We start from the raw sequence: 72,089 nt of genomic DNA on the forward strand, positions 1-72,089 counted from the left end.
TGAATAATAATGCTAAGTCTGATAGATCAAATTAGTATTCTATAGCTTTTTAAACATTATATATTATAAATTAAGGCATATTAAAAAGGTTTGTTTGCAATATTATGATTTTTAAAGCCCAAAATGTTGACAATTAAAGAATTTCAAGTTTAACGACAAATTTTAACACGTAATGTTGAATATAGAATATATCAAACTGTCTATAATATATTGCGATGCAACTTTGTAAGCAGTCTCATAATGTATAAAGCTTAGATCATACAAAGTTTTATCAAGATTGGTCACCTTTTCTATCCTGTTAGGTCCGAGTACACAGTTATCGTTCCATGATTTCCGTTGTCCACGAATATAGTGTGTACAGTGTGTAACTTGCCAATCTTTTTTAACCCCTTCCGAATCTATTTGTTCATGTTTAATGCCTCAAATAGCAAGTAGGGGGATAAAATAACACTGTGAAAAAATTTGATTCCAATTTTCAAATTCCAAAGTAAAGTACTGTTACAGTAGTGATTTGGTCTAGCTGAAAAAGGTTAACAATAAGCATTTCGTAAGCTGTCAAACAGATTTCAAGACCCCCTGAACATAAAATTGTCCATAGTTTGAGTTAGAGCCGATGACGTTTTCTATAATGTTGATATAATTTGTCCCAAAAGAAATACACCACACTGTAAACATATTATTGAGAAATCGGTGAAAAAAAAGAGAAAACAGGTGTTTTTTTTAAATTTCCATTTATTGTCTAAAAGAAATAACTGTGTACTCGGACAATGTTATGATCCCTTATTAATTCGAAGTAATAAAGTCAATTGAAATTACTGATAACAGTATTGACAATTTTAATATTGTATTCCCTAAAATTTGCCACATGAAATCAATGAACTCAATATTTTACTGCAGGACAGTTTTCATTTATTCACTTGACGTTATATAGCTTCAAGTCGTTATGTTTGTTTTTTGTTCAACTAAAGAAACAATAACCTCACAAGTTTGCGACGGAATGGTTTAATCAGTTGAGAGACAAAAGCTGTAACGATAAAAAGCTGATAAAAATACATACATGAACAAAGAAATTATTCTATTCTAAATCGAAAAATGTAGTAGATGAACATAATAAAAACAGTACATACTAAATTATACCATATCAGCGATTCGTGCATTTATTTACATATTTTATAATCTGATTGCATGCATATCTGTCCTAACTGGCTTACTGAAAATTAGAATTGCAGATTGATGTAACCCGCTTCCTTTGGCAAACTCTTTTCAAGTATTTGCATTTCACAATTTGACTCCGCAGATGAGCCGCTAGTGTTTCTTTCTATTGTGATCGTAGTGTACTGATGACTCTCCTGATGATCTTGTAAAACAGACTGATAAGGGTTTTCATATCCATCACCAACATTGCCTACCATAAGAGTCTGTGATGATTCACTATCAGAGTCATCGCTAGTTTGACTTTTTTTATCACTAAATTGTTCATGTTGTTGTCTATCATCTATAATATTCGTGTCATCTGTAGATATGGACACTGGTTGCTCTCGCACGTCAGGAACTCCAAGTTGTGGTAAATCATCATTGGGAAAGTCAGTACTCAATTCATTTGAATCATTATCGGTTGATTGCATATTGCCGTCATTTAAGATAGTAGCTGCATGTTGTTGAGTCAGGTTCTGGCCCTGATTGTCGTTTGTGTCTGACGGACGTACGTTGCTAACAACGACGTACGAGATTGTTCCAATTTCATCATATGTATGATAAGTGTGGTCCACATTCACATTGGAATGTATTTCATCACTACGCCTTAAACGTTTCACACAGACACCGACATTAACAATGATCGAACCGAATAGAACCGCGCCTACGATGCAAATAGTGAAAACGTATTTCCTCTCTCTTTGATCTTTTGCATGATCCTCTAAAATGGATAAAATGTTAATATTGATATAGTATCATGGTCTACCGTATTCAAGGCATATGTGAATGTGTTTTTTTTCTCCAGTTAATGCATTTTTAACATATTATATAACAATGAAATTACAGTTTGTAAAATATGTAGTATTCTCATCAAATGATGGCTCAATATATATCCTTAATATTTCATGTGATCAAATGTCTATGGATTTTTTTTATTTTATTACCAGTTGTATTACAATATCAAAAAAACAAACAAGTTCTCATTTTGCAAAGAACATCCGTGTTGTTTCCAAGATGGAATGAAAAAAGAAAAACTGTGGGATATCAATTTCAGTTGATTTAGTTGTTGTTTTGTGAAATTTTGTTGAACACATTTTCTCTTGGCTTGTATTGTTTACTAAAGCCTCCAATTGAAATATCCACGAAAGTGCAATTATTCTTCTAGTCAAAAACATAGTAATATAGATTCTTACATTGATACCAGTGGATTATCGGATTTATCCAATCGAGAAAGTTCAAATTTATAATTTAACTAATCGAGAATAGATAAATCCGATAATCTACGAGTAACTATGTAAGAATATGTTTCTCTAATGATTAAAAACTACATTTTCTTTTTTGTTAACCGAAAATCCGCTTCGAGTGCCTTTCACATTGCACGAATTCGTCAATTTCATTAACACCTGTTAGCATATTTTGATTCATCCAGTTAGCTAAAAAGGTCATGACCCTTAAAATCATCCAATGATCTTTTGAGATCACCAGCAACCACACGTTGATTAATTTTTTTTATACAATGGGTTCGGAAAGGGATAAATTTCCATAGAATTAGAGAATACTGTATAATCAAGGAATCAGCAGTTTTTTACAACGCAACGCACGCTATAGATGTCACAGAATATTGATTGGTTATTCTGCAAAGGGAGACAAGGTCCGGACGCCTGCAGTTAAAATATAAATAGAGGTCAGAAAAAAATAGAATCAAAAAGTGTATGAGTAAACAATATTTTGTATTTGGTTACGAAACGCAATATCACCATGGTACTGAATTTCTTTTCAACTTACCTTTCTTAATAATTTCAAATTGAAAATCGCTGGCACCCAAACGATTTTTTACTGTTATTATATAAGTTTGAAAGTCATCTACGTCTAATTTGTTACTTTCAATCAAAATATCATAACCTGGAACTCCAGTTGTGTTGTCCAATTCATTGTATAACAATGTAGATTTCAAAACATAGTTTGACATTTTTCTTTTTTTGCCATGCATACGTCCTAACTTTTGAAGGAATATTTCTTCAACATCGGGGTAGCTGTAGACATAAAATGACATCCTAATTGATGATTGCCCTACTTTTCCAATCTTGACACGTCTGTTTTCTTTTGCAAATACAGGTGGACCTTAAAGTAGAAGAACTCAAATATGTTAAAATTTGTAATTTTATATATTTTTTTGACTGCAAATACTTTAATCTAAAAAATTGTTTTATAATATTTGTGCATATCTGTTAACAGGAATGCAACATGCCTGGTTATGCTATATAGTAAATGTGAGAAAATTTTACAGCAATTAAAAAAATGTGAGGTGTGCTTTTGTTTTTCTTTTCATTTTTGGTGTATATATAGCATGTATAGTGCCATAATGTAGGAATACATATATATATAGGTTTCATACAAATAACAGATTTTATAGCAATGTTGAGTTACTTTTTAATTTGTAAATTATTTAACACATTATTAAAAGTTTGTTTGATGATTTTTCAGTATTATACTGATCATTGAAATTAATTAAGTTAGTCTTACAAACTGCAATAAATGTTTATCAATCAGAGTTAACATGATTCAAATTGTATATGCGCGTTTAGTTTATAAACAGACTCATCATTGAGGCTGAAGTTTTAAAAAAAGATGATAAGGAACAATCAAATACGAATTTAAAAACACTAAGGACCAATCATTTCGCAAGGTTTTGTAAACCACTGTTAAGTTCAAGTGTTCCTGTGGCGGAAACATCTTTAGCATTCGAGCACTTCAACAGGTAAAATTGATTGCTCTGACTTTAAAATAAAAAAGATTGTACACCAGACACACGTTCCGTACATAACATTGTATTTATTTATCATTAGGAGCAAGATTACTCGGAAATACAATGCAAATTCTTCCAATTTAACAAACCCTATCATTTTCGTTTTAAAAGGTAATAAAAGTGTGTTGATACTCTAAAGTAAAAACAGAATTTAGATTCCAACACCCGCATGCAAATTATACCTTTGTTCTCCTGTTAACCATAACTATCTCAAAATTTTCTAATGAATTGCACACCCCTTGTATTTTATTGATTAGGTCATAGCTTTCCTGGTGAACTAAATCCAGATAAATTTGAACGCAGTCAGATTTTTCAATATCAATTCATACCTTCATAAATTACATGTACGGAACTATTCTGTAGTTTCTTTCCGTTCGTACCTGGTATACCATTACTCACAACGCACATATATCGTCCATCTATTTGGTACGGAAACTGATCCGTCTTGAAAATGAATGTTCCATTATCCAAATTTATTGAGTAGACAGTTTCCTCATATTTTGATATTCGATCCAACCGATACACACTATAAACTGGTGGAACTCCATCACAATCACATTCAATTGTGCCATTCGTATAATGAACTGTAACTGCTGGAGCATCTGTAAATTAAAGTTCGAAATATGTGCAATTTAGTCAAATCCTGATACTGGAGAATATATTCAACAAGTTTCAACAAATAAAAACATCAACAAATTTTAGATTTCAAATCTAATGAACGGACAAGTTCCCCATACTTTGATATTTGATCTAGCCGATACACACTATGAATTGGTGGAACTCCATCACAATTACATTCAATCGTTCCATTCGTATAATGAACTATAACTGAAGTTGTATCTGTAATTCAAAGGTAGTAATGTGGGAAATTTTGTTTTGTTAACAAATTACATACAGAACATGGAAAAGGTCCTAATTGTAGTGCTTAATAATTAAGTTTGAGAAGGTTTGTTGAAATATTAGTCAAACATTTTAATAGCAATACTTTTATTCTTGTATGCATTTGCCGGGTATTTTACAATGCACACGCAATGAACTACACTTGTATTAGGTTAATCATGAAATAAAAGTCATATAAATCAGATCCGAGTACAAGTCTTATACATGATGTAAAAACGTAGGCAGTATGGTTTCAGCTTCTTTTGACGACTAAAACGACTGATATCATCTGTCACTATTGCGCTTATCACCAGGGACTGGTTGATCGATGTTTCGGAACTCACCATTAAAATGTTTTTTTGTAGTCTTATATCCTTCATTTCCAAATAATTTATATGATCTTTAAATTTACCCATACTTGTCTTTCGTATCTGTCAGCCAATTTGTGATGGTGAACTTACATACTTTACTAGCGTCAATTAAAGTGTATTTGTTCTTCCTGATAAATCTCTTAGAACATTTGTTATATTTGGAGAAAACAACTGCAATGAAGTCCTTACAGTGTAAACATAATTTAGATTTACGTTACATTATGAAACGAGAGGAACGTTATTGCAAAATAGAGTTGAAAATTAGGAATAAATGCGATGTTAGAAATCAGGTAAACTTTTTTTTTGGAAAACTATATCTAAAAATGAATTTAAATGAAAAACCATATAGTTGCGTTGTCTCTGAAAAAGTTTGTACCCGCTTGATGTGTTCGATTATTAGTGCAATGCGTTTGTTCACAGATTTTGCATAACCTTAAACAAGAAATATGTTTCTACGTTTTCAATTGATGTGTAAAATGATTTTTTTTTTCATACACTATCTTCGATTGACAAGAATAAGGGAAAGCGTAGAACAATAAGCTTTGATAAATTTGCAAAAATTGTTAAAATTGTAAAGAATTTTTTTATTGAATCCTTATGACATTGAGGAATTGGGACTCGAATAACATCTATGACTGAACGTACCTGATTACAATATTTCTTATCGAGATCATTTAGAAAAAAAAAATAGATTATAACTTTAGAAAGATGTTAAGTCCAAACCCGTGACTTCACGGCAATAATTTCGATCCATACAAGTTGTTGTTTTGTATAGGTAAGCACTAGTGAAATGAAACATGCAAAATATTCCTTCACGTTGTAGTCAGATTACAGCAGGTAATTTTTGTTCATGCTTCTACACCTACTTACATTTTATACTTAATTCCACCTCAATCATTATCGATGAGTGTTTACTGTCAACACATTGATATGTTGTCAGATGATCTGTTCTGTCTGGTATAAACGAATAGCTCACAGCTTGATTATCTCCAATGGCTTTGATAGTTCCATTTGATTCTAACGTTAACGCAGTTATGTAATGTTCAGTATCACAGAAACAAACGATTTCCATTGCTTCACCCTCTTGTCCTTCTATTGTTTTAAGATGGGTTTGATTAATGAACCATAATTCTGTAAACACAAACCAAAACTAATTTCAAAACTATGCTTATACTTACTGTTTTTATATTTTCCTAACAAATCAACAATTATAGCAGTACCGTCCGTGAATATATTGTCCTGATGTTCAATAAAAAAAGGACTTAATATTACTTAATTGTCCTAAACTCTGATTTCTGTGTTTGTGTTGTCATTACCATGAGTACATCTACTAACTACAATGCATGTTTAAGCTTTCCTTGCATCTACCTCTATGTTTATGTTGTTTAAACATCTACTACGCATTTTATGTGTTCTTCCTTATATGAATAAATATATAAACATATAAATATTATGTTTGTGTTGTCCGTTCATCCACTTACAATGTTTTTGTTGTCTTAAAATCTACTTACTTAAACCACGTTTACACTTGTAGAAAATTGAATAGATCATTATTTGAATCGATCTTAAAAAGACCATTTCGCTTTACATTGCAAAAGCAAGACTATTGATCGAGATCGATCTTATTTAATCCAATTAGTGAACACTACAAAATAAAAATATTCGGTCTGACAATATCACCATATATTTCATAACAAAGAATCCTAAAAATATAATATTAATGGAAATTCTGCATCTCGTACACACTGCAAAATGATGTAAAAAATAGTTTGCTCATTAGAATTTCGTATGGATTTAATCATCATTATTTTGTTTCGTATATCAGAAGTCTTTAAACAGAGATAAGTGTGTAGACCGTCGCTAAAACGAACCATCAATGCGTTTGAGGATGAGGATTTGTAGCAAAAAATAAGAACTAATCGATTGAGAAGATAATCCCAAAACAGCGGGATCTATGTTTACTTTTCTTATTCCATTCCACGTTGTGAAAGACCTGTGTTTTTTTTCCGCCGAAACATCATTTTTAAATGGTGACGTTCCCTTGTCACCATCTTGCGGTGTTTATATATCTCAACTTGTACGATTCGCTCGTGTATGTTACAATGTTTTAGATTTTAACGAGAGAAATGTATGAATTATTAAAAAATTATTACACCAGGGTTTTCGATATCACAAACAAGTCAAAACATTTGCTAAATTTTATCATCGGTATAAGGACATCATTTCTTAATATAGCTCAACATGCAGACTTCTTATACGTTTAGGTATTTCACATTCAATTTTTTATGGGAATATTCTTTATAAAGCACAAAAATGTCAGTATTCATCACAGCAACTAACAAAACCTTTAAATAGACTTATTAAGAAGGGAATTAGTTATGATACTGTTATCAGGTCATTAAAGATTGCATATTTTGGCGTTTATATTGATACACTTATAGGATCTCTGCATCGGAACTAAACACATTTATTAAAAAAACAGTTGTTAGCATGACACGGGTTATGTCTTTCCCATATATGTTATAATGGTAAGATACTAAACCCCTAACGGGACGGATTGTGCCTGATATTCATATGATGAAATCATAATCTTTCAATCAGTTTAATTGAAGTCTGGAGCTGGCATGTCAGTTAACAGCTAGTAGTCTGTTGTTATTTATGTATAATTCTCATTTTGTTTATTTTCTTTGGTTACACCTTCTGACATCAGATGCATTCAGTAATTCCTGCATTATACCATCTCGAAACAAGTGTAACCCTGCCGCATTTTTGTGCTTGTCCAATGCAGGCGCATCTGGCTTTGGTAAGGTTTGTATGATTTCTAACTTTAGTGTCTTTTATGTTTTATCTTAACTGAACGGAGTTTAGTATGACGTCAATTATCACTAAACTATAGCACATTTTGTTTAGGACTCATCTGAAGCACGCTACCTTGCGGGATTTTATCGCTGAATTCAAGACCCATTGGTGGCCTTCTGCTTTTTTCTGCTCTTCGGTCGTTTTGTTGTCTCTGACACATTCCCCATTTCCATTTTCAATTTTATTGAGTTATTAGTAATTGAATAAAAGCATATTAATCCTTCTAACAGACACACCAATTATTTCTGGCAACATACCTCTTAATTATATGTTTTTATAATATCATCAGTTGAAAGTCCATGTTACCATCTTGTAGTTTAGTTATATTGCAGTATCATTTAAAATTATTAATAGTCATGATTATATATGTATGTATTTCGAACAGTATTTCCTTTGGACAATTGGGAAAGGGGGAGGGTGGGTGTGAGTTGTATAACAGTATAACTTGCATTGTTGAAATTAAAGATATATATAGTTATGTCATTATTTTTGTAAATTCTAACTAATTTGATTCGTTCAAAAACAGTCTCATGTTCAATTTTTTTTTAGGTGTCATCGGTCAATATTCTTCTTACAGATCGGACAAATGTAATATCCTCGTATTTACCTTATTCAAAGGTTAAACTTGTATATTATAGTGTACCTATATTTGTATGAAATACTCAGTAGAAAATAAACTACTTACTGGATACCTGCAGCTTGATAGGCTCAAACCAATTTTGAAATTCATAATATCCTTCGTCTTCAAGGGTAAAATTGTAAATGTAAACGTACACACCCCTTGTGGCATTGCTTAATATTCTATGCTTGTATTCCCAACTGTGCCATTCTTTTACTGGTGTATAACAAAATGACGCCTCGATTATATATGTGAGTACTGCCGATGATCCGTTAATAGAACACTCGTAATAAGGTGCATTAGATTGACAGAATATGTCTAAAATTAAGATGAGAATATACAAGTATAATGTACAATATATTTCAAAGTGCTGCACATAACACTAATCATATAACAATGTATAATAAGGCTAAGTAAAAATAAGATATTTAAAAACTCTTGGGTATGATTATATGTTACATTTTTTTTATATGTCTTGTACATTAGAAGACATATGTATGTCTTTAGTGGTTGCACATTGAAAGGAATGTCAAGATTTTACAAGAATGTGCGAAATTACAGCAACGACATTTTGTTCATTGGCCTCTTGGCAAATTTTCATTACTACTTTGTTGTAGATATCAATATTTAAAAATTCCCTATAAAACGCATTCCACCAAGACAGGGTATAGATACATGTATAAGCAGATGTGTATGAGTACCAAAGCGACAACTCTCAATCTCAGTCACAATTTATAAAATTAAACCATTATAGGTTATATGGCTCACACTTAAAAGAAAGCTAAAAAGGGGTCACTAAATAACTATCTTAAAACCATCCAAACGAGAAATGAGAAGCACTTATAAACCATATCAACAAACGAGAACTATCGAACATCAGAATCCTGACTTAGGACAGGTGCAAACAATTGCAGCGGGTTTAAACGTTTTAATGGTACAAAACCTTCAACCCGTATCTGGAACAATAGTGTAACATCACAACAAAGAAAGGCATACAATGAAATATCAATTGAAATGGCTGTATGCATTGTTAAATTGAACATTGGTGGTATCTTAGAGCTTTTTATCTTTTGTTAAGCTATTTTTGTTTCTATATCTTTCAAAAATCATTACATAATACTCACTAGCTGTTATAAAATGCGTATTAATAATTAGAGGTTTATTGTCTAAGTGACAACATTGATATACTACATGACTTAAAATTGATACAAATTTCTCACTAGTCATACATCAAACCCTACGGCAACCCATTTTTGTAAACATATTTGACGAGCTCTCTGTGTGTTTTCTTTGTCAAAATAACCTGTTGAATTTCTAAAAATGGTCTTGTGTCCTAAATTAGAAAAAAATGCCTTGTTTTCAAATCCTGTTGAGGATCATCTATTTTCATTTCATTTTGTTATAGTTTGTTGTCCTGTTGCTGTTTGACGTACTGGTTTCGTAAAACAACATATATATACATCTGAAACAGGAGCTATAACCACTGCTTTGTCTTTTGAAGCTACAGTCGGATATGTGCTACTTTGGTCAAGACTCTTAAAAAGGTCTTCATTATTGATACGATTGTTACAATCTTTACTAATGATCTTCAGTTCAGCCCTGTCCAAACTTCACATTCGAACAATCGGGGTAATAAGTTAAGTCTCGAAAATGCCAAACGGGGCCAAGGTTGTTTTGCTCAGAATTTGGTCCTAGAATGATATGTTCCAATTACTCTTTATTATAAACGCTAAGCAAGGCCTTGCTGATTATTATATTCGAGTCTTAAGGGCGGACCTCATCTCACAGACTTCCATTATTATGATATATCCTGTTTCTAGATATGTTATGTCTTACGAATAGCTCTCCTGCTTAACAGGGTGTTGAACACACACTGTGTACATTGTCAGCTTGATCATGTCGATGACTTTGCACTTTCTTTATTTCAATAGTATGAGGTGGGAAGCCGAAGAATAGGTTTACAATCCTTTTGAGATAAATCAAATTAATTACACGGTTTACTGTAGCCAGTTGATACTTCAAGATATCTCATAATAGCAAACTCCTTACCATTCCGTATGAAAATATATATTACATGGTTAGCAACGAGTTGCCTTATCACCGGATGCAAAATTTAATGTTAGAATTGATATATGCTTTTATAGTTACCCTTAAAAACAATTACACAAATGAATGTTTGTGAAAAACGCTATTTATTTATGTAAGAAAAGAGGAGATATATATTCAGAAGATGGCTTCAAATGAATCACACAGTTTTATAAACATTTGTCGTCACAAAACATTAATCGCAGCTTAACTTGTCTTTCTTGGTCTATGAATACCTATCTGTTCCTTCTGAGTAATGAATTTTGTATCTGAAATTTCAAAAAAATATTTTCCACAAATGCAGCCATGAACAGCTGCTACAAGTTTTCATCTACAATTTCTAAAAGAATTCACCACAAATGCTCCCGCGACCTTGTCGGTTGGTATAATACATGTAACCAGAGACACTCATTTCTGTCTTCTACATAAAAAAAAAAGCACCCTAAAAATGATACTGTCAGCTAATTGAATGCATATTCAAAAAAGAATCACCAAATTATCATCTGAACGAGAATATATTGGAAATTTTGAGTATTATTATAAATAAACGCATTAAAAAGACTTCTTTTTACATATTACCATTTAAAAAAAATGCTATGTATACATGAATGACTGATTGTTTAAATTGTGTATTCGACAGACCCTGTCGTTTATGCTCTGGGCTTGAAAAGACTTACAACAAACGCGTTATTAGTCTCTCAAAATTCGTATACAAAAATGTAACTATTCAAGTATACCATTTTGTTGGTAATGTTTTTTAAGCCTAATATCATGAATATAATGTTATCAATTTACTGTAGAACGGTGACAAATGATACCAACGTTATAATGTTGGAGCGAAACATTTTGAATGACCAGTTAATCATCGGTTTTCAACATAATAAAATATACCTCAAAACTTTTCCCAAACCCATTGTTTGAACCCACAAGTACATGAAAGCAAATTATAAAGAAAAAGAGGATGATTTCTGCAGTTTGCGCGGGAAATGTAAGAATAATAACGCACACAAGCAAACATAAAAAGCACAATTCACAGTCAATAATTATACAACAAAATATCAGCGTGTTTGTCAAGACAGAGAACAGGTGTGATGCGAGGGGAGCTATTTCTTCAGTTCCGATCAGAGTGCACATATGGCTGATATTAAAAGATTTAAAGTTAAGTTAACTCTGCTGTTCATGTTTGCTTGTCAGCAGAAAGTAGCAAACCGAAGACTTGGACATTCACAGACGGAGCAATATGTCTGTTGTATGCGACTGCATATTTTTCTATTAAGTAAAGGATAAAATTCATTCATAGAAGAAATAGAGAAATCCTATATTAAACAAAATAAGAAGATATAAACCCGCGAGTCTCCTTAATATGCGTAAGTCGTGCTCACATCAACTTACAGAGTCATGTTTCCCTATCATCTATTTACTATTCTTCTGATGACATATAATTAATTACTACATGTAAAGTGTGTATTTTCCTTACGCATTTAATCAAATCTATATAACTAACATTTTAGTAGTGTATGTATCAGGAACAGTCTAAACACAATACACGTAAGCGTATGCAATTTAGGTCAAACGTGTACTCGTTTCTAGTCATTATAGATATAAATCGGTTTACAGTGCGATAAATTCCAAGAGTATCAACTGGAATAGTATGATCATCTTTTCTAAAAAATGTATGCACTAATGATATTTTAATTGAGAACTAGTTATGCAGTCTGCTTTTATATCGGCCCAAACGAGTATCTGTTTTTATATACATGTATCTGATGATACTCAAATTATATCAAGTAATTTAACAATCAAAGTGGGCCTGTGTTCCAGTTAAATCTGGATCATGTCTTCCTTATTTTATAGCAAACCAGACTTAAGTTAACTGTTATTAGAACATATCAAGGTTCAATGACTTCTTTCATAGAGAACTGATCAAACGATAACTAGTATGTGGGACTGGTTTTGGTAATATTGATTAAATGTTGGAATCATATACAATTGTGTTTTATTGGCAGACTTTTTGATGATTTTGTTTTTACAGAGATGACGCCTTGAAAACAAACTCATCATTGATACCAGGATTGAAACTTTATATTTACTAATCAGTGACGCTTGAAATGTAAAAAGACTAAAAAGTATGAAGTTGAAGAGTAAGAGGTCATTTTGAATTCGTAAGAGTGTTGTTAATCATTTATAAAAGTTATCGTACATTTCGAGGAGACAGATACAATTGTATTATGGAAATAACAAAATGTCGACCACAGACAATATATATATATGGATACAAATATATAAATAGAATGGACGTTCCTAGGCCAGGAATAGCCGGATTTCGCTTTATTGATAATAAGTTGCCTGTTTAGTCATTATTCGTGTACATGAAATGACTGCTTCCCGGGTAGTTCATCAGAACATTTTGTGTGGTTTGTTTGGTGACATTCAAGCAACTTACTCTACCAATACGTCTATCTCTCTAGTTTCATATTATAAAACTCTCACGCTGAACCGCGTTAAATATTAACAAACAAAAAAAAACAGACACAATATCATATGCAACAAACAATATATAACTTTCGACCTCAAACTAATTCTTTAAAACCACGGTTCTAGTTTTACAGAGTCAGATTATACAAAGACTCCTAAACAAGTGGAATCGTAAACACTGTGTTAATATTTTATGGACCAAGCACAATACTCTCCTTTTAATACAAACTTCTTGTTAGCACTCAACGTATGCTTTTTGCAGTAATATTTAAATGATGATATAAGAGCTTCACGTACGTTCTTAGTGGGGAAGAGTTTTGACCCCTTTATCCCCTTTATCCCCTGCCTGCTGCTTTAATTAAACTCATCTTAAATACCAGGATTGAAATTGTATATTCACGCCAGACGCGCGTTTCTTCTACAAAAGACTCATCAGTGTTGCTCGAATCTAAAAAGGTTTAAAATGCCAAGAAAAGTACGAAGTTGAAGAGTTTAAACTTAACTTTTTAAACAATACAAAAAAGAGAAAAGCAGTCGGTGAAACATTTGCTGTAAAAAAGAGTAAAACGCACACTTCCTTAATGATCTATGAGAACAACTCAATTTAATATTATAGAGTTAAGTTAGTGTGGTCATCTAGACTTAAAGCAACTGTACCATGGTTACTAAAAAACAAAACCGGATGAAGAAAAATACTGAAACTGAAGAAAATACTAATGTGAACGGTTCCGACGTAAATAATTATATACTTAAATTTAAATAAACTTTTATTTTGATACAGTTTTCAATATAAAGAAAAGAAGTGTATAATTTTAGTAGTACACTTTTGTTCATCATAATTTTACCAGGTACATGGTAAATACAGTATACAAATTTCCCCGGAGTTTATAGATCATGCATGCATTTATTCTACTATATTTGATCTGCATCCCAATTGGGTTTGCTTACATTTAGACTAATAACTAAACCTCAGCACTATAATAAATATCACTCAAATGGGAGCAGTAGTTCTTTCTTACAGCATTTCAAGGTTTTTAAAGTGGTTTTTAATTTGTATGGTTATTCTCTTTGTCCAATCAAAGCGTATGTTGAAAGTTCATTAAATTATTCTTCAATCTGAGGTTACCAGTATCCGGTATATCAACTACAGTCAACACCAACACCAACACTGTAGATATATAGACCTGCCTATGGTCAATAAGGTATCACATCCTTGAGTCAGCTGCCTTTAGGAAACCATAATAGTCTCCTATTTTCTACTGACACAAGGTGAGTCATAGCACTTAACGTATGCTTTTTGCAGTAATATTTAAATGATGATATAAGAGCTTCACGTACGTTCTTAGTGGGGAAGAGTTTTGACCCATTTATCCCCTTTATCCCCTGCCTGCTGCTTTAATTAAACTCATCTTAAATACCAGGATTGAAATTGTATATTCACACCAGACGCGCGTTTCTTCTACAAAAGACTCATCAGTGTTGCTCGAATCTAAAAAGGTTTAAAATGCCAAGAAAAGTACGAAGTTGAAGAGTTTAAACTTAACTTTTTAAACAATACAAAAAAGAGAAAAGCAGTCGGTGAAACATTTGCTGTAAAAAAGAGTAAAACGCACACTTCTTTAATGATCTATGAGAACAACTCAATTTAATATTATAGAGTTAAGTTAGTGTGGTCATCTAGACTTAAAGCAACTGTACCATGGTTACTAAAAAACAAAACCGGATGAAGAAAAATACTGAAACTGAAGAAAATACTAATGTGAACGGTTCCGACGTAAATAATTATATACTTAAATTTAAATAAACTTTTATTTTGATACAGTTTTCAATATAAAGAAAAGAAGTGTATAATTTTAGTAGTACACTTTTGTTCATCATAATTTTACCAGGTACATGGTAAATACAGTATACAAATTTCCCCGGAGTTTATAGATCATGCATGCATTTATTCTACTATATTTGTTCTGCATCCCAATTGGGTTTGCTTACATTTAGACTAATAACTAAACCTCAGCACTATAATAAATATCACTCAAATGGGAGCAGTAGTTCTTTCTTACAGCATTTCAAGGTTTTTAAAGTGGTTTTTAATTTGTATGGTTATTCTCTTTGTCCAATCAAAGCGTATGTTGAAAGTTCATTAAATTATTCTTCAATCTGAGGTTACCAGTATCCGGTATATCAACTACAGTCAACACCAACACTGTAGATATATAGACCTGCCTATGGTCAATAAGGTATCACATCCTTGAGTCAGCTGCCTTTAGGAAACCATAATAGTCTCCTATTTACTACTGACACAAGGTGAGTCATAGAAATGCTTAAATCTTACTCTCTTATCATAATTTTTATGTTCAATTGATCCAACTTATTGTGTATTATACATATAAGGATATCTATCTTACTTTTCTTTTTGGACATTTTTTGTTATTTTTAACAACCACACTTGCATTACAATGCATTAGATATTTTTTTTAAATATCATAAATTCTTTATCTACATATTCTTTAAGAAATAAATAGTTCGCAATTACCTTATTTTATCTTATTGTTTGTATTGTATTATGACATTTTTTTATGTTGTAATGTGTATGCCTTTTGGGGCCCATTATCATGATAATTGGAAAGACAATATCTTGTTATTCTTCTTCTTCTTCTATACATTGTATTAACAGATTGTCTATATACAAGTATTTTGTTTTAACTGTTTTCCATCATTTCAAAAGTAGACAATGTCGTGTATCTTAGAAAGTCAGTTAAATGACATAAAATCACAACAAGTGTGCACTACTACATATACTACAACAATGTGAATACAGAAATTTGAAAGGTTCTTTTCCTTGGTTCTAGACTTTTATTAACGCTGTTCTATACAGTTTAACATAGATATGGTTTCAAATGAAAATACAGTGATAACCACTGGAGGAGCAGTTAACCGGGCAGGACATACAACGGTTGATAACCACATGCACTGCGTAACTAACTTCAAAATATGATGATGTGGTATGATTACCTATACGACAACAATTGCCAGCAACAAAATGAAAAAAAATCTACAAAATAAGCGAACAACCTTCAACGAGGAACTAAATCCATAATGTACCTAGTAGATTCATAAATATGTAAACAATACAGTCAAGAACATGATAAGATATAAAACAATATAAAGGATAAAACTCACTGATTAAGGGTGTTCACTTGTCATGTTATGATAGTTTTGTCAAATTTTCGGAATTCTCTGGTTTTATCCATTTGAATGCCTTTCAATGGCTTTTATCTCGAAAACAAGCACAATGATCTTAATATATATATATATTTTATTTTTCTGTTCCTTTATCAAACCCCTATCAATATATACCAACATACTAGTGTTGTGAATAGTTGTTTATTTTGAAACTGAGTAGCGAACTTCCTTAAACACGTTCAAACATATCACAACATATCATTTGATGTTACACGTTTTTCGCATATCTTAATATCAATAACAATAAAATGAGGTTGTTTTCTGATTTTTTTCATATAAATGTAAGAATGATGACGACCAAAAGAAAACAGGTAAGACGAATTTCAAAACTGTAGATGTTGATATTCACCAGAATGAACTTATGACGAATGTTATTTCATATGATTGATAGGACCAGATAAATTCCTCACAGTACATGTACCTTCTACTTTGTAATAATATCCCAAAAACTTTTGACATACAGTAATGTCTATCATTCCGCTTATCAATTAATAGTTTGATTTTTCATTTCTTTCGCATGTAATATTTACCACAGACAAATATTGTCTGACACAAAAAGAACCCAACAGAAGCATGCAGCACGTTATGACACACATACTAGTTATACTTAGCTTAACTTCTGTAGATACTGGTTCATAAGAAAAATCTACCCAATATAGTCCTGTGTCATTTGCTGTTACATTTTTTATCTGCAATTCTATAATATTTGGACGTGATATGATGTCGTATTTGTTTGTCTTAGGCTCAATAAGTTTTTTATAATAATATTTATTTCTATAATGTTTGAACCACAACAATGGAACAAATTTTAATGTATGATTAATCGTTGAACCTTCCACAGTGTATATGTTGATTGTTGAATCTGTAAGTATTGATTGTTCTGAAAGCATGAAAAATAAAAACAAATCAACTATCTAGTATTCTAGAAACAAAAAAAATCATGATCGAGAAACGTTATCGTTATTATAAAAAAGTATATGAGAAAGTCAAACATAAATGTACTGAACAATACGATATTCTTCCTATTACATATTAGTGGGACTCACTGTCCTAGGATTGTATTCCGAAACAGAATAAATATGCTTTTCTCAAAGTTGTTTTGCAATATGCAGTTAAAATCGGGCTGTACAGATCGTGGTCACTAATTTGTGTCTGATTCAATGGACGTGACGTGACGTCTTCTCGACCACATTGTTTTATGTTTTAACATTAGAAATCTGATTGAAGCAAAAAATGTTCTAAGACACATTCGGTTTGTGTCATTGTTTGATAAGTGTTGTTTTGTTCTAAATATGCATTTATTTTTTGCTATTGAACATAATGCAGTAATAATTGGGTTTTTTTTTATAAATAAAAAGACTAAGTTTAAATACCAAAGGCGATCATGTTTCCCCCGATACCAAATTGTGTTATCCATTGATTACAAGTGTTGAAACGGCCGTATGGTGACCTGAAGGGGCTTTCATCAATGTTATTTTAACTGTGGTCGATTGTTGACATATATCGCATCTTCTCATTGTATGTACTATTTATTTCTGCCTTATATTTATACAAAGTATCTTTCATTGACACGACCACAGATGGAAAATGTAAAGTTAGAATATTTATTGATTAACATTAAAAATTATGTCAGGTTTACTAGAAGCGGTTTGCTGGATGAAATCATGCTCGTCATTCAGTAATATTAACCCAAATCTGTTTTTTTTTACTGTACAGGCTTCATAGCATTCATTTTGTTTAAATTCTAGAATACTTTATTTCTAAAACTAAACACACAAAACGAAAGCAATTACTGTGATGTTTATTATTCATGAACAAGAGTTGCAAATGCCATTGCAGACATTTAGTAGAAAAAAAAAACATATCGATTTTACTTTTCATCCAGAGAATCAACATCATTTTCCAGTGTCATAATGCGTGGTCCAAAAAATCTTATACTTCATATGGAATCATATCATCAAATCACGTGTAAAACTCCAACAAACTCCTTTATAATCAAAAACATAATTGTTTCTATCCAACTGGAAAAAAGCAAATTGATGTCATTGGTTTTCGATCATACAACCCAAAGGTATAACCACATATGATTTCAATTTCTGTTAGCTCGGTTCTGGAGGTTTGCTAAGTCATATGGTGGCATTGAGCTGTGTTGTGCAGGTTTTTTTGGAGTTTTTGTCTCTTAGAGAGACATATCTCCTTCCCATTTTCCATTTTATCATATACTTCAATCTTTACTAATGGATTTATATTTCTAGTGGTCATATTTAATACGTATTGCTGCAGTTGTAATAAAAGTTTCTTTACAACTAGAATATATGTTTGTAGCTCTACTACATTTCAACAAAGCAAAACAAACAAATCCAAGGGCAGGTAAACGTTTGCCAATCATTTGGGAGTAAACAAAACCACATACAGTGTTGTATTGTTAGAGTATTGAGCAGTGTTGATTTTCCTATCGTTTTTTTTGGAGTGTGTCTATGATATGTCAGTTTCTATCGACTTAGAGTTATTAATGGCACCATGGTAACTATGGCTTCTTTCATATAATTTTATCTGTGAGAATTGTCAATAACATTAACAAGAATCTTACCTTGTAAAAATAACAAAACCAAACAAAGTTTCACCAAATCCTTAAACAAAAAAAATGCTTGTATAAATAAAAAGATTAAAATGGATGTCAAAGTGAAAAGGTGATAGAACCTCCTTACAAATACTAGCTTTCTAATTTAGTAGACCAAACGATACGGTTCTTGCACTTTTGAGAGATGCACTTAATTGAAATAATTGTATGCTAAGCATAGACGTTTAAAAGGGGAGTATTGAAAAAGAATTACTATATTGTTGAGTATCATGTCTAATAAAGATACAATGTAAACAATCCATGTCTTGGAGTTCAAAATCCTTAGCGTTTTGGTTGTTTAAACATTGTACAAACAGAACAACTGGCACGAATGCCTATAAGTAAATATTATCAACATTTTTGTTGTTGTTTATTATCTTAAGGCATGCTTTTCTTGTAAATTAATTTCAAATAAAATAGCAACCAACTAACAGGATTTATTAAAAGGGAACTTATTTGTTTTATAATTAATACATTCAATTTCTAGGCGCAATATAGGGCGGACCTACATACATGTCACTGTTGGTTGATTTGATAAAAAATACATTTATCTGAAACCATACATTTCAAACTCAAAAACCAACCATCGAAAATAGTAGTAATATCTCCGAATATAATATTTGACTATTGTTTGACATAATATAGATAAAAGAAAACATAAATAATAGAAAAATGAAGTAGAAAAAAAGAATTAAACTGAAGACATTAATCGTGTTAATAAAATAAACTAAATGCATGCATGATTTTTAAGTTTATACATAAAGATCTATTTAAAACATTCAGAAGATAGAATTGCCATAATATGTTCTAGGTAATATCATTTTGCCGAACAATGTTGAGTCGGAAACCTTACTTGAAGGTTCTGTTAAAATCAACAATTATAATACAGTTCTTATGAACAGTTTCTGAAATGTTTAACTAGATCTCGCTCAAGTCAGAACTCAACCAAAATGTAGTCATGACGTACCAAAAAAAGGACTTTGAATAAAAAAAAAAAATCATATAGATTACTGCAGAAGAACGATGTCCTTTCTAAAATGAGCTTTAGTTTCCGTGGCCACCAATAAATTGAAAAGAAGAGGCTAAAAATACTAAAGGGAAATTTTAACTCATAAGTCGGAAATAAAATTTCAACAACTCCATCACTCAAAGAGAATAAAATAACAACAGAAAAACACCGTACACAAAACACAACATAAAACACTAAAGACTGCGCAACAGGGAATGCTGGCATATCTCTGAAATAGTTTCACCTCAGGATGCAAGAGCTGTATTGTGTAATGTGTTTTGTGAATTACTGTTCCCTTTAACACGTACTGAAATCTCTTTTCTCGATATAAACTTATAATACGCAATACTTAAACTAAAGCCCTACTTATCATGAAGAGTATACACAGGGTATTAACTGGAATAACAGTTCTGTCGATTTGCATTTAAACCCTTAGAGAATTCCTATTGTTTTACTGTAAATTACAAAAACGGAAAAATTATTAGTGTTAATGAAAACGGAAAACATCGCTTCGTGAAGTCATTTGGGTTTTAGTGTGCAGGCTACATGGTTAATATACCAACTATTATAGCTGTTGTGTCATCGACATGCCTTTAAACTCTTAACACTTGTCCGTCTTTCTAATATTATTTACAACAGCGGAAAAAAAACATAGCTTCGTGAAGTCAAACCGATTCTTTAATAAAGTTTGAAGGATTACTGACGCGTACTTGAATAATCGATGGCAAATTATTGACTGCTAAAAATCTCTTAAATAATGACGACTACAGTTACCAGAGCTTGATGATGTTATGTGGTTTATGAATTTCTGTCCCTTTACGACATCTACTTTTTTCGAAATAATCCAATGTATAGGCTAAAGTCATAATTACCATAAAGCCTGATACAAAGGGTTTCAACATATATAACAGTTGTTTAATCGATATACTTTTAAACGCGTAGAGATTTTACATCTATTAAAAAATAGGGACGAAAGATACCAAAGGGACAGTCAAACTCATAAATCGAAAATAAACATACAACGCCATGACTGAAACTGAAAAGGACAAACAGATAAGCAATAGTAAACATGACACAACAAAGAACACTAAAGAATAAATATTAACTGTTAATTACAAATGCAGAATTTACATCATTCAATGTTTTGTGAGTCATACAGGTTTTCAAGTGCAAGGTATATAACGCAAAATATACCTACATTTAAACAGAATAAAAACAATGGTACGTTAAAGCATTGTGTGAAATGATAGCTTTTTGTTAATAGAGTGTAAAATGTAAAGAACTAATAAATATAAAATTATCAAAAATAAGCCTACCATTCCTAATGGCATTGTTTATGTATAATGGGTTATTTTCCTTGTCCTTATTCTGGCAAAATGATAGGTCACAATCGTTTCATAAATCCTTTATTTTAAATGCGGATTTTTGTTTTGTGATTGTTCATACTAAAAGGAAATAAAATTATACACTTGACAAACAACTTCATTACCACTTCTATTTAAAATAATGAAAGGACAATTATACTTGAAATATGAACTGACCACTCAAGTTTAAAATAATGTAAGGACCACTTCAATTCAAAATAATGTTTTTTTTAACTATTCACCATTATCAAAATAAAGATGAAGTGGATGTAAGGAATTACATGCAACCCTACGGTCTTCAACAATGAGGCAACATTATAACGTATATACGGCTATAGAAAACACTGAAATAAAAACTATGAAACAAATCAATTGAGAACTCAAACGGCCAAATTTTTAAAAAGAATATTGACCAAAAAAGAAAATATAACAGAGATGAACAAACGACAACCACTGAACTACATGCTCCTGGTTTTTTATTTGAACCGAAGGAACGTGGCTGGGTTAAACAACTTTGAAGACAACAGCGAATCCCCAAACAGATATCTTTTAAAAAAACTTTGTGTTCAAATTTATATTTTTTTAAAACATATCGATTTTTTTAAATTTTAATTTGAAATTTTGCATGGCTGCAATGATTTGTCGACGAACCATTTAGGTCATAATAATATTCAAATCAAGGAAAAACACAGAAAACAATAATAATTGAAAATGGTTCCTGTAAACATCATGAAAATGAGTGTTAGTTCACACTAAATTAAAAAAAAAAGCATTTGATTCGTAAACATGTTTTTTGTTAACTTCCTTCGTGTTTAAGTTTAGGGGAAATATAAAACGGAAATGTATACTCGTGGGTCATGATTTGTTTTAATATGTTGCTTATATTCACTACATATAATATGTACCTTATTTCAAAATAAGCCCAAAGATTAATTTTAAAATTATAGCTTTTTCAGCCTCCAAATTGAAAGCAAATCAAAGTTTTTTTGGGGTTTGTTTTTTTGTCAAGGAACAGCCTAAATGTTAAATTATTTTTTAGGGTTATATACAATTTTCCATCTTTATTGTTTTCAAAATCATGGTAAACATCTGGAAGATTTATAAATCTAAAGAAGATTTTCCACATATTCCTACAGTAAAATCATCTCCAATCACTAGACATTATTACATTTCAATACAGCTGTGCACAATTTAGAATTAGTTTGTTTATCATTTCATCATGTATTAAAATAATATTAGTAAACATCAAATTACTTATATGAACAATATTTAAGAATATATCAATATATTTTGTTTGCTTATATATACAACACGAATGATGGAGTTGAACAAACTATTTACTATATGTTCCGAGGCTGGATTTTTGTCGTTCGTTGCCGTAACTTTTATTCGTAAGAAACGTGTTTCAATGGCAGTTTGTTGATGATTTCTTCTTAATGTTAGTTTTAGTTAAAACATGTTTATTTATAGTGAATTGGGAAACAAGTTTTGAAGCTTTTGTTAGTCCCTTTCCACTTGGCCGGTGCGAGTGCTGCCTTGTAGCGGCATTAGCCTACTCTTTGTCGAAATCGACAAGGGTGTTTTAACGTGCAGAAGATATAGATCTCCCTTATTACGGGTCAGCCATTTATCGTCCACTTCCGACGTACTTTCATCGTTTCTTCAAGACCAAACTCGCAAATAGTTACAAAGGAGAGCCGAAAACTCAGTCCCTGAAATTTTCATTCCGGACGGAAATCGACCCAGGAACCTTAGTTGGAGTAGACCGATGCACTAACCACTACACCAAGGGTCTCTCTTAATGTGTAACCCGAAGAATGATGTTATTTCTTTTGTTTTATGTGTTTCCTTGAGGAGAGATAACTCGGATAACTTGTATGGCGGAATGTGTGGGCAAATAACCAATTTTACATTTTAGTCAGAAAACGAGTCACTCCAATTTTTACATTTCATTTTCTAAAATTATGTTCTCATCAATCATCTTAATTTATTTCTATCAAACCAAATATCCTCCAAGGGTGACTGGGGTATAGAAATATGGTCACTTGGTCTTCTCCTTACCGGCAGTATAACGCTTGCAGAAGTGGGCGTCCGTTTGGCTATGCGGGATGTATCAAGTTCGCAGTCACGTGGTCAGAAGGGGGACGTTACATCCGATGCCTCTTGCAATGAGAATGCCACGCTCTTTGTACGTTAAGAACCCTTGCAACAACTCTTTGAGGGGTCCGTAGGTGGCCTGTTGCAAGGCCAAATTTCTGTCCAAATCCAATATACCCTCATTTTCCAGTGGCAGTCCAAATTTCCCCGACCATCATCCTAGATGGCCTCTATTACAACAACCTACCTATTGTATTTATTGTTAACTTGTTCTTGTCCTGAATATGCATGGAATATTTGCCACTAGACGTTAAGCAACCAACAATTAACATTCAATCAAACTAAATACTTTTTCCCTTTTGATAAAATTTGACAAATAATTATGTAAGAGAAGATGTGGTATGATTGCTACTAAGACAACTTTCCACAGGAGACCAAAATGACACAGAAATTAACATTATAGGTCATCGTACAGCCTTCAACAACAAGCAAAGACCATACCATAAATTCAGCTATAAAAGGCTCCGAAATGACAATGTTAAAATATTCAAACAAGAAAACTAACGGACTAATTCAAGTGCAAAATATGAACGAAAACCAAATGTGTAAGAACAGGTTTACATTGTAGCTTCGTGACTTATGTGTTCATACCATTTGAAAAAGTCATGATATTAAGATAAACACTTTAAACAGGATTTATAAAACAATTATATTATTAATACCCAAGTCTTGAAAATACATTGACATATTAAGTTGTGACAACTACCGATGAGGTCTGACTTTAAACTGATACATAAAATTAAGTAGGCTACAACATTATAATGTATGCATGAATTAGTTTGTACTGTTCTTCTTTGGCGTTATGTGTCAGCCACATTTTGATTTAACATATTGATTCATCAGACATCATTCTGAAAATCGTTTGTATGTTATATGCAAAATGTATAAAGTTTTTATTAAAATAAGAATATTGGTTTTATTGGCAAAAAGATAACTATCCTGTCGAGACAATTATTATTTTATAAACTACATATAAAGTAAGAAAATTGTTTATTATAGTGACATGTGTAAATCAGCATAAATATAAATTTGTACAAATATAATTACCTATAATACACCATAATACACCTTTTTACTTTCAGTTCAATATGAGTTAACTCAGATAGTAAAAACCATTGCGTTCAAAAGAATCAACTTCAATAAAAAAATTTTAAAAAACGGACAAAAGAGAATACATGGCATATTGACATATGGACATACTTTTCATTTATGTGGGAAACATTGATCTACTCCATCTACGTTATCAAATTCCTTTCATATTAATATAAGGATAACGGGATATGTAGGCATGTATCAATGATACAGCAACATAACAAACGTACATTCTTCACTAAACAACAGCGGTGCAGAGGTACCTTACTTACGAGATTGAAATTGATTCGTTGAAAAACCAATGTTATAATTAATAGGCATAACCATAATATAGATTAAAAAAAATTACAAACTGAATGTTAGGTCTAGATTGCCGAAAAAACATTATTTATATTAAAAATTATAATAAGAAACGTGATCAGTGTAAATATATTAGTACTAACATTATCGAATATATAGTTTCTTAACAAAAGTATCAGTCTGTTCAATAAACAATCAGTTTAACAGTTGAGACTAACTGACTGCCAATACAGCTGTTGCATGATAATTTTCTTTTATACAGTATGTGCTCTGTGCTGTAAGTCCTGTGTCCTTAATTGAGGTATTTAAAAAAAATGAAATTGAAAGTGGAAATGAGAATCATTTCAAAGGGACAACAACCTGACAGTGCAGACAACAGCCAGAGGCAACCAATGTGTCTTCAACGCAGCTGGCCCCTAAATAAGAATGTGTCCTAGTTAAGTGAAAACGGACGTCACACTAAATTCCAAAACATATAAATAAACTAATATCAAAAATCATACAATCTTAATTAAGGCAGAGGCTCCTGCCTTGGGACAGGCGCAAAAACACAGCGGGGTTAAACGTGTTTTGTTAGATCTCATCCCTTACCCTATACCTCTAGCCAATGTAGAATAAAGAAATAAATAGCAACGCGCACATTAAAACTTTAAACTTAAAACAAGTCAAACTCCGATGTCAGAATAGGTAACAAAAGAAACTAAGCAACATGAAAATGATACATAAACGAATTAAGGGCTACTAGCACATGTAGAAGCCTTTATTCGGAAGATATTATGATGTGACCGAGTGGAATAAGCAATTTCCTAGTTTTTAAACACTAATGTTATAAGTTCGAATCCTATACAGCGCAGGTACACACTTCCTGCTTTATTTACTCTTATGGACAGTTTTCATCCGATGATGGTGGTTCTTTCAGGCCGCCAGTCTTAATATATCAATGCATACCAGTCTAAAAGTGCTTTAATACAACATTAAAACAAACAATACTTATTGGATAAAAACAAATTTATCTGTTACATTGTTTCTAGTGATGTTACTGTGTGCCTTTTATTGCATGCTCAAATATATCGGTTTTGCTGATTATTGAAAGAGAACGGTGCATGGTCTGCAATTTTTGTATATCCTTTACAATGTCTTTAACTTTTGTAGTTACATTTATAATTATATCCTTTGGTCTTGTATATATACCTTTCAGTTGTTTATTTTCTATGCAGCTGTTTATATGCTATGCAGATGATTATATCCTTTGCAGATGATTATATCTTTTTTCTTTCTTATTATTTTCATTTTTGACATCCCTTACTTTTTATGCTTTTGGTAAACAATTATCTCATTGGTAATTAATCCACATTCATCTTTCTTAGTATATTCGTTACGTATTGGCAAACATTTATTTTCGGTGTATTTATGTGTTACAGTGATTTAAAAGGAAGGCGGAATAAATCAAACATATATTCAACTCGTACGTAGAAAGGTAACTCGCAATGCCATGGCAAAACATACCGATAGATGACATTAGAGAACAATCTAAACAGAGAAAAAAACAGCAAAGAAAGTTTAAGACGAACCATACTGCTAAGATATGAATGCTTGTTGGTTTGACTACCAGTAGATGTCTTTCTTCACTTATGATTTATCCACCCGTCAGAAACTAAAGTTTGTACTTATTTTTCTTGCAGTTTGTGTATTTCTTCACTAATGAATGTTTATCGACCTATTAGAATTAATTTGTTTTTACATTATGTAAATTCAGTCTTACTGTTCTTGCACAACTGGGGAATTTGCGTGCTTAGCATTGTTTTTTTTTAAATAGTTGTCCTCCTTTTGTTTTTTTTTTATGTATAACTGGTCAGTATAATTTAAAGCGTAATAAAAGGCGATGCTATAAGTTTGCATAACCCTGCAAGCCAACATTATGTATGTGCCTGTCACAAGCCTGCAGTAGTTGTTGTTAATGTCAGTCATGATTGATTTTCCGATAACTGTTTAACTATAAATCAAACCAGTGTTTTCTCGTTTAAAATGAAGAAAGTTTTGTCATTTCCGAGTCTTATGTACATGTAGCTCCTTTTTGGTGTATGTATTTCATGATGAAGGTCGTACGGTGACAAAACGTTGTACACATCTATGTCTCATTGGTAACCATACAACATATCCTTATCTTAATACAAAAAGTAAATGAAATAAAATAGAGAATGGAAATGGGGGATGTGTCAAAGGGAAATAACCCGACCACAGAACAGACAACAGCAGAAGGTCACCAAAAGTTCTTCTATGCAGCGATAAATTCCCGCACCTGAAGTGCCAAATTATGTGAAGGTCTTTATCGTCATCATATATCATAATGATTATTCTATTTTTGATTAAAACTAATGGTGAAAACATATCGTATTTTTGTAATCTTAGATTAAAAACCTCAGGATTTCTTATTTTCTCTGCATTCTCTGCACTTTTATTTTAGCATTTTAAGACGGTGTCTTCCTATTCTCTTTACGATGTTTCTATGTGAAAATCCTGTCTAGTACTGTAACACATATTAGGGTATATGGCGGTACGATGCTATTTTATGAGCTTCACGTTAAGTAAGTTTGATCAGTCTTGGATGCCGTATAATGTTTTTTATTAGTTGTATTGAATATTCTGTAAGTTCTTTCGTGTACTCTTTGATAAATCAACCAATGATAAAAAAAGTTTAAACCCCCACATTTTAAGATATACGTCCAAAAATTTAAGACCTTGTTAGTTGTTGTTCTTTGTCTTTATGTTTTTGTTATTTTAAAAATTTGTTTTGATGTCTAAATAATGTTTCAGACCATGGAAAATTCTAATACATCTAAGGCCTCAAATGTATGTAAAAGCAAGCGAGAGAAGGAACTGAAACCCACAAGTCAAAACAAATTGACAATGCCATCACAAACCATAACATAGAAGACTAAAGACTGAGCCACCACAAACCCAACAAACCTATCGTTGATTACAGGTGCTCCTGATATGATAATGTAATGATGAAAACTACATATGACCTCCAAATGTCTAAATGTGATGTTCGGTCGCTTTTTTTGACGTTTTCGCAATGTGTTATATTAAGTCGTTTTGGAATTAAACGCATTCTTAGTGATATGTTCAAAGGCATGCACCAAAATGATGTGATTGGCTTACAACATCCGAAACATAGAAATTCAACCGATGAGATGAAGTTGTTTTCATTTTAGTGTGATAGGTTAAGCTAGCTACAAATCAAGTCAGAAATATGACAGTTGCTTTCCAATCGTTTGATGTGTTTTAAAGTTCGGTATTTCTATTATTATACTTTGTTTATGTACTTGTATTGCGAGATTATCAATGGTACTTTAAATAATGAAATTGCGAAATGAAAACAGAACTATAACTACGAAGACTGCAGATTTTAATATTACAATAAACATTCATTTTACTACAAAGAAGTCAATTCAAAGTTAATATCCAGGTTTGTATGGAGTGTATCCTGGTCCATGACCTCCTCCATGACCTCCGTGACCTCCGCTTGAAGATGCATGGGCATGAGCAGATGCATGTGCTGAAGCATGTGATGGACCTCCATGATGGATCACACTATGGAATACGTTGTGTCCGCCGAATGAGTGTGCGCTAGATGAGGAATGACTACCGGCTGAGGCACTTCCGCCTCCGAGACCACCAAAAGCGTTTGCATGTGCTCTAGATGCTGCAGATGCTGATGCGCTTCCACCACCGATTCCACCTCCTGGTCCTACATTGAGTACTCCGAATGGTCCACCGTTAGATGCAGATGCTGATCCTGATGATGATGCCCCGGCGCTAGATCCTCCTCCAAATACACCAAATCCTCCTGAACCTGGTCCACCTCCTACTCCTCCTCCTACTCCTCCTGGTCCTCCTCCAACTCCACCTCCTACTCCTCCTGGTCCACCTCCAAATCCACCTCCTACTCCTCCGGGTCCTCCTGCTCCTCCGGGACCTCCTGCTCCTCCGGGACCACCTCCTGCTCCTCCGAATGGTCCTCCGAATGGGAATCCACCTCCGTTTGCGTTAGCTCCTGATGATGAACCTGCTCCAGCGGATCCACCTGGTCCACCAGCATTTGCATTTGCTGAACTTCCTGCATTAGCTGATGCTCCTCCGAATCCACCGAATCCATCAAATCCTGTGCAAATGAAAATTGTAATATTAAATCGTTTGGAAACGGAAATAAAAGATATATTAGTTTGATATTTTTTTTTTGTGTTTGTTTTCTTCAATTTCATTTTTTGTATATGTTCACACACCCTATACTTTGCCTTTATGTTGGAATTAATAATACCTGTATATCGTTCTTTGAAGGATTGTCAATTTTGTTTGTTCCAATTTTGATCAAAATATAAAACAGGGAATCGTTCTTGGAAACTCTATTGTTTAAACATAATATTACCTGGGAATTCTGCAACTTCTGGTCCTGTTCTCTGGTCATCGATAACAATACGAATAATACCTAGGAAATAAATAAGACATCAATGCTAGAAAACGATCATTTTGAAAATACAAGGGTTGTTGTTCTTTGTTCAACGAGTGGCTATTTCTGCTGTAAAGGGAGGTGACTGTATCAAGCTTAAATATACCGATTCAGTACGTATTATAGTTCTTTGAATTGAAAACGACTCAATGAAAGATAACTCCGTTAGTCTTGTGATCCTTCGTCCTTTTTTTCGTTATGTTTGCCTCCCTTTGTATTCATACTGGTTTGCATGTACATACTTTCTGTACACCGATTCCAATGTTGATAATTATTAGTAAATTCAATCCGTGCGATCTATTGACCGATTATTGATTGCAACAATATCAAATAATAAATGTGAAGATATATAACATGTTCTGACAAATCGTTAGAATAATGTCTGATGTATAAAGATATTTATATTCCTATCCTTTTCTCGACAAATATAATTTTTACCTGGTGCTCCTTGGTCTCCACGTGGTCCTTTTTGTCCTTGTGATCCTGTAGAAATATATAAACTTAAGTTATATAATTATCTTAATTGAATCAATTGGTAAAATTCATTTAGTACCTTGACTATGTCGTCCCTTTGCCATTTCGTACCAAACGAAAGTCGGTAGTTGATAAGGTTAAATAGTATGATAGTTATTGGCTTGCAGTTGTTACAAATAGTTATCCTAATTTTTCAATGCGTTTATTTAATATGAAAATTACATGTAGTCAACTAGTTTTCGTTATCAAATATAGTTATCGCGGAACTAGTACATAGCCATCTGAAGCACACCCCGGGTGCGGTATTTTCCCGCTGTCTTAAAGCCTTATTGTTGGCCTTCGGCTGTGTTCTGCTCTTTAGTCGGGTTGTTGCCTCTTTGACACATTCCCTGTCATCATTCTCAATTTAATTTACAAACCTCGTGCTCCTCTTGGTCCATGTGGTCCTTGTGGTCCGGCTTTTCCTCGGCTTCCTGGTGATCCTGATCTGCCGGGTGATCCGTTGCTTCCTGTGAAGAGATGTTAATCATTAGAACAAATACATGGACAAAATGATAATTCAAAATTATTAGAAGGAGATTTCATTTATTCCGTTCTAAGTTTACTTTTATTATTCAGTACATTGAGTAAAAATACTGTTAATTGAAATGTTTAAGTGTAATGGCATTTTCAGAATTACGATACATATTATTTACTTGTAAAAGTGTTTTCATATTTTCAAAAATCCTTCTTTTTAACGATGAAGGATTCTGTTAATTATAAAATCTTTATTATATTTAATATTTATTGTTTAGTTTTAACATGCATTTCCCGTTGCCCTTTGCCCTTACAATGTCTTGCAAAAAAATATCAAGATTAGAAACAAATATGATTCGTTTGAAAATTTCAGGCCAGTTAGACCTAAACCTGATGAACCTTTTACTCTATGTCAGATTCACTATAGAGTTTAGAGATATAAACCAAAACACTACATTTTACCCCATGTTCTATTCTTACTGACCTCTTGATCCTCTATCTCCTCGTGCTCCGTTTTTGCCTGGTGCTCCTGGTGATCCTTGGTTTCCTCGGTCTCCATTTGGTCCTTTTTTACCTGGTGCTCCTGGTGCTCCGTGTTCACCACTTGGTCCTTGGGATCCAGCTGGTCCTCTTGGGCCTGCTGGTCCTGTAAGTCGAAGCCATATTTTCAATAATTAAGTTGAAAATAAATGAAATTAGAACTAGAAACATCACGAATGTCACATTTTGTGATATTTAAGCGTCTGTCCAAAATCAGAAAGCTAAAGCCTTCGTTGGTCTAGCATGTCTTTTTTTTATTTTGGTTAATTCATATGTTTCAGAGATTATTGTGGCTTTCATTTCGCTTAATTAGTAAACATTATTGTTTAGGGGCCAGTTGAAGTGAAATAAAACATTAAAACTGTGAATCAATAGTTTTAAAATTGACATCAAACGAGTGAATAATTTAGTGACCCCTATACGCTCTAATCTATCAAGTTACATTCTTTTGTATAGTGATTACTGTGGATTCATTATTTTTCATTGGATACCAATTATCGTGGATTTCATGGTTACAGGTGAACCAAGAATTCAAATGTTCAACAAATATCAAATTTTCAAAAGGCTTTTATGTGGACTTCAGCAAAACCACGAAATTAAATATCCTCGAACATGCAAATTTTCCTTAATCCACGAAAATTGGTACCCACGAAAATAAATGAATTCACATTATTTAATGTTTTCAGACAAATCATCTGCCTTGAATGGACTACCTACCGCTTGGTCCTTCAGCTCCTTGTGGTCCTTGTGCTCCTCTTTCACCTCCTGGTCCTTGTTCTCCTGATGGTCCGGCTGGGCCTATATAAAGTAAACACCATGGTTAGACCATTGTATACTATCAGATGTGGTTTTCATATGGTAAATTTAAAAATTGATTATTCTTAATAGATCTTAATAAGATTTTCTTTTGGTTTGCAATTTTTGTGAATCGATTCGACATCACGAATTTTAATATTTTTAAGGAAACAACTTAAAGGAGTGATATAAACCTTTTATACATTAAATATTGTTCTATAATACACATGCATATTTACAACATGTATGTTCTAGAATAATTAAAACGATTTCGTTATGGAAGTTTATCGAACAATTGTATTTATATATTTTACCGGCTGGTCCTTGTGCTCCTGATGGTCCTTTTGGTCCTTGTTCTCCTTGTGGTCCAGCTGGTCCGGCTTTTCCTTCTGGTCCTCTAGCTCCTTGGTCTCCAGCTGCTCCTAAAATTTAAAAAAAATCCCTTTGTAAATCACCTTTAATGTAATGTTCATCTAATGATTCTAGTGGAAACGTATGAATTTAATGGCTTTAATTTGAATTTTGCTTATACTAAGAAATATCAAAGGAACTAAATTATCTATTAACGATGATTGTACAAATGAACTACGATATGCATTTGGTACACAACTACTACAAATATAAAAAAATATATATATTACCTTTGACACCGTTCTTTCCTTGTGGGCCTAAAAATTAAAAAAAAAGTCAATATAAGAAACCGCCAAATGAACCGTAAAACAGTGTTTTTTTTAAATTCTATATATTGTTAAAGAAATTAAGGAACCAATTCATGAGAATGAATGGTTATGTCTTCTTTGTGCGCTTTTATATTTATTACGTATTCATATATCATCTTTTACTATGTGTTACAATTTGCTATTACACTATTACACTTTGTCATAATAGTTATTAAAAGATTTGGTGCATTTCAATGTACTTTTTGGAAGCGCTTTATTTGCCTTTATACCAAATATTCAAAAGTATATGTACCTTGTGGTCCTGCTGGGCCGGATGGTCCTTGTGGTCCAACGTCTCCATTTGATCCTAAAGACAAAAAAAGGTACATTTTTTACATTTACATTTGTGCATTATATAATTATTTATCTTGGCACTGATGTAAATTAATGATTGAGACATAATGTTAAAGCGAGTTTGACTTTGGTAGAAAACGTAAAACCAAGTGAAGAACACTGAAGAAGTAAACTTAATACGACTTTTTTTTTTTTTTTTTTTTTAATAAATTTTCTTAATATTTTTTTTTAAATTTCTATCTTTCAACAAAAGGCGAGGAATAACAAAGAGACATTTAAATTCATAAGTCGATAACAAAACTAACACGCCGTGGTCACAAACGAAGACAAATATTAGTAGACAAACACATCTCAGAAAACCAAAGAATTTGCAGAACGAGCCCCGTCACATACGGGAGTGATCTCAAGTGAAAATTTTAAGCTCCAGTGTCAACTTACCTTGTTGTCCTTTAGCTCCTGGTTTGCCTCCGAGTCCTGGTAATCCTCTACCTCCTTGTGGTCCTTGGTCCCCTGGTGCTCCTGAAGACACATTTTGAATACACAGTTAGCGTAAGACATTTTATTTTATACAATTTTACTGTATTGGCGTTTTTTTTTATAATTGAGGGAAGATAAACTTGACGAGTTTTGATAATTGCATAACTGGAACAGTTAATCAGTTACATATGCTATAACCTGTTTATATCTTTACATTGAGAGCTTTTCCTTTTTGACTAATTTTTTACCATTTTTTTTTTAATAGAATCCAAATAAGCACCAAATTAGTAAAAAGATGCGGTGAACTATAAAATTCAAAAGGGGGTGTTTTTAACAATGAATATACCTGATGGTCCTGATGGTCCGATTGGTCCTCTTGGTCCAGTTCCTCCTGGTGTACCTGGTGCACCTTTGTCTCCTGGTCCGCCTGATGCTCCTGGTCCTCCGGCTGGTCCTTTAAGAATAAACAAAATTGATGTCAAGATGTATTGAAGCTACGTGTAAGACAATTCCTCGTTTAAACATCTAAAGGATTGTGGGTAATGTCATTGTTCGTAACCCAGAATTTAAATAAAACCCCTTAATTGATTGAATTCCCAATGTCTAGGATGATGTAAGCCAATCAAAAGTTTTGGGGTACAGCGCGTTAAAATTTACCCAGAATTGATTAGATTCTGAAACTGCAAACAACAGAGATACATGTTACTTTTACTTATAAAATTGAGTTACTGTTTTATTGGTCAATTATTTTGATGCCTTTAGATTTTTGTGATTCCGATTCTTCATCATTTAAAAGTTAAGATTGTCAAAGGCAGTTCGTTTTTCGTGTTCACTCTCGGAAGTTAAAAAAAAAAGAAAAACCTTACCTTGTGGTCCTTGTGGTCCTGTAGATCCTGCAAAAATTAAACAAAATGTATAATACGTATACAATATATGTTTAATACGTATACAATATATGTTTAATACGTATACAATATATGTTTAATACGTATACAATATATATATATAATACGTATACAATATAATGTTTAATACGTTTACAATATATATATATAATACGCATACAATATATGTATAATACGTATACAATATATGTATAATACGTATACAATATATGTATAATACAATATGTGTAATACGTATACTACTACGTATAAATGAAAACGAGGTAGACGTTTGATAAGGGACAAAACTCTTGAATTTGAGTAATATATTTTCAAATATTATAATTCTAAGTTAGTATAAAATTGTTTTATTAAAAAATAATATGAATGCTTTAATAAAATTATATTGCATCTTAGTCGGCATATGATTCTATAACAAAATCATAAACGAAAACTGACTTATTGCTATTAACCAAGGTTCAAACCCTTGATTGGTAATAACACATACCTGGGCCTCCTGGGGCACCTGGATTTCCTGGCTCTCCTGGATTTCCTTTTGGTCCTGTTAACAAATAAATACAGAATTTTATATCGGCATTAAACTTTCAAAGAAATATCTAAATGTGTAACAGTGACATTTCCAATTTGAATAAAATATGTGTTATCCGTAAATGGAGTTTCTTGATGACATTAATAAAAAATTAATGGTATGTAAAAAAATATACATTTTTGCACCTTTGCAATTGACCAATCAAAAATGATATTGTATAATGCGAACGATTCTGTTATTGGAGGTTCTGATTGGTCCAATTTTCTTTAACAACAAGGACGGACTTAATAATGGAGTATTATGTCTTTCTTACCGATTAATCCGATGATACCAGCTGGTCCTCTTGGTCCTCGTCCTCCAGTGGTGCCTACAAATACATGGCATAACATTTATTAGACTGTTAATTAATAAACAAGCGAAATGAGAATGTTTTTCTAATTATTTTTTAAGTTTTCTAGATTTTTTTTTCATCTATTTTTAATTTTCTAGTCTGGTACTCCTCGGGTTTAAAGTATTAGTTTACCAGGAATTTCTGGTTGTCCTGGTTTTTCTGTGTATTTTACAGTCATAAAGTAAAATCAAATTTTATCAATATGTTCCTGATTGTCCAGGTATTCATGGGTATCTAGAACTGATGGGTATACATTTATTTTACCTGGAATTCCTGGTTGTCCTGGTGTTCCTGGGGTTCCTGGAGATCCTCGTGATCCTATCAAATACAACACAAAACATATGTTTAAGGTTATATGATAATTTCTGTGTCTGGATTATGATTATTACAGACTTATCAAAGGAATGAATCTAGAGCCAAATATTGCCCAAAAATGGGTATAAAGTTTTAATACATGATAAACAAAATCTGACTTTAAGTTACCAACAATGATGAAAGGTGTTCGAACAATACAAATGTGTCATTTCATGCAATTTCCCTTTGCAACAATTACATACTATCTAAAATCTATCATTTAGTGTTTTTTCTCCAATATTTGAAGTTCAAATTTTATCTAATTGTAGATTTTCAGTCTAGACATAATATACTGACCTGGTGTTCCTGAGTGACCTGGTGTTCCTGCTTTACCGGGGTTTCCTGGATTTCCGTTTCGTCCTGGTTGTCCTCCTGCTCCTGGGTGACCTGGTTGTCCTGGTCCGCCTTTAATATAAGACAACTGACAATTTAATCTTTGAAAATTTCATATAAAAATAAATATTTACCATCCCAACAATCTATTGTTATATTCCTACTTTGGGTCTTCTGTTTATCGGGACTGCCTCACATAATTTATCTCGTATGTCGGAAAAGGTGGAACACATTTTAGCTATGAATAATTACTTAAGTTGTCGTCTGCCAGTGCAGTAGCATGGTCATGTAATAACATAGATTTCAAGAACACTTACTTGGGCTAACCATAGTCCCAAGCCAATTAAACGATACTATATAAGTTGTATGCTATTTGTATCTATGATAGTTTAAGTTGGCCGTTTGATGAAAAGTCAGCAAACGTATTTTTGTTTTATCATGATTACAAACAAATGTTGGAAAGATTTTATTTGTGATCTCTTAATTTTTTTAGGGGTAAGGGCAAGGCGTGTTCATCTTTTATTATTTTTACTGTATATTTGCTAGTAGTGCCGTACGTATATTTCGTCAAATTAGTATTATTCAGTTTACTTTTAAACATCGCGACTTGGATGGTGTATCATTGGCACTCATACCACATCTTCTTATAGATAATCTATATATTATCAATTGTTACTTAAACATGAATAAAAGTAAATATTGTGTTAACATAAATAAGACAGCAATCCATCAATAGCATCGTTAAACAAGCATGACTTGTATTTACTGAAGTCTCAAATAAAGGCATTTACCTGGCTGTCCGGATTGTCCTCGGTTTCCTGGTTTACCTGGGGTTCCTGGACGTCCTGTTAAATAAAATATATTTGTATGTTTTCATATATATCGTAATATGACTTGTTAATATATTCAGTGCATACAAGTGGTACTCTGACCTTTTTCTTGTGAATATTTAAATGAAATATATGTGTATGTTTTCAATTGCCCATGGTTGTCATGCCAATATTCTCTTTGTTTCGTTAAAAATACTCTCTCATAAAATTTTACATTAATTTTAAACAATATGACAAAAATAATACCCATTATACTTATTACGTTTACAATCGACTCGAGATTTTAGGCTTTTTAGCATTTCACTCAAAGGTGAATCCAGAAATGCGTTTCAGGCGCATGACATTTAAAATTGCATTCGTTTCAACTCGGCCGATTCCGTAGAATAAAAGGAGAGTAGCGGATTCTACCGAGGATTGCCGAATGTTAAAGTTGTTGTTTTAACTTGTTTACATACCTGGACCTCCTGGTTGTCCGGATCCTCCTGGTCTTCCTGAAGAGCCTGGACGTCCTGGGTTACCTGTCAACAATATATAGTATATAAGTATCTAATATATCTACATGCTTACAAATTAACGTTTGAATTGTTTTAAATTTGTTTTACGTGATTTTTGTAACCTACTATTTGTTATGGGTTTTACTCATTGTTGAAGGGCGAATGCTAACTTCTAGATGTTAGTTTCTATATCTGGCTAAGGATTGTCTCCTTGACCACCCTAACATACATCCTTTCAATTACAGATAGTATTTGACCTCGTCTAACTCTGAAAAGCTCATGTTACCATGGAATGTTAACATTTGAATTTGCTTTACAATTTGAAAAAAATATTGTCTTATTTTCAAACAAAAAAATCATTAATTTGATATATGTCAGTTTTCAAAAAATGCATAATTAGTATGTTTTCTGAAGAAAAAAAAGCACCATGTGTACTATAAGACCTGATAACTTTATTATTGTTGTCATTTTGAAACATTTAAGTCGACACAGTTTCACTATAGTTGGAGCTTGTGATTTAGCTTTGCAATTACATTTTTGATGTATGTTTTACCTGGTTGACCTGGTGGTCCGGAGTTTCCTGGTTGACCTGGTGGGGTATTTCCTGGACGTCCTGGTTGTCCTTTAAAAAAAATAGTTTAATTTTGAATATATTTTTGTAAAACGAAATGAATACTTAATTAATCGTTTTTCATTCCTGACAGAAAAAAAGCAACTTTGAGGCAATGAAAGACGGACGAAGTTGACATAATTAGGTAAAAGAAAATACAGTTATGATATGATACGTGTGTGGTTAAAAGTATAAAATAAAGGTATATTTATCCCGTAAACATGCCATCAGAGAATTATGAATAGGTCGAGTGTGTTTGTACACTGTCGCCGTTAAAATGACAGACAACACATTTAGCCAATCAGAAGACATCAAATTTAAATGACATGGAACTTGAACTGGACATTAGAAAAATATGTTTACCTGGTGCTCCTGGTAATCCGGGTTGGCCTGGTGGTCCTGCAATATATGTAGGTAAAGTGTATTACATAATGTTATAGAATATACAAGTATATGTTTAAAAAGTTCGAATGAAAAGAATATCATCGACATTACAACGTCAAGCATGATAAATAAATTTAGATTAAAGTTTTTAAAAAATCGGATAAATTTGAAACCATACAAAGTCGGTATGACGTATACATGTTGTGTTTAGTACTTCTTAAATTTGTCTTTGAAACAATTTTTTTTTATCATAAAAAAAACAATAAAATTCGGAGACCGTTATTGATCTGTGTCTTATACTTTCGCGCATGCTTAATCGACGTACTTCCCGCGAAGTTCTAAAAAAATGTTACCTGAGTTTCCTGGGGTACCTGGTCCACCGAATCCACCGCCACCATTTGCATTTGCACCTGAAAACACAAAATCATATTATTTACATTATTAGAAATCCTTCACTGTGATTGGTTTCACGCAATTTATAGTGACAGGCTACTATTTTAATAGACGGCATTCGTAGCCAATATAAACAAGGAGGCGGGTAGAATTCACGTTTAGAAGTTAAGAACTAGGCGGAGCTCTAAAAACTTTAGAACTTTAATGCAAGTTTTTTTATGAGTAAAATATTGTATAGATTTTTGAATAAAAATTACCGGTGGGGAATGAATTAAATAATTCAGCCAATATTTAAAGATTAAAAAGCATTTTTTACAGTTTTGGCCGACTTGTCTCTAATTTTTAAGGATAAATCATAGAAATTAACAATCAGATAAAAATTTTACAAATTGTAACTTTGTCTATCCTGATTATTTTGATAAAATACTTACGTGCAGCTGCGTTTGCGCTTGCGCTTGAACCTCCTGGACCACCGAATGCGTCTATAACACAAAAAAAAATCATTGTAGTTTCAAATTGGAGAATATTGCCCTATAACTTCAATAAATACCTTACCGTATTAAAAATGGGAAAACATGTTTTACATTTTTTATTGCCATCTTTAGTTGAATATTTGTTCATTGCTAACGTCTACTGATGATATGTGTCTATACATCTTGGTCTTATATTTATTTGTACTGAAAATGGGCATAATCAGTCAAACACACGGAATTGACTCCTTCAATCAAATCATATACTAGTATTTAATAATCATATGTAATTCCTAAGGCAACGACCATTAAACTTCAAATAGGGGTTCTGGTTTTTTTCCCAAAAATATAATTCTGATTCCAACATTGATGAAATATAGAGTCTGTTCAAGTTGAAGACAAACACATATTCAGAACCTCAATTGTCCTTAAACTTTGTAGTGCTAAGTTTTAACAAACGAACTTGATTGAGAGCAATGATTTTTTTTTTTAAATCTGACTAAAACAAAAAACAATAATACTCCTTTGAAGTTAAATGGCTGCTCCCTAATATTAACGTTGAAATGAATAACTTACTGCCACTTCCGGATCCACTAGCAGATGAACCTACAACAAATAAACAATTTATATTGAAATTAAGTTGAATATAAAGACCAAAAATCATATAAATGCAATATCTTGACAGAGATTGTATTAAAATAATTGATCGTAGGGGGTAAAGTTTTAAAATAAAAATCTTTGCTAATTATGTATGAATCACTATTTTAATTGATTACATTGAATAAATTCAGGTCTTCTTAAACAAACTTAAAGTTAAATCAAGTACCGAATACAAAAAAAGACGGCTACGTTTCTGTAGAGAGCAGAAATGAAAAAAAAAAGAAAAAGCTCTCAAGATTATTTTTTTTTAATAAATAATTTAACATCTTTAAATTAAATGTGTTTGCTTACCTGGTCCGAATCCTCCTCCGAATCCTGGTCCGAATCCGATACCGCCATTACCGCCTGGTCCACCGCCGCCGCCAATACCACCGATACCGCCAATACCGCCAACACCGCCGCCTATTCCACCAATACCGCCATTACCTCCTCCAACACTTCCTCCTGGGCCAATACCGCCAATACCGCCGAATCCACCGAATCCACCGGAATGAGCGTGGGCGCTGGAACTGCTATGTGCATGAGCTGAAATACAATTAGTTTCGTACAAAAGAGTTGCTTATTAGACTAAATAAAAATTTATGCAAATTAAGATGATTTTTAAGCAAAATACAACGAATAGTAGGATCTTGACAAGATTAAATATATCAAAAAATCAAACAAGATACCAAGCATTTATCTTTTGTTAAACAGAAAAATATATGTGTTACTTTCGGAATTTCAATTTGCCGCTAGACGTTAAGTAGCCATTCATCATTATTTATTCGGAACTTTATAAACACGTGCTCAAAATGCTAAGGTACTTACCACTGCCACCTCCTAAACCATTATGGGATGCGGATGCATGGGATGATGCTGTAAAAAAACCAAAATCGTTTGATTCAGTTGCCTTTAAAAAAAGCGTGCATTGCGGTATGCGGTTTTGCTCATTGTTGAAGGTCATTCGGTGACCTGTTTCTGTTAGCGTTTATCTCATTTGGTCTCTGATTGAGAGTTGTTTTATTTATAATGATACTAAATACATCTTTATATGTGTACATTTTAGTAAACCAATTTCGACTGTACACAGGAATGCTCTGGTTTAATTTTGCATCATCTTGTATCGTCTATAGACGAGCTATGTGTGATTTCTGTTTTATTTATTTTCAATGTATTCGATTTTCTCTATTATGCGTTCGTTCCTTAGTTTTAACAGGTCCATTCTCATGATTTCGATTTTCAACGTGACATTTATGTTTTGAGTTATTACCCATAAACAATTTCTTTATTTTTAAATATTGGAAATTAAAATCCATTCACAGTGAAGTACATCTGATTTTTTAATTGTGCGATCAACATTCGGAAGGTTTCTTTTACTTACAGCCAGCTGATGCATGTGAAGATCCTCCTGGTCCAAAATGGTGTGCATGGGCAGATGCTGAAAAAATATTAAGTATTTGAAGCCAATATTTTTTTATATATATATATCAGAACAGTTTCTTTTTGTAGGCGAGTTGGTTTACTCGTGAATTCACAATCATAGACATTTTATAACTTTTTTTTTAAATCCTGTTTATTGCTTGCAATAAATTATGAGGACTTTAGAACACATTCAGATTTTATTCTTAGAAATAGGTTATGATGATACAAACGAAAACAAAATTTCAAAGTAAATATAGGTATAATTAATATGTTTTATATTATGAAATGTTTGTTGTTAATTTTGCTATAGCATGTCTTTGCTCTTGCAACACAAATTCATTCATTCATTCATTCATTCAATTCATTTATTTTGTCCAAAAACAAATATCTATTCTTTGAATGTAACGACACACAATTGATGAATTGAAATAATACTGCATTGAAATAATACTACATTGCAATAATACTACATTGCAATAATAATACATTGCAATAATACTACATTGCAATAATATTACATTGCAATAATACTAAATTGCAATAATACTGCGTTCCAATAACACTACATTGCAATTATACTAAATTGCAATAATACTACATTGCAATAATACTGCGTTGCAATAATACTACATTGCAATAATACTGCATTGAAGTAATACTTTACAAATTTAAAACATATGTGCATGTACCTGAAGAGTGGGCATGTGCATGTGCTGATCCTCCTCCGATACCGCTTCCGCCTGTATAAAAAGAATGAACAAATATTATAATATCAAATCACCACGTGTAGTCCCTTAACCAATCATATCTCTATAAATCTATCGGAGGTAAAACACTATAGATATATTCTGCATCATAAGGTTTGGTCTAAACATGTATGTATTACATAGCTACACAATCCAAACCAGCTGAGAACAGCAAATTTCGCGTTGTCCATGTTAAGTATAAGCAATCGCTTAATCGCCAAAAAAGGTATTACAGGAACAATGTCCAAATTTGTAAAGTAATTTACACTTCTTTAGAAAAAAAACCTCTTGTATTATCATAGGCTAAATCTTTAAAAATAATAACATTCACCACATGAAAACCCTATTGAAAAATACGTGTTTTGAATGGAAACGTGTTGAAGGACAATTTTCGAAATGTACCAAATTAAGTTGGAAGGACTCGTTCAATAGGATTCAATAAAATGGGATACGCTCATATAGTTGCATTGCAAATTACTCCGATATATTAAAAAAATGTTGCCAGCAAGAACATATGCATGTAAATATTGGTGCGATCTTTATGACATTACGTTAACTAAACATTGTCTTTCCTTTTCTCCCTGTTTGAAACAGACAGTATACTTGATCAACAAAGCGACAGATGTAATGCAGTTAAAACCAAAAAGCAGCTAATTAAACAGTTCCTATGTATTCTATAGAGAAATGTTTTCACAATGCAAACAAAGCGTTATTGCAGTTATACAAAAAGCAGCTAATTTATCAGTTTCAATGTATTCTATAGAATTTCTTTTCAAAATGCATGATCTTTTTGCATTTTACATTTGATCTTTGAATGTTGCATGCAGATGCCGAAATAAGAAGTGCAGCTGAATGCGCTTACCATGTCCGCCATGTCCGCCATGGTATGGACCACCTCCATGGTGCCAGCCTGCAAATGAAACAATTGCGTCTTCTTTAAATTTGCTTTGCTTTTTATAACAAGATAATGTATATTTTCGGAAGCTTTTCCAAAAATTTCAAACTTTTTGTTGCTTTATTTTTGTTTTCATATTTATTCAAAAACATAAACGCACAAAGTTGCTATGAAATCTTGAGTCAAAGGCTATAAAAGATGGTTGCCTCTCTCATATCTTTTATTTTTATATATTTAATTTTTATAAAACAAATTCATCACATTTAAATAAAACAAAATATTGGAATGATTCACAAGCGCAAATATTATTTTTAATAGGTATCTGATAGAAATGAACAATCCTGTGATTGCTTTTTCTCTGTGATATCATAGACGCAAGTTTGGCGCTTTACACTCTAGTGTTAATCAGCCGATATACTATTAAGAGCTTGTGACGGAATAGTGCTTTAATTCCCCGACCATGCATGCGCTAGGTTTGATTTGCAGAACCAAAACATAACGATGTACCACGGAAATGAAAATGAGGTCCATAAGACTGTATCTTAACAGATTTTTATTTAATTTTCAAATATACTGCGTATTTATATAAGTTAAAAGATTCAGTTAAAAGCAGGGACTCAGATAGAGATATCCACCCTTCCTACCTTACCCATTGTTATATTTTTGCCTGAAATGAAAACCCATTTTTTTTACCTTATGGACTTAATATATCTTTCATTTGAGAAAAACACGAAACGAAAGAATGGACAGAGATTCAATGAGACCATACATTAATGAATATGACAAATTTCCAATAATAAAAAGACATACTTCCGCCATGGCCTCCACCGCCACCGCCGCCGCCTCCACCGCCGCCTCCGTGGTAAGCTGAAAATTTAAATCAAATAATTAATAATGATACTCAGATCCAATATTTTTTTCTCAAAAACCAAAAAAGCAAATTAGAAACTGTCAATGAACTCTATCTTTTCTAGTCATTATTCTATTTAATCAAATTGAAGGGGGAAATGTAATGCACTGAAAACGAGGATGAAGTAACCAGATACTTTAAAACGTTTTAATATTTTGTAAGATTTATGTATAAAGCTTCACAAAATGTAACAATCTTTAATTTCAATTTTATTGATGAGAACACCTTGAAACATTGGTACACTTTAAATAATTGTATTGGTCAACCCCTATTTTGTTTCAACAAGTTATTTCTATATGCTGAAAATAAACTCATTATAGATACCAGGACTAAATTTAGTATATACGCCAGACGCGCGTTTCGTCTACAAAAGAATCATCAGTGACGTTCGAATCCAAAAAAGTTTAAAAGGCTAAAAAAAAAACGAGTTGAAGAGCATTGAGGACCGAAATTCCTAAAAATTATGCCAATCTCAGCTCAGGTAACTGTTACTTCTTTGTGTTTTTCTCATATTCACTGGAAAACGTCAATGGCCGATTGGAGTTCCGCATACAACTAATAATAGGTACTTACGTACTACTTTAATTCCACCACCACCATAATCTGTGAAGAGAAAATATTAACGAATGAATATCAGGAACAGAGTTCATATCCGTTCCCTATGTGCTTCAAAATACTCTACTTAGTTTATCGGATCGGATACTATAGTTTTTGATAACATAGTCAGGTTAACGGGTCTTGAGAAATAAAACAATGTTTATTTTGATTGAATATCACGAATGATTGTAAGATTTTTCCTTTTGATTTTGGAAACAATATATTTTCGTACTTATTTAGAGTTATTTAGTCATGAATATAAATGATCAATTGATCACAAAATGTTGATTGAATTAAAAAAAAAGAATGAACTATAAACTTTCAAACTTATCCCTTAGTTACGTAGTAGTATCAAACCAAAGAACGGAGAGGAATAATTTGCATTCGCCTAGACAATACATTAATAGCTCTGATGCCTAATGTTTCCGTATGTTATCAAGCAAAACATTTGTTTTGATCCTGTATCTTATCAAACAAAAAGTTTGTGTATGATTAAAGTTGAAAAATATTACAAGTCCCGGGGAAAGCCCAATACCTACATCTAATATGAATGCCGATGCATAACTTCTACGTATGAAAGCGAAGTCAATAAATATTCCCTAAAATTATTATAATTTCCAATATGGTGTACAAGTATATTAATATGTTGTTATTATTCATCTGATTAAATATCTGATTAAGTGTAAGTTATTCCAATATGTAAACATAATGTGAAAATAATGGAAATCTAAAGAAGCTGTGAAAAGACAACATTCGATTTTCTGTCAGTCATGAACAAACACCCATAATTCCTTTCGGTTCATTAACTTCCGTTTGTTAAGCCTTTCTATGTGACAACTGTTGCGTTAATGGGTCGACTTATGCTTAATGTATCAAAAAGCTACGGTTAATTATACATACAATGTAACTAAAGTAAAAGCTTTAACATCAAAAGTGAAAAATAAGAAAAATAAATAAATTTTCAAAATAATTGGAAAATGTAGTCAACTAGTAAAACAGTAGACAAATAAACAATAGTAATTGCATATAAAATGATAAATGTTTAGTCTTGCATATGACATTTATTTAGTGGTTATCTTATTCGAATACACCAAATCATTTAACTATATCTAGATGCAAGTTACAAGTATAACGATATACTAATTTAGCATCTTGTTGGTTTGTTTCTTGGAGAAATAACAAGACAGCAATATACAAAACGATTAACTTATGTATTTGAAACAAAATAATGAAAACTAAAAAAAAAATCAAAAGAAATACAAAGAAATAGTTTTTTAAAATGTAAAGTAATTCATCTCATTTGAATACACCAAATCACTTGAATATCTATAAATTCAGGTAATTTAATTATTATCTTTGAATTTTTTAAGATTTTTTTAAAGAAATACTCAAAGACCAATTTCAATAAAAAGTTTAAGTTTTTGAAAAGAAAATCCATGAAATTGGACAACTAATTTAAGTTTAATTAAATGAATTGCCAATTAAGTTCATCTTACCACTTATTGGTCCAGCGATGGCTGTGCTGGTGACAGCCAGTAAAAGTACTGATGCTAGGGAAAACCGAACCATGTTTAAAACCCTGACAAGTGTTGTCCTCGTAAAGTTTGGCTGGGACTCATTCTTTTATACTACAGTCCCACTCATTACCATACCGACCGGTAAGTACTGCGTCATGGCTCATAATATCCAATGAGGCCCTAATTGGGAGATATATTTGAACATTTGAGGAAAATAGGATCTTTTAATTTTCCACTTTGACATTTTATTGAATATATCGTCATAAATGACAAAAAAATATATTTTGAAAATATAAATTAAATTAATATCAATTTTTCCAAAGTTTACTAATATTACCCCAATGTTGCCTTTTTCTTCAGATACCTTTTCATACAGCAACAGTTGGAGACAAAGGGTAAATACTATTTATGCATATTTAGAAGTTAAGCTGATATGGGAAGGGGGTCTTGACCCCACTTATTAATGTGCATATGAGTGATTAGTATGATTAAATGTTCATAATGGTACCAAAAAATCTTGTTTTTTTAGACTAGACTTCTCAACTTGTCTGCTTTAGGGATAATGGTAATTTATCTTATATCAAGGAAAATACCAAAATTTCAAATAAAACCTTTCTTATATATTTCTAAGTGAAGAATATGTGCAATATTGTTACATGCTAATTTGTTGTGTGGTGCTAAAAATGTTTTTGGCTTTGAGATTCACTAGATCTGTGTAAGTCATTCTTCCCATACAAATATGTATTTTGTTAGGTACATTTTTCAAAATTGCTTACTAGGACATTTTTCAGGGACCATTTTAGAGGGAAACACCTGTTAGTCGGACTCAATTGAATGTTTGAACATTTATAAATCTTCATTAATCTGAGGCAGTTGTGCCAATAGAAGTTATCTTTTGTACGTTATAAATCGTTTCATTATTAAATGATCAAATTGTAGCTACTAAATGAATATATCAATATCAGGGTATTATAAACTAATCATATATGATATACGTTGAATATCATTTAATCAAAATATCAACTTAACATTACATGTCTGTGAAAATTTATATATGTTTTCCTTATATTACACATAATTATTTGTCAAATGTTTTCTGGTATTAAATTGATAAAATAAAAGACTTAACGACAATAACTTATGTTTTGCAGGACAAAAGTATAAAGCAACAATAAACATGGACATTTTTTAACAAAAACGGTTGCCAAGACATTAAAAAAGCTGTATGTTTGTATTCTTCATTTTCAACAATGTTATGACGTGTATATTGTTGTAAATACTCCGAGAATGGAAATGGGGAATGTGTCAAAAAGATAACAACCCGACCATAGATCAGACAACAGCCGAAAGCCACCAATGGGTCTTTATTGTAGCGAGAAAATCCCGCACACGAAGAACTTCTTCAGCTGGCCCCTTAACAAATTTGTATACTAGTTCAGCGATAATGGACGTCATACTAAACTCCGAATTATATACAAAAACTAAAATTAAAAATCCTAAAAGACTATTTAAAAAGGCCAGAGGCTCCTGACTTAGGACATTGCATGTTGGTATCGGAATCGCTTCACTGTTTAGTGATATCCTGTGGTGTCTGTCATTGATGTAATTTGTTCGTTGTTGTTCTGCAACTTGAATGTTGTGTCGATTATCGTCTATCATACGTCTATCTGGTCGTCTATTATATTATTTGTCGGTGTCTTTCTCTGTGGTTAATGTTCTTGCGGGTATTTGTGCTGTATTTCTGTCACGTAGTGTTGTCATTTTATCGATATTTTGTTAACATTGTCAAAAAGCGGAGGTTTTGCTAGCTTTTAAATCTGGTTCAACCCACCAGTTTTTTCTTAAACGTTCATGTACCAAGTCAGGAATAAAGAAGTCGTTATCACATAATTCGGTTCTATGTATGTTGGCGTTTGTTTTTGCTGCACTTCAGTGTTACTGTTGTTATTTGTTCTCAATTTATATTTGATGTGTTTCTCTCGGATATAGTTTATAACCAGGATTTGTTTTTCTATTAATCGATTTATGACTTTTGAACAGCGCTATGCTAATGTTGCTTTCATTTGTATATTGTCGTAAATACTTTGAAACTGATATTTTGAAAGAATTTTGCATCTGGATAATGGCAGATTTTGGTCCTCAATGCTCTTCAACTTCGTACTTTATTTGGCCTTTTTAACTTTTCTGGATTCGAGCGTCACTGATGAGTCTTCTGTAGACGAAACGCACGTCTGGCGTATACTAAAATTAGTCTTTGTATATATGATGAGTCTATTAGACATTCCAGCAAGAAGACAAACTAATAATATATCTGACTGTACGCTATATTTTATTTTTTATACACACTAATGGATTTTTATTATATAAAAGATATGTCATTTGTTGCACTATTGTACATGAACTTGTAAGATTTTAAATTTTGTATCGAAATTGTCCTTAAAAGCAAAGGAACTTGTAAAAAAATATTATTTTGTTTTACAGTTATAATATATTATATGAAATTATTGACAACCATATTCTACATAAGAAAATACACGTACCAAGTCAGGAATGCGATTGTTTCTATCCGATTAATGTGTTGGAGCCTTTGGTTTTGGCATTTGATAAGGGTCTATTCGGTATGAAAATGTTATGGTGTGTATAAAAAAAGACGATGTGGCATGATTGCCAATGAAACACCTCTCCGATAGAGACCAAATGACACAAAAACGAACAACTATATCGTACAAACACATCGTAATTGACAACCAATTTTGATTGTAACAATACAACGTATGAATATAGGGTTCATTTTAGTAAGTTTTGCTTCATTTCTTTATATAAGAATTTGTGTATCAGGGGAATCTCCTTAAAAAAGTCAGTATGATCGAAACTTAGATGAACTTTATGTATTGATTAAGACATGCAAACGCCATTCGATTAGACATATGATTTTTTTCTGTCGAGATGTTGGAAATTGACAATTATAATTATCATCAACCAAGTTGACAGTACTTCGGTTCTGTCTATACTGACATCTACATGTATAACCATTGACATATTTACATAACTTTACTGTTTGCAGTATTTGAGGCGTTCGAAATACTTAGGATTTTCTACCCCAGGAACTGATTACTTAAGCTTAATTTGTGCCATACGAGATGGAAATAATCATTTCAATTTTTTGTCTGTTCGTTTCATTTTTTTTCATTTTAAGTGATGTCGTTACATGTATCAGTTTGTTTTTATCTATGAGTTGGAATGTCCCTCTGATATATTTGGTCAATCGTATACCATGTGTGCACCGAATATGGAGTGGGATATAAAAAAAAAGTTGTTAAGATTTGTTGGTCTTTGAGAATGATCTGTTTGTACTTTGGTTCTGATTTCTGATTTCATAAAAGAATCGGTAAGTAGAACTGCACAGTAAGTATCCATTGGATTGGCTATTCTCCAATCAGTATTAAACACTTTTTCGACAACATTGATTTCTCTTTTTCTTTTGCAAAGAAGATCTCTGAATTCTGCGATTAAAAACAAGTATTCAATATTGTATTGTTTTGGCGATTTGTTGTTTTTTGTGTGTTGTTTTTCCCATCTTTTTTTCCGTATGATATTTACGACATGTGTTAAAACAAAGAGACAGCAGCGTTAAGTTGCATGCACGAACATTTTGCTTAGCCCTTAAAATTATTCTGAAGATTTCCAATTTAAAAAATGTGTTGCTTGTTGGTGTTTTCTTTTTATGACTATTTTTATGGAGATGGGGAATGTGTCAGAGAGACAACAACCCGACCTCAGGTTATCAATGTAGCGAAAAATTCCCACACCCGGAGGCGTCCTTCAGCTTTGCATTTTTAAATGACGAACACGTTTATATATGTGAATATAAAGTATGAACGATTAATAACCAGCTGTCATAAAGTTTCTACACATGAAGAAGAAGTAAGAAACATAGCAGTGCTATGTTTCCACAGATGTTTACAAAGTTTAGTATTAATGATGAAGTTGTCATTTCCGTTATATATTTTAAGAATAAATTTTATACTATTTCTTTCAGAAATGTAAGTATCAAAACGTTTCAATGTTTAATCGCCCCTTTTAAAAAGTTGGTACATTGGTTCATATAAAATCAACACCTTGTAAACGGTATGTCCAATTAAAAAACACTTTCTATTCTGAAAAAAACTGTTCATTGTTGTTTTTCCTGCAATGCAACATCAGTATTCTCTCTCACTGCATGCATGTGAATCTTCTAAAGGTGACTTAAAATTTATTCAAAATGTAAAAGTTGGAAGTAGCTTCATGATGCATGTAACATGATGTTGCCTTTCGTTGTATATTGATTTCTGTATTCTTTATTCCTTATTTGAATAAACTGCTTGACCTTGGCTGACTTCTATTCACCTTAATTCTATGAGATGAAAACGTCAGCAATCACTTTTACATTGAAATCAAAATTCATGTATATACGCTTTTCATATTCTACCTCGACATATTATATTGATTTTTTTATACTGTATATATTATTGTACTTATACTGGATATTTTAATTTTACGAATTTCATTCATCTTATGTATTACTCTTGTGTTATTGAAAACAGACCCATACTGAAAACTAATAAGCAAATACCAGATATGGTGTTTAACTTTTCTACACTTTGAAATCCTTTCGCTCTTAGTTTATCTAATTGGTTAGCAAAGGTACCAGGCTTATAATTTGATACAACAAACGCTCTTTTCGTCTACTAAAGACTCTGTACCAGACTTATAATTAAATACACCAGACGCACTTTTCGTCTACATAAGACTCATCAATGACGCTCAGATCAAAATAGTTAGAAAGCCAAACAAGTATAAAGTTGAAGACCATCGAGTACCCAAAATTCCAAAACAAACGTGCAAAATACAGTTAAGGGAATATATTCCTTGGATAAGAAAACCTAAGCATTTTGAATAATTCATACTTTTGAAAACAGTTAATTTATGAAAATGACCATAAAATTGGTATTGAAGTCAAAGCCGCTGTGCTGACTACTGGGCCGGAGATACCATCGGAGACGAAACGTCCACCAACAGTGGCATCGACCCAGTGGTATAAATAGGTACCAAAGGTACCAGGTTTATGATTTGATACCCTAGCACGCATTTCGGCTGCTAATATCAAAATAGTTAGAAAACAAAACAAGTAACAAGTTGAGGAGCATTCAGAACGCCAAATTATGAAAAAATATGCCAGTTATGGCTAAGGTGATCTATGCCTTGGATTAGAAAATTCTTAGTATTTCGAATAATTAATACTTTTCTTCACAGTTAATTCATAAAAATGAACATAAAATTGATATCCATGTCAACAACGAAGTACTGATTCTGGGCTGGTGGTACCCTCTGAGACAAAAAGTCCACCAGCAGTGACATCTGCTTAGTGGTTTAAATAGTTATCAAAGGTATCAGTCTTATACTTGAGACGCTAGACGCGCGTTTCGTCTACATAACACTCATCAGTAACGGTCAGATCCAACCGGTTTGTTAATAATAAAAATCGATATCTTAAATTCTGCAATGTTTTGGTATGGAACTTCTTCATTATGATAGAACGAGATGTTTTCCAATCGAAAATATTCTTCTTTTTTTCAATTAGCCAGCTACAAAAGAAGGTTCAAAAGTGAGATACTACCAGTATACGAATAACATGAAGATATATAGAAAAATAACAGATCGCGAAGTTTCCCCCCCCCCCCCCCCCCCATCTATAATTCCTATAAAGGTGCCTTCTTTATGTTTAGAGTTAATTGTACTGTTTATTACTAGTAGTTGACATTGACCAACGTAAACTTTGTTTTTAACTGTATCTATAATTCTCGTTTTCACGAAAATGTTCCACTCTCCAAAAAATGTTCCATGAAGGCGAATATACAAATAGGAAGATGTAGAATGGTTCCAAAAACAAAAAAAAGAAACAATTTAAAATTTTATGTCATCATACAGCCTTTAAGCTGGTATGGGTGTCTTTCGCCATCTTGTATTGTAAAAAACAGAGAATCTAAGGTCCATATTTTCTATCAAATTAGCAAAATTTGATGCAGGAATGCAGATTTTAAATGTGAATTTTCATTTAAAAGAACCAATTTATAAGAATATAACTTATAAATATTAACATTTTTACAAGTGTAGATTATTTTTGGTTGTTTTTTTAATATTTTCAAATTTGCAATATAAGGGGAGGTAAGTCTAAAACAGTGCATTTTCTGAAGGACTCTTCATGAAATTTTTATATTTGTCTTTTAGCCGGAAAAAACGCACGGTGACCCTATCTTTTCTTTTGATATTCTCAAAGCATTGTATGAAAGCAATCTTTTCCTAATGTATTTTACAATTCTATCATTTTGTTTAGTTTCTATTCACAAAATGTTGTTTTTCTTGCATAATCCATACAAAATTTGTCATTTTGTCACAACCTGTAGCTTAAGAAAATGCACGGTGACCTATCATTTTTTTTTAATTTTTGAACATGTATCAATAGATACTACATTTTGAACAAATTCTATCATTTTTATTTTAGAATCCCATACCACCTTAACAATGAGATAAATTGTGTATATCCAAGTAAAACACTTATTTAGAGGTTATCAATTATTGGCTGTCTGTTATCACTGTTTTTTTTTATTGCTGTCATAAAAATTTTGATTTGTGTTATAAATGGGTTACATGCAAAAGTAAAATCACAAAAATAACTCACGACAAACACTGTCATATTCCTGACTTAGTGCAAGGCATGTTTATGTTGTTGCATTTAATAGTGATATGGTTTTGGTTTTCATTATTTTTAGTCAATATGATGACCAATAACTTACTAAATCCACGTCAATTTTGAATTGGCAATAATTGCACATTATTTCATTGTATAGCAATGAGTACTGGAATGATTGCCCATTGGCATTGTCTGGGAATTATTATCAACTAGAAGCATTAACACCTAAGTAAAACATGTAGTAATGAGTGATACAAACGATTGCTGTAATCCTAAAGATTTTATGGAACTGTAGATCTTTCTAACCATATCATGTTTATTTTGTTTGAAGCGAAAGATGGAAAGACTTGTAGTGCTGCTACTGTAGATTTTTTATGCTTTAGACAGAATTGATGCAGGGATTCTTAAACATTTACCATTGCATCATCACCATATTTATCAGAGATTTACCATGCAATCTACTGTTTATGCCTTTTTATGTTTTGTTTGAAACGTGTTGTACCCCTATTTGTGACATGTTAACCTATTACGTCTGTTTGTTTTATTAACACATCGTTTTCAATATAAGTGAATTATATGAGAACGCCATACAAGTGAGATATATAGTTAGCAGGTTTAATCAACCTACATAAGAAAATGCCTGTACCAAGTCCGAATTATGATAGCTGCAGCTAACTATGAAACAACGTTTCATAATTTTTTTCTACATACGAAAATGTATATTCCAAGTCAGAACAGACACGTTATAGTTATTTTAAGACAGACAGCTAGATACCATAAACATACTACATATACACAAGCCAGAGTCTGAGCTTGATTTGCCATATGATATAAAAACTAAACTGACGAAAAAAGGTCATTTATTCAAAATCATAAAATGCAAAAAATACATTTTGCAAATAAAACATTTGACATAAAAGTTCATATTTAATATGAAATAATAATACATAATTACTACGAAATTACATCAACTAATATCATGTCAATTGAATAAATGACAAAGAATAGCAAAGGTGGGGAGAAAAACCTGCCCCATAAATAAACATATTTACTTCAAAAGATAATATAAAGGGCGGTATGTGGGTGGGAATTTTGAACAAATTGTTTGATAAGAATCACAAGTTAACACATCAAATGCTGATGATAAAAGGAAGTGACCACAATGCACTTACACGTGAACTCGTGCTGACCCGCAAGGCCATTGACCAATAAGAAAGATGATATCCAATCATGCATTGGTCATAAAAGAAATTTCTCTGCACGTGAAAACAAGTTATCTAATTTCAACAATTTATCGTTTAATTAAGTAGGACACTCTGACCCTTTGACCAGACTAGAGACATTATACATTTACAGTAATAAAAGCTCACTCTTTTATTTAAGTCGGTTAGTAATAACCAATTAAAAAGAATTATCTTCTCTGCTGTCTTAAATTATTTTATTCCGCTTAATTTTCAATTAGCAAATAAAACTGGTTTTAAGACAGACAGCTAGATACCATAAACATACTACATATACACAAGCCAGAGTCTGAGCTTGATTTGCCATATGATATAAAAACTAAACTGACGAAAAAAGGTCATTTATTCAAAATCATAAAATGCAAAAAATACATTTTGCAAATAAAACATTTGACATAAAAGTTCATATTTAATATGAAATAATAATACATAATTACTACGAAATTACATCAACTAATATCATGTCAATTGAATAAATGACAAAGAATAGCAAAGGTGGGGAGAAAAACCTGCCACAAATCCACTCTTTGGCTGAAAGAGTGGATCTGAAATCCACTCTAAGGCTAAAAGAGTGGATCCCCCACCCGAGGACTCTGGCGACGTGAATATAATTATATATGACTTGGAAAAAAAAAAATTACATTCACATACATGTACACCAAACACATATCACTTTAGTATGTAAAACGTTTCCACATTTAGCAGAAATATTAAAAGTTCCTATTTTCATATACCAAGATATTACTTTAAAATTATCTCTTACTGGTAAAAATGATAAAAGGTGTAAATCTTATTCCGACCAGGATCACAGCAATTAAATTACAATAGAATCGCAGTTACAATGTAAGTATGATTCAGAATTCATATTTCTTTTTACATCCAGACATTTAAATATAGAATCCTTTATATATTTTAGTACAGACAATTAGTACTTTGATTAACCGAAACAATATCTTTAATTTTAAAAATTCAAACAAAACTAAAGTATATTTTTACAAAGCCCTGGATCCTTCCTAAATACGAAGTTTTATATCTGACTATTTCTGTAAGGGATCATGAGCAAAGGATTCCCAAACTACACTTGACATTTTTCAATCGAAAATATATAAATATAAAAAAGAATATGTGGTATGATTGCCAATGAGACAGTTCACCACAAGAGACCAAAATGACACGGAAATTAACGACTATAGGTCATCGCACTGCCTTTAACAATAAGCAAAGCATATATTCCATAGTCAGCTATTAAAGACTCCAAAATGACCATGTAAAACAATTCAAACAAGAAAACTAAAATAAGTATTTAGTGTAAACCTTTTTTAACTCTCAGTTATTTTTGTTGTGATCCGAATTGATATGAGACTATAGAAATAATTTTCGTAACTCATGATACGGTAAAAGGAAAAGTTTTAGTCACAATTTTTTAAATATACAGCTTTTTAGAAATTTAATGACTGGTGAACATCACCATTCAATATTAATAGTAATAATTTATATCGATAACACCACTATAAAAAAGGAGGAATACACCAAACTTACTTCAACCTAACATAAAATAAATTCATTCCTTCCTGGCATGATACAGAACTTATTTTAACAAACTGTTATTGCAATGCAATACATTTAAAAGGTTTATATTGTATAGTAGTAAATAAAGTTGTAAAATGAAAAATATATTATTCCAGCTTTAAGTGATGTTTCATTTAATTTTTTGTACCTTAATTGCGATAAAAGTGAAAAGATGTAAGTTTTAACCGAATAAATATTTATAGCTTTTGACACATACTATAAACATTTAACCAAAAGAAAAAAAAAACCAATTTAGTTAATAACCAGTTTAGTTAAATATAAAAACTTTGGTTTGTGATGGATTTATCTCTAAAGACAATAGCATTTAGACAACATTGGAATAAACCATTAAGTCGTTTTATATATATAATTTGAATAATTAGTATGAATAAGCACGGCAACATTAAAAGCCATAACATGATTTACGAATTATTCATGTATACATACAGGAAGTTAAACCGAGCCTACCGAATGATCCCATTGACATTCGAACAATGTGTAAAGACAGCATGAGGAGGGCGGCAATAAAGACATAGATTGTATGAAATAAAGATCACAAACGTTTTAGCAGGCTATACTGACCCAAACAAGATACATTGAAATTATGTGAAATAAAGATAAAAACCGTTTTGGCAGGCAATGCTGACCCAAAACAAGACAGTTGTAACTATATGAAATAAAAATCATAAAACGTTTTGGCAGGCAATGCTGACCCAAAACAGGACAGTTGTAATTATATGAAATAAAATCATAAAACGTTTTGGCAGGCAATGCTGACCCAAAACAAGACAGTTGTAATTATATGAAATAAAATCATAAAACGTTTTGGCAGGCAATGCTGGCCCAAAACAAGACAGTTGTAATTATAAGAAATAAAAATCATAAAACGTTTTGGCAGGCAATGCTGACCCAAAACAAGACAGTTGTAATTATAAGAAATAAAAATCATAAAATGTTTTGGCAGGCAATGCTGACCAAAAACAAGACAGTTGTAATTATATGAAATAAAGATAATAAACGTTTTGGCAGGCAATGCTGACCCAAAACAAGACAATTGTAATTTATGAAATAAAGATAATAAACGTTTTGGCAGGCAAAGCTGACCCAAAACAAGACAGTTGTGATGGTATGAAATAAAGATCATAATGTTTTGTCAGGTAATACTGACCCGCAACAGCTGAAGTATAAAGTTCTGATACTAAATTTATTCTTCTTAGCTGTTAAATTCTATAAACGTATTTGACTTCAATCCTTGAATCACGGATACTATTAGGACCATTCCATCCATGAACTGCGGTAGAAGTCTTTGTTTGTTTTATTTTCCTTCCTCTAAAACTAAGTGCTGTATTTAAGTAACGAAAGTCCTGGACAATTAACGACATAGTCAACTTTAAAGAGATAGTGGAATAACATTAGGTGCTTCGAGCTTTCATCGTAACTAGGGTCCAGTTGTGTATCAAAATGCTGATCGAAGTCGTATTTTGTAAATTTGTATTTATAAAACAGTCAATTAGGCTTTGGTTAGTCAATGTTGATACGACTCGCACTTCTGGATCAAAATTCTAAGCTCGAAATTAGGTATGTGTCCTTAATGTCAGTGAAACAGCAACCCATCAATATTCGTATGTTCGTATTATCGGCCTTATGGCATACCGCTGGCAAAAGAAAGGATATGGAAGTTGTTGATATCACGCTTTATTGCACACGTCCTTAAATGGGGAAAGTTCTTTCGTAGATGAATGCCATTCTTAGCTCTCTTCGTCCATAGTCAAGGCATGAAAATAAACAAACAAAAAAAGAATATAAAATAATGGATAAAATTAAATTCTCATTAAAAACAAATTTGGTCTTACTCAAGGACCACAAACATAACGCATGTTAAGGAATAATATGCGATAATTAAATTATCAAAGTTTCTCTTCTTTAATAATCAACCATTAAACAGAAAAGATGTTTTTATCATGTATTAAATGAAGAGTATGAACTTTAAAATATCATCAGTATATATCTATATATGGCTTGTCCAATGTTATTTTTATTAACAAATCTAGTATATAGAAAAAAGCAAACGACCTTAGAGTGCATAAGTATCGGCATAAAAATTATCAATTACGTTCATCGCAACCCAAGCTACATCATTTACATGAATTATACTAGTAAAGATAAATAAAATAATATAATAAAAACATGTATTACAAACTGACAAACATGTAAATCTGACTACATGTATCAAAATACTGGCAATTTTGTATGTAGTTAAAGAATTGATTACAAAATTAATTTATTCCAAACCAATCACCATGACGAAAAAATAATTAAATGTAGTTTAGCATGAGTTTCATGGCGAAGCATAAAACAATACAGAGATCATAGACCAAGCTACTACGACCTCTGCAAAAATAAAACATGCGTTTAATGACGAAGCATAAAACAAAACCCACTACATATTAACTTTACAAAAGCAAATACACAGAGGTCATAGACCAAGCTACTACGACCTCTGAAAAAGTAGTATGAGTTTCATGACGAAGCATAAAACAATACAGAGAGCATAGACCAAGCTACCACGACCTCTGTAAAACCGAAGCAGCATGAGTTTCATGACGAAGCATAAAACAATACCCACTACATACTACAATATTTGCAAAAGTAAATACACAGAGGTCATAGACCAAGCTACCACAACCTCTGAGAAAAATAATACACAGAGGACATAAGTACAAGCAACCACGCCCTCTGCGAAAATTTAAATATCGTCCACATTACCCAACAGGCAAAGACAGGTAAATTGGTTCGTAATAAATAAGCATTGGGTTGCGATAAACATATAGGTAAGAGACATATCCTTTTTATACCGATCACATAAAGCAAACAAGTACACTTGCATAAATTTAAATATTAACAATTATAGCGATTAGGCTAACTTGCAAAATTATAATAAGCTCAAACCAAACTGCCGTGACGAGATTTACGAAAGTAGCACGAGTTTCGTGACATAGCATAAAACAATTAACTCTGCATAAAACATAATGAAAAAGCACATACACAGAGGTCATAAGGTCAAGCAGTCAAGCTCACTGCACCAATTGAAATAACTCCAACCTTACCCAAACAAGTAAGTCAAATGGGTTTGTAACACAATAGCTTAGCATTAATACTTAAACTGTCTTGCTCTTTCATATACGTTAAGAGTAATTAAAATGTATGGAACCGTTAATAGCATCATATAAATTATAAGTGTATAACTTTGCATTCTATCATGTATGGTATTATTATCGTTATGCAATAATCCAATTTTTAATTGTAGTAAAATTTAAACGAATCATGTATCTTACAAATACATAAGGCGGATATACGTTCTGCAAACATTATGATGCTGTAAAGGATGCAGTAACTTGTAAAATTACAATCAGGTTAATCATCAGATAAATGATAAATAATTACATTTTGATCGCAAACGCATAGTGTCGCCACCCACATGAAAATCATATTGACCCAATATCTCTTTGACAAAGAAATGAATTTGACCAACTGCTCATGTTTGGCATAAATCTAAATAGTGAGTTTTATCCGAATGAAAGGATGGTTAAAAAAAATAACTGTACGTTTGTTCAAAATGTAAGCATAGAATAGCTTAAAAATAAAAGTATAGTTCGATTTTACCTGAAATAGCTAAAATGAAATCACTCCAGTCCAAAATTATCCATAAAATAAAATTTTGAACAAATTGTTTGATAAGAATCACAAGTTAACACATCAAATGCTGATGATAAAAGGAAGTGACCACAATGCACTTACACGTGAACTCGTGCTGACCCGCAAGGCCATTGACCAATAAGAAAGATGATATCCAATCATGCATTGGTCATAAAAGAAATTTCTCTGCACGTGAAAACAAGTTATCTAATTTCAACAATTTATCGTTTAATTAAGTAGGACACTCTGACCCTTTGACCAGACTAGAGACATTATACATTTACAGTAATAAAAGCTCACTCTTTTATTTAAGTCGGTTAGTAATAACCAATTAAAAAGAATTATCTTCTCTGCTGTCTTAAATTATTTTATTCCGCTTAATTTTCAATTAGCAAATAAAACTGGTTATCCAACGTTTGTGTGTTTGACGTGTTTCAAGTGTTCGAGCTGTTGATTTTGCTATTTGATAAAGTATTTTCGTTTTGAATTTTCATCTGAGTTCAGTATTATTGTGATTTTACTTTATATTAATGCTGATATTTGAATACATAAGTTGCAGAGATATAGACCAAACAACAACGAAAGATCACATTTTGACCATAATGATGTAAATATTTTTCAATAAACTACGTGTTATAACATATGTAGCAATACAGAAATCGTATTTGTTTCATGCAAACATTACAAACTGTATCATAAAAAATATTGTAATAAAACGTTTATTTATTCAATGACGTTTAATTTACAGTCAACACGTTCTACGAAATTATGATTTTATGTTAATGTTTACATAATATATCAGGATAAAAATTGTGTACCAAATACCAGACAATCCATTCATTATCACAACTTGTACTTGAAATGAAAAAGTCTGTTAATGTGTAGCCATAGGCTATAAAAGAGGGACGAAAGATACCAAAGGGACAGTCAAACTCATTAATCTAAAACAAACTGACAACGCCATGGCTAAAAATGAAAAAGACAAACAGAAAAACAATAGTACACATGACACAACATAGAAAACTAAAGAATAAACAACACGAACCCCACCAAAAACTAGGGGTGATCTCAGGTGCTCCGGAAGGGTAAGCAGATCCTGCTCCACGTGCGGCATCCGTCGTGTTGCGTATGTGATTACAAATCCGGTAAATAGTCTAATTCGGTAGGTCAAATTCAGAAAAGGGAAGGGAATTGTAGTTACGACGTAAGGAACATATCAGATATCATTTGTGAAACGGATATTCCATAACGGTCAACCAACTCGTGATGGCGTCCGTAAAATTTACGAAGGGATGATATCAACTTCACCATTTGGAACTCTATAAGGTGTACAAGGGGCAGAGCTACTTCTGGAAAAAAAATGAATAGCTCACGTCATTTTTTTTTCTTGTCTTCAATTGATATTTCACGTTCCATAGAAACATGAAAGCATATATACTGTTCTAACATAATTCTAATTTAATTATTAAAAACACATGACTTAACATATTTGCCTATATACTGTCATCAAAGTCATACTGTAATATACTGAATGATATCTTAGTCTTTAAAAACATGTTAATTAAAATTAAGGAAACAGTAGAATACTGCTGATCGAAATTCAAAATCGATTGAGACAAAAATGAATCCGGGTTACAAACCAAAACCGAGGAAAACACATCAACCAAAAGAGAAAAACAACCAAACAACAGACACACTGAATGGAATAAAAAACAATTGACAATGCAACACACAGAGACACAACTAACATTTTCCTGACTTGGTACAGGACATTTTAAAAGAAAAAGTTGGGTTGAACCTGGTTTTGTGGCTAGCCAAAACCCATACTTTTATGGCAATGTTAAGTATAACACTAAATTGATTACCATAACATGACAGGAACACAGTACAAATGAATGCCAGAACATTCAGAACAGAACAATATACAAATACACAATACAATAGTACATTGTCCCTGCACCAGTAATTGTGAGGTTTATCATATTTATGTGTGATACATGGTTTTGTTGTATTCATCACAAATTCAGTAATTCGATCTGTTTCTACAGTGTATTGTGATCGCTGACAACTATTTGACTCAACTGTTTAGTTAGTTGTTTGAGACTCACTTAGGTTGTTGTATCGTCTTTTCCGAATTGCTTTAAATTTTGTCGCTCGTTTGACTTTTATAAAATAATATACGGAAAGGTTTTATCATAACCTATAAATGCTCACATCTTTGTCCTGTGGTCTTTAATTGTTTTCTCGTTAATTCATTTCAATTATGTTACATATCCAGGTTGGTTTAGCTCTGCATGTTGATATTCAGGATTGAAAAATAAAATATGTTAACATAGAAGATGATGATCGTGACACAAACCGTGTTTCAAAAATCCGGATTGGAATGTCTATGAGTACCGGATATTGATAAGCTGAATAAATACAACAAAAGAAATAGCTGTTCAATTTTTATTAATCGATAAAACGAAAACAAATCTGGGTCATAAACCAAAACCAAGGGAAACATACAACTACAAGAGGTATACAACGTAAGAACAGAAACATTAAAATTTAACAACAACAAAGCCAACAAACATAGAAACGGACAACTAGTATTCCACTATCCGTATAATTAGATGTCTTACTTCATACTGATTTGTACCAAACAGAAATTTATGTGTGAGTTTTATGCTAGCTTCCTTTTAACTGTGTAAACACAATATCGGTGCAAAGAACTTATGTGTAATATATAAGGAAGATGATGAGCTACATCAAATAAAATCATTATCAAATACATTAAACATTTGTCTTTTTATTGATTCAATAAACGTACTGTCGCTAGGAACTTTTGATTAGAAATAAAAAGACATTATTAACTACATCCATTTTATAAAGATCACATTTAAAATATAATCACAGCTTCGAAGTTATCTACGGTACTCTCACGTATTTAGAGTTAATAAACCCCTGAAATAATTGGTAACAATACAAAACGATTTTTGAAAGTGTCAACATATATGTAATATTGACAAGGGTGTAATGGAGTGAACTGAATTTGAAGAGTGACATGGTAATACATTAAACAGGTTTATCGAATAGAATTAAACCTTCCATCCATAAGTTAAATGATAAATGGTGTTATGAATATTCGTTTCATAAGTGTTTTACTTAAATGTAACTTATACTGTAGCCTTCTGTATCTGAGTCTAAGATATACCACAGACACGTTTATATTTAAATCAACAGTGTAACGACTGAAGGTTTGATGAATCTGTTATTGGAATATGCACCGGTTTTTTCAGATTGTTCTTTATCATATTATCCTAAATATAGATTATACCGCATCAATAAGAGTGATACGATATTTCTCTACCGGACACAGATAAATAATAAAAGTACAAAGCAATACATGCCGATATCTATCCTTTTGAATTCAACTGTCTCGAGGTTATAATTAATATCTTCCAATACGTAATTAGATAACGGGTGATTTTTTTTAAATGATTTTTTTACGATATCTAATAGACAAACTTTGCACTGACCAGCAAAAAGAGATGTGTTCGTTATCCTGTAAAATCAGTAATTTTTGACTCCATTTATAGTTGCGATTTTCTAAGATTGGACAAAAATACAAGAATAATTTGAGAATATCGACAAACATTTTTTTTGACGTCACAATATGAAGTTCACAAAAAGCCGGAAATTTGACGTCAAAATTATATTTTATCAATCACGGACTGGGATCATACAAACTACATGTGTACATTTATATGAAAATGTAATCAACTGGCTGGGAAAAGTATAAAGTGGTTAAATATCAGAGAATGTAATTATCGGTACTTTGAATTAACCCCCCATGAGCAAATTTTGTCAATGGTCTACAATCTATTTTGCCTTTTTTTTGTTCGCGCTGATAATGCTGTATTAAACCAAACGCGCGTCTAGCGTTAAAATTTCAATCTTAGTATCTATTATAATTTCATTTGTAAAACTGGCAATTGCTTGTTGAAAGTGTCAATATAAATATAATATTTACAAGGATGTAATGGAATTTTAACAGTAACATGATAATACTTTGAAAAGGTTAATCGATTACCATCCATAGGTAAACTAATAAATCGCGATGATGGAAGCTCTTCATCAGATGATGTGTTTACGATATGCAGACAACATTTCTGCTGAACAACAAACACATGTGTTCAGTACACACTATTATAATACATAACAAAGAATATATCAAACACACTTTGTAATTGCCGATCGCCACCAAGAATAGAAGGACACCGGATTTTATAATACTAGTAATCTATCATCACAAACATAATATTCTATGCAGATAATATCTTTATACATATAAACAAATGCTTTCAATACGAAATGAAAACATTGACTCCGTCATAAACGAACCCGCCGGCCAGGAAAAAACAAACAACCAAGTTACTAAGTCGATATGGAAACCTGTTTCCAAACCCAAACGCTCGGAAGATCGTCTGCAGAGGTGTACATTGGACAATCCTGAAAGTTTACATTAACAAAATATCATTAAAATGTGTAATAGCAAACAAAAATACCAATATATAATACATAAACAAGAACAAATCAAACACTAATGAACCAACATTAAATCTGAACTTGACCAGTTCGAAGTTGGCGAGAGAATGATCTAAAATGAAATTAACCTGCGAAAATGACCATTCACGTGATACTACAATTAATATCACGTGTCCATACATATATTTGAAAGAATCGTTAGTACAATAATTTTCCTCTATACTTCAAAACGCGGAAAATTATAATTCGTTATACTGTAAATTCAAAAAATATTGCGCCTATATATTTTTGCATTTTCGAAAAATAAACAAAACTGCGAGATAATTTATTCTTATTTCAGAAAACCTGCATACAAATATTTTGTTTTAACGTCACAATAAGAAATCCAGAGAACACCAAGTATATTTGATGTTGTAATGTAATTTGACCGATGAAGAACTAAGATCAAACGAATCACACGTTAATAATGACAATGTCATCAACCATAAGGGACAAATATAAATATGGTGAAAAATAGAGAAAGTATTTTATCGGTTCTCTGGTGATGTAATAAGATTAAAACAACCCATAATAACTTCTCTTCGTCGATCTTCATACCTTAGTTGGCTTTTTTTTCAAGCGTAACTAAGTAGACTGTAGAAGACCAAGTGCGCGACTGTGTAGAGAAAACATTGCATTCCTGTTATCTACGACGATTTCATTTGTAACACTTACAATCGCTTGTTGAAAAAAGTAAAATCACAAAAATACTGAACTCAGAGGAAAATCAATTAGGAAAGTCCATAATCACATGGCAAAATCAAAAAACAAAACGCATCAAAAACGAATGGACAAGAACTGTCATATTCCTGACTTGGTACAGGCATTTTCAAATGTAGAAAATGGTGGATTAAACCTGGTTCTATAGCGCTAACCCTCTCACTTTAATAACAGACTCATCAAATTCCGTTACATTTACATGATGCGTTAAATAAACACAATCAATAAAATAGTCAAAATATGGGAACATCAGTCATCATCGTATAACAATTTAACAGGACACAACAACATCTACTATCTACGAACACATGGATTGATTTGAGTGTCTGACGTCAGAAAAATTATATACGTCACATAAATTTGTCGTTCAATGTGCATACAATAGTTATCAAAAGTACCTGGATTATAAACAATTTTAAATTTTACATAGGCAATGAGCGCAGACAGGGTTAAAAAATCAAAAGTATGTAAGAATAAATTACAGAAATCAAACTAGTCCAAAAGTTATACATAGAATTTATGAGAATCAAAAACTTTTAAAAGGAACAATTTAACAGGACACAAAAACCTATCCACGAACACATGGATCTACTTGAGTGTCCGACGTCAGAAAAATTATATACGTCACATAAATTTGTCGTTCAATGTGCATACAAACAATTTTAAAATTTACATAGGCAATGTACGCATACAGGGTTAAAAAATCAAAAGTATGTAAGAATAAATTACAGAAATAGACCGAGATTCAAACTAGTCCAAAAATTATACATAGAATATATGAGAATCCAAAACTTTTTAAAGGGGAACAATTTAACAGGACACAATAACATCTACTGTCTAAGAACACATGGATTGATTTGAGTGTCTGACGTTAGAAAAATTATATACGTCACATAAATTTGTTGTTCAATGTGCATACAAACAATTTTAAAATTTTTTCATAGGCAATGTACGCATACAGAGTTAAAAAATCAAAAGTATGTAAGAATAAATTACAGAAATAGACCGAGATTCAAACTAGTTCAAAAGTTATACATAGAATTTATGAGAATCCAAAAATTGTCAATTCCACTACGCCATTGATTGATTTTGACGTTTGTGGTTCAACGTATAAAGTAATTCATAATAGAAATATATCATAATGACATATTATAGACAAATATCATACTGACGGGATCTTTTAAAGTACAGAGTCATGTTATAAGCACAAAAGAAATACAAAGAGTCACATATACAAAACAAATCACCAAAAAATGAAAGCCAATACAAACACATTGACGAGATGTATAAGTACCGAGCCACGTCAAACGGATATCACATAAAACCACTCAACAGTAAAAGTAATCTTAATAATAGAACAAAAACAAATAAAAGAACAATAAAACATGTTGTTAAGATGATACACAACATCAGTACGCAGAATCTATACATCAAGACCATCATGTATTATTTGAGAAGTTGATACGGAATATTTATCAACAAGGTCTTGGTACCTTCCGATGAACTTTTTTAGAAAAAGGACGAGACGTTCTTTGACATACCCCTGGTTCATCAACTTTCTACTCAGACACTGATGACGTTTTACAAAGTCTGAGTAGGAGCTGCAAGCTCTTGAATATCGAATAAGTTGGGAAATATATATCCCATATGCAGGTGAAGTTGGTATATTGCTACTAAGGTGGGGGAAATTTATAATTTCGAAATTAAAATCGTCTCGTTTGTCATAGATTCTGGTACTGAGATGACTGTGTAAGTCAAATTCGAGATATAAGTATAAAAATGAGGCGGAGGAAGCCGTGTCTGTTGTTTCTTTAATCTCGAGTTCTGGGGGATATATTAATGGAACCCAATCAGAAAAGTTCGGATTGTTTAAGGAAAGAACATCATCAATATATCTGAAAGTGAAATTAAATAATCTGGCTTCTTTGATCCTCTTGTTTTTGACAAGTGTCTGGAGGAACTCCGATTCATATGAAAATAAGAAGAGGTCGGCAAGAAGAGGCGCACAGTTTGTTCCCATAGGAATGCCGACAACTTGTTGGAAAAGTCTACCTCCAAACTCAAAAAATATGTTGTCGATAAGAAACTCCAGCATACTGAATACTTGTTCTTCTGTGTAGCATGATTTACCTTTTTGTTTGTCACTATTAACGAAATATGCTTTATGAAATCCCAAAGTAATAAATTTATAGCGTATGCTACCATTTTTATGTTGAAAGGCATTGTGGATAATTTCTTTTAGGCGATTTTTCAATTTTACATGGGGAATGGTGGTATACAGGGTTGAAAAATCAAAAGTATGTAAGAATAAATTACAGAAATAGACCGAGATTCAAACTAGTTCAAAAGTTATACATAGAATTTATGAGAATCCAAAAATTGTCAATTCCACTACGCCATTGATTGATTTTGACGTTTGTGGTTCAACGTATAAAGTAATTCATAATAGAAATATATCATAATGACATATTATAGACAAATATCATACTGACGGGATCTTTTAAAGTACAGAGTCATGTTATAAGCACAAAAGAAATACAAAGAGTCACATATACAAAACAAATCACCAAAAAATGAAAGCCAATACAAACACATTGACGAGATGTATAAGTACCGAGCCACGTCAAACGGATATCACATAAAACCACTCAACAGTAAAAGTAATCTTAATAATAGAACAAAAACAAATAAAAGAACAATAAAACATGTTGTTAAGATGATACACAACATCAGTACGCAGAATCTATACATCAAGACCATCATGTATTATTTGAGAAGTTGATACGGAATATTTATCAACAAGGTCTTGGTACCTTCCGATGAACTTTTTTAGAAAAAGGACGAGACGTTCTTTGACATACCCCTGGTTCATCAACTTTCTACTCAGACACTGATGACGTTTTACAAAGTCTGAGTAGGAGCTGCAAGCTCTTGAATATCGAATAAGTTGGGAAATATATATCCCATATGCAGGTGAAGTTGGTATATTGCTACTAAGGTGGGGGAAATTTATAATTTCGAAATTAAAATCGTCTCGTTTGTCATAGATTCTGGTACTGAGATGACTGTGTAAGTCAAATTCGATATATAAGTCTAAAAATGAGGCGGAGGAAGCCGTGTCTGTTGTTTCTTTAATCTCGAGTTCTGGGGGATATATTAATGGAACCCAATCAGAAAAGTTCGGATTGTTTAAGGAAAGAACATCATCAATATATCTGAAAGTGAAATTAAATAATCTGGCTTCTTTGATCCTCTTGTTTTTGACAAGTGTCTGGAGGAACTCCGATTCATATGAAAATAAGAAGAGGTCGGCAAGAAGAGGCGCACAGTTTGTTCCCATAGGAATGCCGACAACTTGTTGGAAAAGTCTACCTCCAAACTCAACAAATATGTTGTCGATAAGAAACTCCAGCATACTGCATACTTGTTCTTCTGCGTAGCATGATTTACCTTTTTGTTTGTCACTATTAACGAAATATGCTTTATGAAATCCCAAAGTAATAAATTTATAGCGTATGCTACCATTTTTATGTTGAAAGGCATTGTGGATAATTTCTTTTAGGCGATTTTCCAATTTTACATGGGGAATGGTGGTATACAGGGTTGAAAAATCAAAAGTTTTGATGGAACTTATTTCAGAAAGAGACCGAGATTGGAAATTGTCTAGAAGTTCTTTAGAATTTTTAAGAATCCACATATGGTTAATACCACTACGCGAGTAAACAGTTTCACAGTATTTCCGAAGACCCTCTTTCACTGCGGACAGAATTTTAGTCAATCTAATAGACAATTCTTTAGTGGAACATGAAGATGAGCCAGCAATATACCGTTGTTTGTACGGAATTTTATGAAGCTTTGGTATCCAATACAAACAAGGTAAGTCCTCCGATTTGGTGTTCAATGTAATGTTTATTGAAGCCATGAAGGACTTATGATTTGCTAAAATCTCATCCTTGTCAAATGATAAGTCTTTGTATGTGGGATTACCTGAGTGCTCCGTTATACCCAATTCTTTTACAAGACATTCGTAGTAATACGATTTACATACAAAGACAATATTATTTGAAGCTTTGTCCGCAGGAACAACAACATACTTATCATGAAGAGTTGATAGACATTTCATGACCTCTTTGTCTCTGAAAACGGACTTTGGTCGATCGTTCACACAGTTTTTCAACTTGTGAATGCGACGTTTTATCAGAGACCTGATAGTTTTAACCCATTCTGACAAAGTGTCCAGTTCAACTTCTTCTCGCTTAGCCCATGCTCTGGCGTAGTCCTCAATAGAATCCATAATTATTTTGAAGTTATGGTTCCAATTGATGTGTTGGGGTTCTCTAAACTTAGGACCATGAGAAATCACCTTTCGGAGATTTTCATGTTGAATTATATTTAGATCCCCAGTTATAACATGACCAGAGGGGCTGTAATTATAAGGCGAGTGGGAACAGTCACATGTCTGAGGGTTTTTTAGGTATTGTTCTAAGTCAAGGTCCTGCAATGCCTGTTTATAGTTAAATATTTTAGGTGCAATCGTTTTGGTGTAACTGTAGGATACAATAGGAACAGACTGATTTTGAAAATAAATAGGAATTTTAGATGTTACCTCCTTGTGATGTAGAACGTTGCAGATATTGATTGCATCGATTCCTCTATTGGCAAAATCAACAGGAAGGAATCTCCTCTTTTCTTCATGTAAAGGTTCAGATCTTACTGGTTTGAAAAGACGGAAAAGAGCTACATCACAAATAATACTGACTAGTCTGTATATTGCAGAAAATGTATTGGTGCCTCCTTTGTCAAGTGCAAAATCTCTCAAACGTTTAAGAAAATTAACTGGCAGTGAAAAGAGAATAGTTCTTATGTAATGTAACCCTAGTGGATGATGAAGATGTGAAAGAAGGTCATCAAAGCTCCCAGATGGTGATCTAGATTTGGAAGACTTTTTTACATTAGGCCGATGGTAATGTTTTTGCCCATGACTACGTTGTTGTCGTAAGGTAGTATTAAATAAACCCATTACATTAACATCACTGCAGGCAGGACTTGACAAATTTCCTACTCCTTTAATATTGTCATTGCAACCATATGGCATTGCAGTCCCGAACTCCCTTATCCAATAATTTTCTCTATCTTTGCGGAAGGGAGTACTTAGTACAGGGCTATTTGTGTGGTGATAAATTTTCTCAATGATGCGTACTTTCATAGATAAAGAAGGATCATGGTCCGGTTGATTAAAATGGTTATAAAGAACCCTAAATTGAGGATCTTTATTATCAGACCGGTGTTGATTCATTCTTTTACGCAAAGTTTGACAAGTTTCACCAACATAAAGAAGTCCACACAAAGTACATTCGATTCCGTACACGACATTGTCCGTGGAACAGTCCAGAGGCTCGAAAGATTTAGTATAATATGTTTTAGATGTTAAATTACTAGTAAAATCAGGAGTCGTGATTAACATATCACAAGTCTTACACGTACTCCTTTTTCCTTTTTTATGTTTACAAGAAGAAATGATAGGTGTTGATTCACTTGTAGCAGGTGTATTTAAACAGTCGAAAACATTGACGCAGCATGGCTTTAATTTATGAAAGGTATCTGATTTTTTGAAATAATAATTACCTTCTGGCTGAACATAAGTCAAATCAGGGGTATCCCGGAGGATATTCCGTGGAACACACAAATCAAATGCTACAGTGTTCCGTGCAGCAAAAGAGGACCTTGGTAACCCGGGCGACGTCCCAGCCGGTTTGTTCTTCGTAAAGCTACCAAGTTAATGATGCCCTCGGGGAATAATCCACCAGCAGTAAAGTTTCTTCTAGGAAGAAACTTGACATCGACTTGGTTGTAGTACTGAACTCAGAGGAAAATATAAATAAATTATTTACAGGGGTGTAATGGAGTGAACTGATTTTGAACAGTAACATGATAATACCTTGAAAAGGTTAATCGAATAACATCAAACCGTTCATCCATAAGTAAAGAATAAATCCTGTTATGCATATCCGTATCATAGATGTTAAAGATAAATGTATCATAGCTTGTTGGCGTCTGTATTTGAATCTATACTACAACGCAGACATTTTTTAATATTGAAACTTAACTGTCGAGAGTTTAGAAACAACATATTGCACGATATTCAGTGATGGAAAATGTTTTTTAATGATTCGTTTATAATATTTCGACACACTCTTACATGATCAACAAAAAAATGTGTTTTTATACAGTATATTCAGTAATTATTGCGATATTTTTTCTAAGAATGGACAGCAATGCGAAATGAATTATTAAAATTTCAGACAATTTACACACAAATTTTGTCTTTACGTCACTGTAAGAAATCTAGAGGAAAGCAAGTTTATTTGACGTTGTTACTAAATTTGACCTAGGAAGAAAAGAGATCAAAATAACCACATGCTTATTTTGAAAATATTATCCCCTGGTGGGTAATAGTACGAATAGAGTTATAAGTTATGTTCGGTACTGTCACGTATTAAACAAGCCATGAAAAACGTTGTCAATGTTCGACAATTTCAATCTTTAGTTTGCCTTTTTATATACCAGATGAGTATGTAGTTAACCAAATGTGCGTCTAGCGTCTAAAGATTCCGATCTTAGAATCTATGATGATTTTATTTATAACATTAGCAATCGCTCGTTGAAATTGTTAACATGAATATTGTATTTTCAGGGGTGTAATAGAGTGAACTGAATTTGAAAGATAACATGATAATAGCTTGAAAAGGTTGATCGAATAATATTAAACCTTCCATCCATAAGTAAAGTAATAAATCGTGTTATGATTATCCGTATCGTAAAGGTTTTACATAAATGTAACATAGCATGTTGAAGTCTGTATCTGAGTCTAGATAGAGTATAACACATAAATGTTTTAATATTGAAAACGTAACTGTCGAGAGTTAAACAATATCATATATCCCGATGTCCGTTAATTGAAGATGTTTCCTATTGATTTGTTTACGATATTCCGACATACTCTTACCTGATCAACAAAAAGTTTAATAACAGTATATTCAGAAATTATTGCGATATTTTTTTAGAATAGATAACAATGCAAAAATAAAAAATTCAGAAGAAAGCAAGTTTATTTGACGTTGTTATTACATTTGACCAATGAAGAAAAGATATCAAAATAACCACATGTTGATTATGAAAATTTTATCCCCTGGTGGGGAAAAGTACGAAAAGTTTTATAAGTTATGTTCGATACTGTAACTTTTTAAACAACCCATGAAATATTTTTGTCAATGTTCATCAACTTCAATCTTGATTTTGCCTTTTTTTATTCGACCGTCACCGATGAGTCCCTAGTCAACCAAACGTGCGTCTAGCGTAAACAGTCAAATCTGAGTTTCTATGATGATTGTATTTGTAACACTAGAAATAGCTCGTTGAAATTGTTAACATGGATATAATATTTACAGGGGTGTAATGGAGTGAACTGATTGTGAACAGTAACATGAAAGTATCTTGAAAAGGTTGATCGAATAACATTAAACCTTCATCCATAAGTAAAGAATAAATCGTGTTATGCATGTCCGTATCATATATATTAAAGATAAATGTATCATAGCTTGTTGGCGTCTGTATCTGAATCTATACTACATCGCAGACATTTTTTAATATTGAAACTTAACTGTCGAGAGTTTAGAAACAACATATTGCACGATATTCGGTGATAAAAGATGTTTTTTAATGATTCGTTTACGATATTTCGACAAAC

The 72,089-nt window shown here is 32.2% G+C and overlaps 1 protein-coding gene across 4 annotated transcripts; it reads right to left on the reverse strand.

Annotated features, from left to right (window-relative positions):
- Positions 1–28,465: 28,465 nt before the first annotated feature.
- LOC134718846 (collagen alpha-1(I) chain-like) lies at positions 28,466–45,948 on the reverse strand. Of its 4 annotated transcripts, none has more exons than XM_063581639.1 (31): positions 45,797–45,948; positions 44,277–44,306; positions 43,604–43,660; positions 42,770–42,808; positions 41,842–41,892; positions 41,112–41,168; positions 40,559–40,606; positions 40,043–40,276; positions 39,668–39,697; positions 39,053–39,103; positions 38,582–38,638; positions 38,208–38,243; positions 37,788–37,856; positions 37,196–37,258; positions 36,702–36,755; positions 35,875–35,982; positions 35,488–35,541; positions 35,146–35,199; positions 34,791–34,844; positions 34,265–34,291; positions 33,745–33,852; positions 33,360–33,440; positions 32,881–32,934; positions 32,550–32,576; positions 32,223–32,330; positions 31,831–31,911; positions 31,058–31,219; positions 30,477–30,566; positions 30,022–30,066; positions 29,503–29,562; positions 28,466–29,238 (listed from the first exon to the last, which is right to left on the reverse strand). In XM_063581639.1, the coding sequence occupies exons 1-31, from the start codon at positions 45,867–45,869 to the stop codon at positions 28,532–28,534; spliced, it is 2,769 nt and encodes a 922-aa protein (XP_063437709.1). In that variant the 5' UTR covers positions 45,870–45,948; the 3' UTR covers positions 28,466–28,531. The 4 variants fall into 4 exon arrangements, with proteins under 4 accessions (XP_063437709.1, XP_063437710.1, XP_063437708.1 ...); XM_063581640.1 differs by having other exon boundaries at positions 35,893–35,982; positions 42,761–42,808; XM_063581638.1 differs by having other exon boundaries at positions 42,761–42,808.
- Positions 45,949–72,089: the final 26,141 nt, after the last annotated feature.

Source organism: Mytilus trossulus, chromosome 5 (assembly GCF_036588685.1).
Source record: "Mytilus trossulus isolate FHL-02 chromosome 5, PNRI_Mtr1.1.1.hap1, whole genome shotgun sequence".
NCBI classification, from domain to species: domain Eukaryota; kingdom Metazoa; phylum Mollusca; class Bivalvia; order Mytilida; family Mytilidae; genus Mytilus; species Mytilus trossulus.

Bases quoted from the DNA above. Each gene is read 5' to 3' on its own strand.
- LOC134718846 (XM_063581638.1), bottom strand. From the start codon at position 45,869: ATGGTTCGGTTTTCCCTAGCATCAGTACTTTTACTGGCTGTCACCAGC. The intron at 38,639-39,052 runs GTAAGTATTTTA...TTGTGTTTTCAG, and splicing joins AAGCGCAAACGCAGCTGCAC to GTGCAAATGCAAATGGTGGC. The intron at 33,853-34,264 runs GTAAGGTTTTTC...TTATTCTTAAAG, and splicing joins AGGACCACAAGGACCACAAG to GACCAGCCGGAGGACCAGGA.